Source organism: Capricornis sumatraensis, chromosome 18 (assembly GCF_032405125.1).
Source record: "Capricornis sumatraensis isolate serow.1 chromosome 18, serow.2, whole genome shotgun sequence".
Taxonomy (NCBI): Eukaryota; Metazoa; Chordata; class Mammalia; order Artiodactyla; family Bovidae; genus Capricornis; species Capricornis sumatraensis.
The window spans coordinates 41,431,394-41,503,482 of record NC_091086.1 but is presented as its reverse complement, the minus strand read 5'-3'; the positions used below and the strand labels follow the sequence as shown (position 1 = coordinate 41,503,482).

Below are 72,089 nucleotides of genomic sequence, written 5' to 3'. Positions count from 1 at the left end.
AGATGGTAAAGAATCTGCCTACAATGCAGGAGACCTGGGTTCTATCTCTGGGTCGGGAAGATCCCCTGGGGAAGGGAATGGCTACCCACTCCAGTATTCTTGCCTGGAGAATTACATGGACAGAGAAGCCTGGTGGGCTGTAGTCCATGGGGTCTCAAAAAGTCAAAAAGGACTGAGAGACTAAATGATTTTCACACTTCCATTTTTCAAGTCATTGACTCCTTAATTTGTGCATTTTTTTTTTTCAGTTTCCTTTCCTCTCCCATCTGATCCAATGAGGTACGCCTTTGTAGTTCCATATGCTAAGGCTTTTGCCAAGGAAAAGTTGACATATTATCAAGTCAATAGTTCTTTCTATCTCTTGTTATGGGCTATTTGTCCTCGAACCCAGATTAGATCCATTGCATTAAAACTTCCTGCTAAGAGTGAAAATGGAACTGATATTGAAAGGTGTTCAATCAAATACTGTGTCAGTGCGGCACAGTTAACACAGATGATATATATGGTTGTTGTTGCCCAGTCACTAAGTCATGTCTAACTCTTTGTGACCCCATGAACTGCAGCAGGCCAGGCTGCTGTCCTTCACTGTCTCCCTGATATCCATTGAGTCAGTGAGGCCATCCAACCATCTCATCCTCTGTCATCCCCTTCTCCTTCTGCCTTCAATCTTTCCCAGCATCATGGTCTTTTCCAATGAATCTGCTCTTCACATCAGTTGGTCAAAGTATTGGAGCTTCAGCTTCAGCAACAGTCCTTCCAATGACTATTCAGAGTTGATTTCTTTTAGGATTGACTGGTTTGATCTCCTTGCTGTTCAAGGAACTGTCTCAAGAGTCTTCTCTAGAACCACAGTTTGAAAACATCAAATTCTTCAGCCATCAGCCTTCTTTATGGTCCAACTTTTACATCCTTACATGACTATTGGAAAAACCATAGAATTGACTTGACAGATTTTTGTTGTCAAAGTGATGTCTCTGCTTTTTAATATGCTGTCTAGGTTTGTCATAGCTTTTCTTCTAAGAAATAATGTGTGGTTAGCACAGATACTAATACATTTGCAGTGAAAAGGTAGTTATATCATGTATTCAAACCATTATAAACACAACTACTTCATTTACAGCTCCTCAAAAATTTTTTCTTAAAGGAAAAAACTGGCAATAGAGAAAATTAAAATTTAGTCCTTTAAACAAATGTTTATTTAGATAACTATAGCTTAATTCTCTTATTTCTGTGAATTTAAGCCAATTTTTTTTTCCTTTTGGACTTGTTTTTAAAAATAACAAAATAAAAAAATTACCTTCTCTAAACTACTTATTTGTTTAAGTAGGCAAATAATTAGTTGTTGGCCTATTTAAAAAATATCTTCCAAATGTTGCATTAAGAAACATGTCTGGATTTAATTTGTGAGAAATGCACACACAAATTGAAAAAAAATGAAATTCTGTCTTTTGTATTCCTTTGTACTTTCAAAAGCTGCTGATGCTTTAAAATCAACCTCTGAAAAGTATTTTTGATCTGCACTTACAAACTATGAGACTATGCTAAATAATCTTAATATTCTCTCTGTGAAATCTCCATACTTGTAGTTATGATGAAATCATCCAAATCAGTTCCCTGAAATCTTGAAAAACAAAAATGCTCGTAAAGTGGATTAAACAAAACCAGCTTGAGCTCTTGATGAGTACACTTGGAATATTCCAGATCTCTGTACCATATTGGCATTCTTTTACTGAATTCCCTAAAATATTACAAAATAGCCATTTAATAAAGCACAGTTAAATAGATTAGAAGTCACTGCTGTGTGACAGAACCTTATTTTGACTGACTTCAGTAGAATCTCACAAAAGGGAAGTCTGAATGGACCTTTGTGGGAGGTTAGGTTCTGGGCAGTGTTTCAAAGTGGAGAGAGGATGAGATTGCCCCAAATTTATGATATGATAGTTTAGGATTGGTGGACAGAGTAAGGTGAGAATCTCAAGGAAAGATTTGATGGATAAACTATCATTTGAGAAGACAGTACTTTGCCCAAGTAATCAATGCATGAATATCTTGATAAAATAATATTTATTGGGTTTGGTCTTACCTTTTCTAGACAAACTTTTATTGAACAGCTCAGTCATGTTACTATTGACAGTCTCAGTTTGCACTTTTCATTTTGAGATATATTTCTAGTTTATTCTTTTCCCAAAGATTTAGAGTTGTGAGTCCAAGCCCCTTTAGAGGTAAGACTGTGATCTTTGGAGAAATTAAAATACTCTTATGTTTACTCTGTTGCTTTCCCCAAAAAGGGTTGTGGAAGGGTTATCATTAGTGGAAGATGGGAAATAGGAAAAGAAAGATGTATTCTAGTAATTCTCTGGCAATGAGCAATCTTGCCCATCTTTGAGGAGGAATAATTTTTATTCTGAGAAAACTTTTTAGGGCATGACACACCAGGGCTGCTAACTGTGACTCTACTTTTTACAGCATTCTCTGTTTAAGTGCAGCCAGGGAACCTGGAGAAGGAAGCAACGTTTTCCATCAAAACTCTTCAGTGCTCTTATAATAGGTGTTGGCCCCAGAGTCTGTGTAGAAAAGGGGCAAGGTAGTTATTGATAATATATCTGTCTGGCAAAAGTGATCTTGACATTCATTTGGTCTCAATTAATAAATTATTTTGGCTGCTTAAAAATAAAGCATGCAGGGTACTCTTTTTAACCCCTTCTCATGTCTATGTCAGAAGCTTTCTCTATCTCCTTTATACTTTAATAAAACTTTATTACACAAAAGCTCTGAGCAATTGAGCCTCTTCTCTGGCCCTGGATTGAATTCTTTTCCTCCAGAGGCTAAGAATCCCGGCATCGTTGCATGATTCAGCAACAAGCTTTAATCTTGGGGGCTTGTCCGGGATTCTTCAGGACAAGGTAAGGATGCTTGGAGCTCTAGTTCTTTGTTCTCCTAGTGAACAAGTTTTCTGCTGTACTTTACTAACTCTACGGTGTGCTTGCATGAATGAATGACATGCCCTGCATGAAGCAAGTGAGGAGCCCTGCTCTGCGGTTCCACAGTGACCTCATAGAGCTTATGGCAGAAACTTGCCAGGGGTTTATACCGACCTGCCAATGCCAAGAGGCACCCAAAATCTCCTTCGGGAGCCGACCAGAAATGGGCAAACATATGGACCGAACTTTCCTTTCTCGGTCAAACTTTTCAGTCTCTTTGACCATTTCATAACTCCTTGGAAATTAGAAGTACTAACTCTGATGCTGGGAGGGATTGAGGGCAGAAGGAGAAGGGGATGACAGAGGATGAGATGGCTGGATGGCATCACCGACTCGATGGACGTGAGTTTGAGTGATCTCTGGGAGTTGGCGATGGACAGGGAGGCCTGGTGTGCTGCAATTCATGGGGTCGCAAAGAGTCGGACACGACTGAGCAACTAAACTGAACTGAACTGAACTGAACCTCATCTATAGGATCATAGACTTTTAAGGGACTTATGATCTATGCTGTTATTGTGTACTACGACTTAGGTCCCAAACTTGGATTGGTAGTCAGGAAGCACCTAGCCTCGCTAGGAATCAAAAGTTCAGAAGTTAGATGGAGCTCTAGCTACAAGAGCATCTCTGAGGTTAAAGGTTACTCAGATTGGAATTACAATGTTTTTTTTTTTTTTTCCTTTGGTAGCACTCGCTCTTAGTGGACCAGAGTAGACTCTTATACTGGTGTGGTGATGCTTGGAAGGAAAATCTCAGTTTTATGTTTGTATCGGTCTTATTGTGGTCAGGAATGTACTCAGGGTCATGCACAGGCACTCACATGAAGAATGTTTCCCCCAGTGGTTTAGCCTGGGAGGCATTCCAGAAGGTTATTCTGATTGTACCCCGGGTGGCATCAGAGGTAATGGTGAAGAGCTGGACGTCAGTTAGGGATGCCGTCAGGTTTACCCCTGGTGCATCCCCATCCCGTCTCAGTGGTAGGACCGGGAGGGATGTGTATGGCACCTGCGTCGGTAAGGGACAGATTAAGTCTGACCGGGAAATAAAAGCTTTGGTGTAAAATCTGTCTACACCCTCACCTAGAGCAAGGAGGGATGCCTCCGGTAGAAAGATGATGCTGGTAGCTTTTTTTCTCTTACAGATGGGAGCTAACAACTCCAGCCTCACTCATTTGAACTGTATCCTGAAAAACTGGGATAGATTTAATCCCCAGGGCTTAAAGAAGATGCACCTGGTCTTCCTATGTGATACTGCATGGCCATGGTATCCACTGCAGGATGGTGAACGGTGGCCGGTTGGAGGGTCTCTTAAGTATAATACTGCTTTACAATTAGACTGGTTCTGTAGAAAACAAGGCAAATGGATAGAAGTAGCCTATGTGTTGCCCTTTTTCTCTCTGCGAAATATGCCAGACTTATGTCCTCAGGGTATAGATTTGGGTGTGACTCCTTCAGCTTCCTCCTGTCCTCCTACATTGCTAGATGAGATGGAGGACAGGAGACAAAGAGATAAAGAAAAGCAGGTTTCTCCAGTCTATCCCTGGGATCATATGTGCAGAGCAGCCAGAGAGACTGAGGAACAGCCACACGAGCTGTTGCCTCTTCATGAAGCACCCACCAGGAGAAATAATCAGTCCATGAGAGTTAGTAAGCCTTTTTCTTATCAAGAAATACAAAGAATCAAGGAGGATCTGAGAGACTATTTAGAGGACCCAGAAAATATATATATTAGAGCTTTTAAAGGTGTCACTCTGCTTTATGACCTTACTTGGAAAGATGTGATGTATATCTTGGGACAAACGCTAACTCCTGACTCAAAGAGTTGAGTTTTGGGAAAAGCGGTTGCTCATGAAGATGAATGGCCTGGTAATGAACCAGTAGGGAAGAGGGAGAATGAGATAGCCGGCCTTCCCACTGGAAATCAGGCGGTCCCAATTACAGAACCAGACTGAGGCTACAACACAGCTCGAGGAAGATGGGATCAGAGTCATTTTGTCAGAGGTATTCTTGAAGAACTCAGGCAGGTGCGTGCTAAGCCTTTAAATTATGGCAAATTGGCAAAGAACAGGAGGAGAAGGAAGCTCCTGGTAAATTCCTAGATAGACTGAGAGAAGCCCTTTGCAGGTTCACTAAGATTGATCCCGAAAGAGGAAAAAGAGGGAAAAGTGATCTTAAAAGATAGATTTCTCACTCAGCAGGCTCCAGATATCCGCCGTAAACTATTAAAACGGGCATATGGATCAAATCAGTCTTTAGATAATCTGTTACAACTGGCGCAGACAGTCTGTTATGGAAGGGAATATGAGGAAAAGAAAGAAAGGCAGAAAAAAGACAAAGGAACAGGCAGGAGCCCTCGCAATGGCTATGAGAACCGTTCTAAAACAGCCTGAAAAAAAAAAAAAAAAAAAAGCCCAGAGGGACCCAGGTGAAAAGAGATGGGCTTGCTATTACTGTGGAAAGGAGGGGCGCCTCAAGCGGAGTTGCCCTCAGGCATCTAAGCCACACCTGGCTCCAGGGCCGGTCTGCAAAGGACCACACTGGAAGAGAGACTGCCCCCAGAGGTGTAGGTTTCAGGGGTGAACTCTCGAGACAATCAGGACTGAAGGTGCCTGGGGGTCCCCACACAAGCTCCCATCCTAATTACACCTGAGGAACCCCAGGTATTAATAACTGTGGGGGGCCAATCCATCGATTTCCTTTTAAATACTGGGACAACTTACTCCTTGCTTACTGAAGCCCCTAGCCCACTTTCTTCCTGATCTGCTTCCATAATGGAACTGTCTGGACAAGCCAAAAGATGGGCCTGATAATCTATATGAGCCTACTTCTGCTGACTCCAAAATTCCTGAGTCTGCCATTTGGGCTTCCTGTCCTGGGCTCACTCCTACGCTGAATTCCACAATCAGTCTAACTGCCGGGTCTGTGGAGCTCTCCCTTCTTCATCAGTGGAAGGCTTCCCATGGTGGACATCTTCACTTCAAGGAAAAGACTTTCTCCAAGTCTGCAAATACCTTAGACAACAATCGCATGTGATGCCTCTTCATTGGAGAAGACTCTTGAGAGTCCCTTGGACTGCAAGGAGATCCAGCCAGTCCATTCTAAAGGAGATCAGCCCTGGGTGTTCTTTGGAAGGAATGACACTAAAGCTTAAACTCCAGTACTTTGGCCACCTCATGCGAAGAGTTGACTCATTGAAAAAGACTCTGATGCTGGGAGGGATTGGGGGCAGGAGGAGAAGGGGACGACAGAGGATGAGATGGCTGAATGGCATCACCGGCTCGATGGACATGAGTCTGAGTGAACTCCAGGAGTTGGTGATGGACAGGGAGGCCAGCCGTGCTGCGATTCATGGGGTCAAAGAGTCGGACACGACTGAGCGACTGAAATGAACTGAACTGAACTGAACTGAATAACCTTAAAATGGACTGGTACAACACTTTGTACTTTAACTATGGACATAATGTGACTTTTCATTTTGATTTTAATTTGTTTTAATGACTATTTTGCCTTACATCTGTAACTGTATAATGGGGTTTTCTAACTGTCTAAAAGCTTTTAAGTTACAGATGGTTGTCCAAGCTCCTACGAGTGCCACAGCCTCCTCCAAATATTACTTGGGGCCCCTGGATCAGAGACCCTCAATATGAGGGTTAGGAGAATATGTTGCCTCGACAATTTAGGGACCATGCCCCTAAACAGCAGGAAGTAGTTATGGAATGAAAACAAAACCCCTTTCCCTTGGCAACATAATTCTCCTAGAAGAAAACGGGGGAATGAGAGTCATTTCCCTAGGCAGGTTGATAAGTCTAGGGGTCCCCAAGGAGAGAGGGGTCTGGAATCCTCAAGGAGGAAGAAAGGTCAAAATTTTTTTTCCCTCTACATTCCTTGAAAGTGAAAGTGAAGTTGCTCAGCCATGTTCGACTCTTTGCTACCCCGTGGACTGTAGCCCGCCAGGGTCCTCCATCCATGGGATTCTCCTGGAGTGGGTTGCCATTTCCTTCTCCAGGGTATCTTCCTAACCCAGGGATCGAACCCAGGTGTCCCACATTGCAGAGGGATTCTTTAACCTCTGAGCCGCCAGGGACAGTCTACATTCCTTAGGATTAGATAACAATAATGTATCCTGCCTGAGGACAGTCTCTGGATTAAACCTTCTGGCTAATTCTGTTATCCTAAAATGTAAATTATGGGAGTAAGTCTGGTGAGGTCTTTACAACCTCCAGCCATTCTTTGGATTCACTGGAGATTATATAACTCCATTGTTAACACTAAGCAAGTGGGTACTCTTTCTACCCTCTTCTGATGTCTATGTCAGAAATTTTCTCTATCTCCTTTATAATTTAATAAAACTTTATTATACACACACACATACACAAATAAAGCATGCTCATTTCTAGTTTTTCCATATCTAGAAACTTGACTTCTCTTAGCTAATGTTTCTAATATCAGATTTCTTATATTTTGGATGGCAAAATTGACTATTTGCACTCTAAAAGACAGAGTCCTTAACCAAGTTCATAATTATATTTGTAATCACTTGGGTGCAATTTATATTTGCAATCGGTCTGTGACTTCTCTTGCTCACTATTTGGCTTTTCTTCTAGGGAACAGGTGGCTGCAAGTCCAGCCATTCTTTGATATCCATAAATAAGACTGAAAGGCTGTCATCTCTATTTTTCTCTGATAAAAGAAGAGATGTGGCTGCTCAGTTCAGTTCAGTTCAGTTCAGTCGCTCAGTCGTGTCCGACTCTTTGCGACCCCATGAATCGCAGCACGCCAGGCCTCCCTGTCCATCACCAACTCCTGGAGTTCACTCAGGCTCACATCCATTGAGTCAGTGATGCTATCCAGCCACCTCATCCTCTGTCATCCCCTTCTCCTCCTGCCCCCAATCCCTCCCAGCATCAGAGTCTTTTTCAATGAGTCAACTCTTCACATGTGGCTGCTAAGGGATATTTAATTAGAATTGATAGCATGAAATACATCATACCATTAATAGATGCTTATTGGCAGCATGCTTCACTGCCACTGAAGCTCACTGAACCTCAGATTCTTCATCTATCAATAGGAATAAATATAATGTGCATCTCTTAAAGCTGATATGAGGATTAAATGGAAAAAATGAAGGTAAAACATGGAGCAGAGTACTTGGCACATAGTTAATAACTGATTGCTGTGATCAAAGATTAATAAAATGAGTTATATATTTATGATATATAATAATACATAGGATGGAACAAAATAATTTAGTAATTTATCTTTGTATTCTCCAAACCAATGATTAGATGGGTTGGTAGCCTTGTCAATAGAAAATCAAAAGAAAAAAAAATGACTGTGACAGAGAAATGATTGGAAATAATTGTGTCTGTTTATAGTTAGCAACAGTTGGATACCTACAACATATGCATTTTATCTTACACTTTGTTTTTTTACTGAATACTAGTATACTGAATACTAAGTATGTTGATAAATGTGTTCTCCGTAGTGGAGCATTAGTTTCCAACCAGAGTCTGAACCAATGTTAAGTATTCAGTAAGTAGGTCAGGGCTTCACTGAAGAATGTTTGATCACAGTGATACTCCTGTTGTTGCTGTTGTTTAGTTACTCAGTCGCGTCTGGCTCTTTTGCGAGCCCATGGACTATGACCCACCAGGCCCCTTCCTCTATCTATGGGATTTCCCAGGCAAGAATACTGAAATGGGTTGCCTATGCCCTCCTCCAGGGGATCTTCCCAACCCAGGGATCAAACCTGAGTCTCCTGCATTGCAAGCGGATTCTTTACCCACTGAGTCACCTGGGAATGTGAATCTGTGTCTTCTCTTATTAAGATTTGCCCCAAAGAAAATGAGTTTTTCCTTACCCATTTGTCAAATCATCCTTAAACTGGAAATGAAGATTGGGCTGAAGTTGGAACTCTTTAGAATGAAAACACTGTAAAAGTCAGAATCAATAGTATTTTTATAATAAACTCTAAAGATAGAACAAATGTTATTTTTAAATACCAGAACTCATTGCAGTTTGCTTTGATTATGTTAGCTTTCTTTAAAAAACATACAAAATTAACTTGCTGTCAGAATTCTTCAGTGCCACTTCATTTTCACTGTGTCCTACTTCCCACCAGTTTCAGTGGGTTGGTCTACTTTAGTGTCTTGGATCAGGCTTTTATTATTTGGTGGAAGACCATCAAAGTAAAGGGAAAGTTGTTTTTCCTTCCTTAGGTATACAGCCAGGAAGAACAACAATATTTTCAAGTTAAAAAGTCATTGCAACCTAATTGAAAACTTCGGGCTAAATGCTGGGAACACTGTGTGGTTGACCATTCTGAAAGAAATTGAAAACAGATTCTAGTTGGCTTTAAAACAAATCTAGCTAATAATCAAGATAGATAATAAGTAGACACATAAAGGACAATTAAAGAAGGAAATAGTCTGAAATGAATAGAAAAGAGAACCAGGTTAAGTCAACAGGGTTAACAAATGAAGATTTTCATTTGTGTGGTTAATATAGAGTAACTTTATTTTCCAAAGATAACATTGAAAGAATGTTGGAGAGAGCCCTGATGTCTCTGGATTTTGCCCGGTTCTAAACAAGGATTAACACCAACCATGCTTATAGCTGTGATCTCTTAAAGCTGTTGCTTGTTTTCTCCTATTCTTTGAGGATCAGAAAACAATAAGTGTGTACTTACAACCAAAGATTACATACAACTCATAGAACTGGCATATACTGTAAAATTTAAGCTACTGGTTCACCAAGGTAGGGCATATGATTTGAGAATGATTTTAGGTCATACTTCTGCTGGATTTTATATTGTTCATTGGAAAACACATGTGTGTGTATATATGTGCAAATATATAAAATACATAAATATATATGTATAAATACAAAGCATATATATGACATGTAAAACATAAACAAATATATGCATATATATTACATATGCATTATTCAAGGAACAAAGAAGGACTCAGTAGAGGTGAGTCCAATATTTAGGTGAAATTAATCACTTACAAACTGAGAACAAACAAAAAAATCACTTACAAACTGAGAAAATAACTCAAAGCCTATGTTCTACTAATAGTTAATCAGTAGCTTAAATTTTACATAACAGTTGCTTAAACATATACATATAAATATACATACAGGTAAGCATATATGTGTGCATCTATATATGTATTTTTCCCATTAAAAAGCTACATAATCTAAATATAAATGCTATATGTAATATGTATATACATGCATAATATGTGTATATAATTTGAAGTGAGAAATTCTGAGATGGAGTACTGAATTCTGGCTCTGTTACTTCATAGCTGTATGCCCTTAGATAATTATTTAAGTTCTTTATCCTGCAATAATGTTTGTAGAATGAGGATATTATCATGCACATTCTTAGTGAAAGTGAAGGTCTCTCAGTTGTGTTTGACTCTTTGTGACCCCATGGACTGTACAGTCCATGGAATTCTCCAGGCCAGAATACCGGGGTGGTTAGCTTTTCCCGTCTCCAGGGGAAACTTCCCAACCCAGGGATCAAAGCCAGGTCTCTTGCATTGCAGGCAGATTCTTTACCAGTTGAGCCACAGGGGAAGCCCTAACATAAGAAGGGATGCACATTCTTAAGTTCGTGAAAATAAATGAGAATGTATGCAAAGTTCTTAGTGTACTGGGTGGCACATAGTAAGTATTCTGTATGTGCCTACCATTGTGTGAAAAGCTTTACATATATTCTCATTTATTATAATAAAATATTTAATGTATATACACACATATGTAACAGAAAGAGAGAAGGAAGGAGGAAGAAAAAGAGTCACAGAGAGAGGGAGAAAGAGAGATACCTTTTTTGGAGTCAGATAAACTGTGGATCCCACTCAGGCCCATACTGTCATATCCTTGGCATAACTTCTGCAAATCTCGTGTTATGAACAACGGAGCTAATGAACATGGTATGCAGCCTTTCATGCAGAGGACAGAGGTAGATTTGTTCACCTTGGTAGGCAGAGTTGTGTTGGGGAGTATCTTCCTTCTACAGCTTCATAGACAGCTGGCCACAGTGGCTCTGGAAAGCAATGGAGATGAGGAATTTCACTGAGTGACAGTGGAACACAGGTAGATGACTATAGGATGCATTCTCCAACAAAAATTGTAGGACTCAGAAGAGGCAATTGCCCATGCATGGAAAACAGAGATTGCTGCATACTTGGTATGCTTTGGAGTGTGTTACATAAGTTTTATATAACACCTCAATATATCATAGAAAAAGTAAGAGAGTTGGATCATAGAAAAAACAACAGATCATCAAAAAATCAAGACAGTTCCAGAAAAACATCTACTTCTGCTTTATTGACTACACCAAAGCCTTTGACTGTGTGGAACACAACAAACTGTGGAAATTTCTTGAAGAGATGGGAATACCAGACCACCTCACCTGACCTCTAAGAAATCTGTATGCAGGTCAAGAAGCAACAGTTAGAACCAGACATGAAACAACAGACTAGTTCCAAATTGAGAAAGGAGTACGTCAAGGCTGTATATTGTCACCATACTTACTTAACTTATATGAAGAGTACAGCATGCAAAATGCCAGGCTGGATGAAGCCCAAGCTGGAATCAAGATTTCTGGGGGAAATATCATAACCTCAGATATGCAGATGACACCACCCTTATGGCAGAATATGAAGAAGAACTAAAGAGCCTCTTGATAAAGGCAAAAGAAGAAAGTGAAAAAGCTGGCTTAAAACTCAGCATTCAAAAAACTAAGATCATGGCATCTGGTCCCATCACTTCATGGCATATAGATGAGGAAACAATGGAAACAGTGACAGACTTTATTTTTTGGGCTCCAAAATCACTGCAGATGGTGACTGCAGCCACGAAATTGAAAGTCATATGCTCCGTAGAAGAAAAGCTATGACAAACCTAGATAGCTTATTAAAAAACAAAGACATTACTTTGCCACCAAAGGTCCATCTAGTCAAAGCTATGGTTTTACCAGTAGTCATGTATGGATGAGAGAGTTGGACTATAAAGAGTGCCAAAGAATTGAAGCTTTTGAACTGTGGTGTTGGAGAAGACTCTTGAGAGTCCCTTGGACTGCAAGGAGATCCAACCAGTCCATCCTAAAGGAAATCAGTCCTGAATATTCATTGGAAGGACTGATGCTGAAGCTGAATCTCCAATACTTTGGCAACCTGGCGTGAAGAACTGACTCATTGGAAAAGATCCTGATGCTGGGAAAGATTGAAGGCAGGAGGAGAAGGGGACAAGAGAAGATGAGATGGTTGGATGGCATCACCGACTCGATGGACATCAGTTTGAGCAAACTCTGGGAGTTGGTGGTGGACAGGGAAGCCTGGTGTGCTACAGTCCATGGGGTTGAAAAGAGTCAGACATGACTGAGTGACTGAACTGAAATTATGTTTAAGGTCATAGAAAGAACTGAACTAATTTGAATTCACAACTGAGTCTTAGTTCTGAGTGCACGTTAGCGCTAATCATCAAAACAAGATCAGTAGTTTGCATCAGTGTTACTGTAGCTAAACTTTTATCCCAGATTTTAGATATTAGCAGTTTTGCAATGATCAAGAACAGCATATACCACTGAAGTCATATTTGTTGTTGTTCAGTCACTCGGTTGTGTCTAACCCTCTGTGACCCCATAAACTGCAGCGCACCAGGCTCCTATGGTCCTCTACTATCTCCCAGAGTTTGCTCAAATTTGTGTTCATTGAATCAGTGATACTATTGAATCATCTCATCTTCCGGGACCTCCTCATCCTTTTGACTCTGATCTTTCCCAGTATCAGGGTCTTTTCCAATGAGTAAGCTCCTCCTTTCAGGTGGCTAAAGTATTGGAGTCACCTGATACATTATTCAACTTAAATATGCATCAAATTTAGTGAGCGGATTTTGGTATAAGAAAGCATAACCTTTCACTGAGCTTGTAGTAGATGCTAGGTGCTGTGCTAAGTACATTCAAGCACTAATACCTAACCCTGTGGAAGAAGCACAACTGACAGCCTTATTTTTCTAGTAAAGGAATTGAGATTCAGAGGATCATATGGTTTGCAAGTACAATAGTAAAGCAAGGAGTCAAAGATTAGAGGGACTTCAGAACTTGTCTCAGCTTGAAACTTGCTTCCCTAGTGTTTGTGCAAGAGTTCTTAGAAGTGGAATAACTACAAACAATTCAATGCAGAAACGAATAAACTTGCAGTTACCTCTTTTGACCCTTAGATGACACTTTTCTATTTATAAGGTAAACTACAAATGGAAACAGATAATTGCAAGATGAGAAATAGTGGGGAAAAAAAGTACATATAGAGACATATGTGTTGGCAGTGTGAATTTGGAGTAAAGGTATAAATTACCCTTATAAAATACTTTCTCTCAACTTCCCTGTATATTTTAAAGCATAATAGCTCTGTTTTAAAGTCTCTCAGTCGTGTCCGACTCTTTGGACAGTAACTTACCAGGCTCCTCTGTCCATGGGATTTTCCAGGCAAGAATACTGGAGCGGGTTGCCATTTCCGTCTCCAGTCTGTTTTATAAGATGTCGCTTATTAAATGCATGTATCAGAACCGTTAGGTGCTTGTTAAAAATGCAGATTTCTGCTTTGGCTTTGCCTCACACTGTAAGGTAAGAGTCCAAAAACTGTATTTTTTAACAAGTACCAGGTGGTAGTTCTACATATGAAAATCTGAGAACCACTGTTTAGCTACTGCTACTGCTACTGCTAAGTCACTTCAGTCGTGTCCGACTCTGCGACCCCATAGATGGCAGCCCACCAGGCTCCCCCATCCCTGGCATTCTCCAGGCAAGAACGCTGGAGTGGGTTGCCATTTCCTTCTCCAAAGCATGAAAGTGAAAAGTGAAAGGGAAGTCGCTCAGTCATGTCCGACTCTTAGCGACCCCATGGACTGCAGCCTACCAGGCTCCTCCGTCCATGGGATTTGCTAGGCAAGAGTACTGGAGTGCGGTGCCATCATCTTCTCTGGAGAACCACTGTTTAGCTATGTAATCCTCAAATCTGCCTGCATGTTAGTCTCCTGCGGGAACTTAATGGAATACAAATGCTTTGTCCCCATTTAAGACAATCTCAGCTTTTCTAAGGGTAGGGCCTAAGTATTGCATGTTAAAAAGTTCCCTCAGTGGTTGCCCTGAGGAACCAGAGGCTCAAGGTTGAGAAGCAGATTGGGTGGAATTCAGTAGTAGACCAACACCCTTAAGGTTACTATGACTGGAATTACTGCTTCTGTGATTTCACAGAATCACATTGTCCACTTACACATACATGCATGTATAAATGTATCTTTTGTGTTATTATAAAAATGACTCATGGTTATAATAAAAAGAAAGACAGAGAGAGAGTGAAAGAAAGGAAGGAAGAAAAGAAGAAAGGAGAAAAGAAAGAAAAATACAGGAGAGAATTGAAAGCTAGAAACAGCAACCATTTCCCACAGTCCAGAAAATAACTGCCAGCAGTTTGGTGTTTCTCCTTCTGGTCTGTTTTGTTAAAATATTGGGACCATATCATACAAACAACTCTACATAACTGCTAGTTTGTGTAACAACCTTTATGAACATATCCCCTGATAGCTAAAGATTATCTGAAAACAGTTTGCACTGGATACATACAATTCCACTGATTAGAACACACCATAATACTCTTATTAATTCAGAATATTCTCATTCTTTTTCCAATGTAGACTCTTGAGACAGTAGCTCATCTTTATAATGTTTAAATAAATGATCTTATTTATAGAGAATAGATATTAAGGGGCAGTTTAGATTTTATATTCAGTTTATAATCTTTAAATTAATTGCAGTTGAGTTAGTTTCTAAAGAACCCACCTTGTGTGTTGGAAGAGAGATCAAGGAAAGACTGGCTAGGTCATCTATTAATAGATGCACGTTTACTTCTGAGTCAATATCCATGTGCATGCTCTGCTGGTGGAAGATCCAGAATAGCATGTATATCACTAATTAGCATCATTCATTATGACAAATGGAGAAGGCAATGGCACCCCACTCCAGTACTCTTGCATGGATAATCCCATGGATGGAGGAGCCTGGTAGGCTGCAGTCCATGGGGTCGTGAAGAGTCGGACATGACTGAGCGACTTCCCTTTCACCTTTCGCTTTCATGCACTGGAGAAGGAAATGGCAACCCACTCCAGTGTTCTTGCCTGGAGAATGCCAAGGACGGGGGAGCCTGGTGGGCTGCCGTCTATGGGGTCGCACAGAGTCAGACACGACTGAAGTGGCTTAGCAATTATGACAAATAAAAGAGAGTTTTCTCAACTTTTCATGGGGTTTCTTCCATACATTTTGCACATAATTTTCCTCAAATAATAATGATATTGTAGATAAAGAAAAGGAGTTGAGTTCAAAGTATAAATATAGAGTATTAATCCGAATCTTAAAACTCAATAGTTTTATGTATTCAGGATCATTTGGAGACTATTGCAAGCCTCAAAGGACAATATTTTTTTTTTTATTGATTTTATTGGAGTATGGTTGCTTTGGGCTTCCTCGGTAGCTCAGCTGGTAAAGAATCCGCCTGCAATGCAGGAGACCCCAGTTCAATTCCTGGGTCGAGAAGTTCTTCTAGGGAAGGGATAGGCTACCCACTCCAGTATTCTTGGGCTTCCTTGGTGGCTAGGACAGTAAAGAATCCACCCGCAATGCAGGAGACCTGGGTTCAATCCCTGGGTTGGGAAGATCCCCTGGAGGAGGGCATGGTAACCCACTCCAGTTTTCTTGTCTGGAGAATCTCCATGCACAGAGGTACCTGGAGGGCTACAATCCATGAGGTCACAGAGTCAGACACGACTGAGTGACTAAGCACAGCACAGCACATAGTTTCTTTATAATGTTGTGTCATTTTCTGCTGAGCAGCAAAGTGAATCAGTTAAATATATGCATACACAATTCACGGGGTTGCAAAGAGTCGGACACAACTGAGCGACTGAACTGAGCTGAACTGAACTATTTTTTTAGATTTCCATCCCATTTAGGTCACCACAGAGCACTGAGCTCCCTGGGCTATACAGTAGATTCACATTAGTTATCTATTTTATATGTAGTAGTGTATATGTGTTGATCTCTAGGGACAATATTTTATTATCATATTATGGATACATACCCTTCTGACACACATATGGCAGATATTTCCCACTTCATTATTTTTTTTTAACTTTATTCACTTGACTCATGCAAATCCAATAAAATTTTGATTTCCAGCTTTTACTCTTGATCTCATGGAAAAAAGATTATTTCCTATCCTACAGATAACCTGTGTTTTCATTTATGACTCATCCCCACCATTTTATTAAAAATTATTTCAAACTTAGAAATCATGAAAACAATTTACAGTGAAAACCTGCATTAGTACCCTCTGGATTCTACCATTAGCATTGTACTCTTTCCTTTCTTATATATCTATCCATCTTTCCATCATTCTATCCAACACATCAATCTATTTTTATTCATTTCAAAGTGGTATTCATCAATTGTATTTCTTGAAAACGTCAGTATGCATACTATATGTATTTGACATAAATTTTGTCCTTTTTTGTATACTGGAAATGATTTTATTTTATGATTAAAGTCTTTAAAGTTGCTGCAAGGGAACAAAAATCATACTGACCTTAGATAAATATCAACACTAAAAGATGAAAGATTATTCCAGAAAATGGTTAACAGATATATGTGGGAAAACATGGGGGTACCTATCTCTGGCAAGATGCAAGAGGACAGAGGTCCAAGATGTAGAGGATATATGGATATATATAACTGATTCACTTAATTGCACAGCAGAAACTAACAGAACATTGTAAAGCAACTATACTCTAACAAGAACAACAAAAAACCTTTCACACTCGTGATACTTTGATTTTTCAATTTCTTAGCCAGATAGAGCACATTTTAAATAGTTACTTCTGCCATCCCACATCAAAGAATATATGAGTGGTGCATTATTTGTTGTTGTTACTTGAGGATGTTTGAATGGATTTCTCTTGTTTAGGTATATTTTGACTTACACATATAATTTTGTTTTCTATGGTAGCTGAAACTAATTACTATGAACTGGGTGGCTTATGGGATTCCCTGGTGGCTCAGACAGTAAAGAGTCTGCCTGCAATGTGGTAGACCTGAGTTTGATCCGTGGGTTGGGAAGATCCCCTGGAGAAGGAAATGGCAACCCACTCCATTATTCTTGCCTGGAAAATTCCATGGATGGAGGAGCCTGGTGGGCTACAGTGCATGGGGTCACAAAGAGTTGACCATAACTGAGCGACTTCACCTTTCACCTTTGGTCTCCAAACTATGGTCTGCCAAAATTTCCATTGCCCAAAGTGCAATTCATGTGGTGTGGGTGGCTTAAAATAACATATTTATGCTCTTGCAGTTTTGGAGACCAGAGTGTGAAATCAGTTTCAGTGGGCTACAGGGGGCAGGTCTGGTTCCTTCTAGAAGCTCTGGGGAGAACCGTTTTCCAAGACTTTTCTAGAAGCTTCTGACTGGCTGTGTCCTTTGACTTTCAATCCCTGTCTTGTTGTTGTTGTTTAGTTGCTCAGTCGTGTCTTAGTCTTTGTGACCCCATGGACTGTAGTCCTCCAACTCCCCTGTCCATGGAATTCTCTAGGCAAGAATACTGGAGTAGGTTGCCATGCCCTTCTCCATGGGATCTTCCCAACACAGGGATCAAACCCACATCTCCTGCATTGGAAGGCAGATTCTTTATGATTGAGCCACCAGAGAAACCCTAATCCCTTTCTTAAATCATTCCAAACCCTTTCTTCCATTGTCATGTCTTTTCTACAGTCAAATCTCTGTCTTTCCCTTTCTTATAAGGACATTTGTAATTACACTTAGGGTGTACCCAGATAGTCTAGGATAAAGTTTCCAATTCTAAACTTAATTACATCTGCAAAATTTCTTTTGCAAGACAAGGTGACATTCACAGTTTCCAAAGATTAAGACCTGGGTAACTTTGGGGCTATCATTTAGCTTAACATACATGCAAGTATTTCATCTTTTTTGTTTGTTTGTTTGTTTAAGCAGCATGAAATAAGAATCTGATGGAATCTTTTCCAAAAAATTGCCCCAATTTTTTGAAAATACAAATATAAAAGATTTTAAAATGAAAAATTCTCAACTCGAATTGAGATGATATTTTTGTCATATACTATATTCCTCATGTTTTCTCTATACATTGATTTCTTTTAAAGTTTAGTAACTTTTTGTCATTAGTATGACAAAATATGGTAATTATTTGATTTATTGAAATTTATTCTAGGTGCTTCTCTTAGTAAAATTTCTTTAAATTTGGAAAAAGGAAGAGAAAAAAATTGAAGAATGCAGCTTTGTTGTTCTAAGAAAATGGATATTAATGTCCTATATACTAATTTATTCTTTGCCAGAAAGTTTATATCAAATAATTATTTTATATGAAGGTGTGTGTGTGTGTGTGTGTATGTGTGTGTGTGTGTGTGCCTTCAGTGGTGTCTGACTCTTTGCAACTCCATAGACTGTAGCTCTCCAGGCTCCTCTGTCCATGGAATTTTCCAGGCAAGAATCCCAGAATGGGTTGCCATTTCCTACTCCAGAGGATCTTCCTGACCCAGGGATCGAACCAGTGTCCTACACTGGCAAGTGTATTCTTTATCTCTGCACCATCTGGTAGGGTGTTTCAATCCATTTGTGGAATATAAGAAAGAAAGAACAAAATTGCACTCACTCAACTCTATCAAATATTAAATTATAAGCAGCTAAGACAAGACAATCAAATAGAAAACAAGCCAGAAGACTAAAAACTATATACATCAGAATCTTCATGCTAATTCTAAAATATCTAGGCTGTTATAATTTGAGAGTTATCTTTGAGTGTTAGCTTTCTTCCAGTACGAGCAACACTTGTACTTAATAAACATTGTTTTTCCCAGTTGGCTGTTTTCTAAGCAAGTTATAGAATTACTAACATTAAAATATTTTAATTAAAACAAAACCTTTGGCACTGTGCTATAGTTTTTAATCTTTGGTAAATAAACATGACTTTGCAAGCAAACACATTACTAGATAAATGCTCTATGTTGAATTGATCAGACCCATTTCTAGAGAGTGTGTTGCCAATTAATTGTTAATACAGTGCATGCTTTTTCAAAACAGTTGATGATGCATCTAGTTCCATGGACACACCCTAAATGAATAAGTTGCCATTTTAAAGTTTCTTTGTAATTACTCTTCTAAACTATGGAGTCAGGGCTTAATATGTCTCTAAATTAATTATGAATAAATTCTGTCTGCATGTCTTCTATTTTTAATAGTATTAATTTTTCAGGTTCACAGAATAATTGAGCAGAATACTGAGAGTTCTTACATACTCCCAGCCCCCACCATCCGCAACCCACAAAAGACTGGTATATTTGTTATAATTTATGCACCTACATGGGCTCCCCTAGTGGCTCAGCAGTAAAGAATTTGACTGTAATGCAGGAGCCACAAGTTTGATCTCTGGGTCAGGAAGACCTCCTGGAGAAGGAAATGGCAAGCCACTCCACTATTCTTGCCTGGGAAATCCCATGGACAGAGGAACCTAGAGGGCTATAGTCCATGGGGTAGCAAAGAGTTGGACCTGATTTAGTGACTAAACAACAATAACAATATGAACCTATACTGTTACACTGTTATCACCCAAAGCCCATAGTTTATGTTAAAGTTCACTCTTGGTATTGTGCCTCCAATGGGTTTGACCAATTTATAATGATGTATATTCACCATTATAGTATCATATAGAGTAGTTTCACTTCCCTAAAAATCTTCTATGTTTGGGCAATTCATCCTCTCCTCCTCCGCCACTCCTAGCATTGATCTTTTTACTGTCTTCATAGTTTTACCTTTTCCAGAGAGTCAAGGTTGGAATCATACAAGATACCTTTCTCAGATATGTTTTGTTTTCAGATAGCAATGTGCATTAAGGTTCTTCCATGTGTTTTCATAGCTTGACGATTCATTTCTTTTTAGTGCTGGATAATATTCCAACTATCTAGATGTACAACAGTTTGTTTATCCATTCATCTATTAAAGGGCATATTGGTTAGTTCCAACTTTAGCCATTATGAATAAAGTTGCTATAAATATCCATGTACAGACTTTTGTATAGACATAAGCACTCAATTTATTTGGATAAATACTAATAACTGCAATTGATGGACTGTATAGTAAGAATATGTTCAGCTTTATAAGAAACTGCCAAACTGCCTTCCAAAGTGACTGTATCATTTTGCATTCCCACAAGCAATGAATGAGGATTTCTGTTGTTCACATCTTTGTCAACATTTGGTGTTGTCAATGTTTCAGATTTTTGCCACTATCATAGGTATGGAGTGGTATCTTGTTGTTTTAATTTGAAATTCGTTAGTGACATATGATGTTGAACAAAATTTAATATGCTTATTTAACATTTGTTTATCTTTGGTGAGGTGTCAGCTCAAATCTTTGCCCATTTTTTAATCAAGGTGTCCATTTTCTTATGAAGGTGTCCATTTTCTTATGAAGTTGTCCATTTTATTATTGTTCAGTATTGAGTTCTTTGCATACTTGCATAATAGCCCTTTACCAGATAGGTCTTTTGCAAATTTCTTCTTCTCTTAGACTTGTCTTCTCTTTCTTTTCAGTGTATGTATATATTTTGTTTTCTTTGTTATTCTATATCTGAGTGTTAATTTCTCTTTCCATTATAATGTTTACTTATTTGAACCTATAATGATTATTTAGGGGTTTCCCTGGGGGCTCAGTGGTAAAGAATCTACCTGCAATGCAGGTGCCACCGGAGATGTGGGTCCCATCCTGGGTCAGGAAGATCCCCTGGAGGAGGGCGTGGTAACCCACTCTAGTACTCTCGCCTGGAAAATCCTGTGGGCAGAGGAGACTGGCAGGCTACAGTCCACAAGGTTGCAAAGAGTCATACAGGACTGAAGTGACTTAGCATATAATGATTATTTAATTGATGCTGATTTTTAGAGTCATTTGAAAGAACTTCCTGTGTTCAGATATTCCTTAATACAAAGGCAAACATAAAATCCTTACCATGAATTGTGTGGGTGACAAAGAGTCAAATGTTACAGAATCACAGTGTGATGGATGTTGGGTCAGACAAGGCTTATTTATTAGCAGTGACTTACTTGGACATACCAGTCTCAAAGGAAAATTCAGACCGTTGTCTCTTCAAAATGAAAAAGTACTGAATGCCAAGAACCTTCTTATAAATAGTTGAAATATAGCATGTTAAATATGCAAGTGCTGAGACATTATTACATTTCAAATGAAGAAATAAAAATGTCTTTACATTCATTAAAGCTTGATTTTCTTCCTAAAGTTTTATAGCCTGGATTTCACAAATCCATAGGAGGTGCATAGAAGCCTTAGGAGTGTTTCTCAGACTACCTTTTGTGAAGGGCTATTTTATTTTCCAGTTGGTTGTAGGTTGATACACTTGCCTTATATGTACCCCTCCTTTATTTTTACAGTTATGGGTGTGTGTGTGTGCATGTGTGTGCACGCACGTGTGTGTGTTTGTGTGTGTGTGTGTGTGTGCATGTGAGAGAGAGAGAGATAGTGATATGGGCTGGTAACATTTGCAGCTTTGAAAAGCATTTTGACTGTTTTCTGTTGTTTGTAGGCCCTGGTGGAGAGAGTGCCATTTAAATTGGTTCCCATATTTCAGTAGAAATTAAAGACTCTCAAGTTGTTGGAGACAAATGGCAGTTCTGCAGACAACAGATGAGCTGTGTTTATCAAAGGAAGCAGAAAGCATATAATAGTAATCAGAAAGATCTGAGTGCAGAACCAAAATATATGTGTAACCCACTAGTTTTATGCTTGATTTTTATAACTGAAAGAACACCAGAGGCCTGATTTAAGACATCACCATATAAAGTCAAAATCTTCACCCCAAATCCAGATCTAGCCTTCCTTGAATTGAAAAAAAGTTGGGTATGCATCCTTTGAGGATGCATCCTTCACTTCAGTCACTTCACAAATACTTCCTATAAATTTTCTCCTTACTTGCCTCTAATATGTTGCCATCCACTTATTAGAGTAAATGCGTTTTGGGTAAAGGGAAATAACCAGAGATTTCAGGTTTCACAGAGAACAGACTGTGAGTCAGCTCTAGCTCCTGAGATCAGGAACAGCACATCAGGAAAAGTGGAACTTTGTGTAGTGAGCTGATAAACGAGTTTTAATTGGATTCCATCTCATAGTAAGACCAGTAGAATACTAAATCCATCTCCATTTTTAAGTGTATGCTTGAAATAAATACTCTCAACAACTGGAGAATCCCAGCCTGATTTTCTGTCACTGTGGAGAGCCGTATCAACCTGGATAGGATTTCTCCAGACTCTTGACTATGAGAGAGTAGTGAGTAACTAACTTATTTAAGCTGCTGTTACTTTGAGTTTTTCTCTTCCAGTCAAAATGAATCTTAACCAATACATTACTTAATATTCTTTCAATTCTTTTTCTAAGTTATTTCTTTACTTATAATCGAAAAACTTAAATAGGACCTATTCAGATTATCTCAGTTCTCAAAAACACCAAGAATTTGTCTTTATTATTTTTTTCATATTTTATTTTTAAATTTAAAAAATGGCCACACTATGCAGCATGTGAGATCTGTTCACCTATCAGGAATCAAACCTGCTCCCCCTGCACTGGAAGCACAGAGTCTTAACCACAAGACTGCCAGGGAAATCCTGGCTTTATTGTTTTCATTTTTATATGTCAAGTGTCTGGAGTTCAGAAAGGTTAACGATATTGGAAAACATCACAGTAGTATATCTGCAGTAGGGAACCTCAACTTTTTAATGCTCCAAGCCATTCTCTTGATGCTTATACAGTAGTACTTGGGACTTTTTCTTTCTTTTGGCCATGTGGCATGTGGGATCTTAGGCCCCCGACCTGGGAACAAACTCGTGCTCTCTGCCTTGGAAGTGCAGAATAGTAACCTCTGTATGTCCAGGCATGTCCCAGTATTAGCTTTTATGTTGAAAGTTCCCTACTTATGGGATCTATTTTCTCTGTGAAATAGAAAATGAAATAATTTGCTCACCATGACAGGGATGGTGCTAGGTTAGTGGAGAGTGATGATGAGTATTTGAAGTAAGAGAGAGAGATATAGAACCTTGTGACACAAAGTGTAGCCATAGGTTAAGTAGTTTTGACATTCCCTAGTAGCCTGATAGAGATGCAGATCTTAGCACCTGACCAACTGAATCAAATCTGCATTTTGAAATTTCCCTAGGTGATTTTTTTGTATTCATTAAAGTTTGAGATGCCCAAGGACAAGCAGACTTATTGTCAAGCAGCATTAAAAGGCCAGCTGAAATGGAGACTATGCATTTATAAGCTTAAATTTAGCAAACCTCTCTTGTTGCCTATCCAGAAGTCATTTCATGATTGGGGACAAAACTGAAGTCCTACTGAAATGGTCAAATCCTTGCTTTCTCTTTTGTTCATGTATCAAGGGATTATGACCCAAACCTGGCCAATGGAAGCTTATGGGTAACACACTGAGAGAATTTTCAGAGAGACTTTCATCTCATTCAAGCAAATGAATAGCATTAAACTCCTACTTTCTTGGTCTGAATATTTTTCTAGCTATGTGTGATTAATGAAACTATAGCAACCATTTTGCAGTCTTGAAGGCATAAGCCCCCAAACCAAGCCAAGATAACAACCTGATGAATTAAAGCTAGAAGTACCATCCCCTTGGATTTCTTGTTATGTGAAATAATAAGCATCTTTATTGTTTAAAGTGTTTTCATTTAGTTTTTCCATTACTTTCAGCTAAGAGTTTCCTAAGTGAAATAAAATGGTTTTGTGGTTTTTCTCTTAAAATCCTTAGAACATTAGATTAAGGTAAAATAAAGCAGACTACCAAATTATTCAGTACAAGTTTTACAGAGTGAGCATGACTGAATAAAATAGTCGAAGGTATAGACAAAATAGCAGTCGAAGATATAGGCAAGTGTTGCCCCGTGCCATAAGGTTGGCATTGGATAGGGACAAGCCAACAGCCAGGATGTTGTTGAAGGGATGACCAAAAACATAAGGTTAATATTTGACGAGACTAAAAAATTGTCACATTGAGAGAAAGAGTTAGAGAGGAAGCTGTAGTCAGAAAAAGAACTTTAGAATTTGAGATTTCAGAGGTGAAACAGTTCCTACAGATGCTATCCATGTAGATGGATGGAATAAAATAAATCTGAAGACCATTGGAGTTCAGGAAGTCAAAGAAGCATCAAACCAGGTTATCAAGTGAGTCAACCACATGAATATTGAAGACACTTGGAATTATAATAGATCTTGAGTGTTGGTTGCTCAGTTGTGTCCAACTCTTTGTGACCCCATGGACTGTAGCCCACCAGTCTCCTTTGTCCATGGAATTCTCCAGGCAAGAATACTGGAGTGGGTAGCCATCTCTTTCTCCAGGGGATCTTCCCCACCCAGAGATCAGACCTGGGTCTCCCGCATTTCAGGCAGATTCTTTACATCTGAGCCACTAGGGAAACCCATTATAAAAAGGAGTTTGGGTATATTCTGATTAACTGGTTGCTGGTGATAGTTTTCTAAACCCAGGGAATCAAGAGCTTTGACTTTGTATGTGTGTGTGTGTGAGAGAGGAAACTTTCTCCTTCATGTGGATTAGACAAATATCCCCATCTCACCCCTTTCTTTTTGGATTTTGTGCCTTACTTGGAGCAGTTAGGAGGCAAATAGAGCTGAGTTCATCACAGTTGTATTTCCTTTGCTTTATTGAATCCATTTGGGCATGAGTAGCTATAGTTCATCTTCCATGTCTCAATGAAAAGCAGAGAAAGAGGAAGTGATTAAGTATTTTCCAGGACAATTATTCTTGGTTTATCAGTCAGCTTTTTGGTAACTCAAACAGTAAAGAATCTACCTCTAATGCAGGAGACCCAGGCTTGATCCCTGGGTTGGGAAAATCCCCTGCAGAAGGGAATGGCTACCCACTCCAGTATTCTTGCTTGGAGGATTCCATGGACAGAGGAGCCTGGCAGGCTACAGTCCATGGGGTCTCAAAGAGTCAGACATGACTGAGCAACTAACACTTTTACACTTTGCTACGTTAGTAAACAATAGCATATGGGAAACAGTATTCATTGCTTGGTGTGATTATCTGCCGCTCTCCTGGTCTCTAATGGAATCTGTTGTACCTCACTGGCACCACTGGGGTCTATTGAGGTTCTTTTAGATCTTTTTGAGCTCTGTTGGACTCTTCTTAGCTCTACTAGTAGGTTTTCAGAGCTTCATTGGATTCTGCTGGGTTAGACTCAGCTCCATGTACATTTTGGTAGTTACTTTTGGGATTTGGGAATATACAATTGAAGACCAGAGTAAGAGGGCCACATACAAGTCATTCTGTGGTATTTAAAGCTTCTTCTGGATAACATGATGGCAAAGACACATTTTAACTCCAGTCAAATTCTTCTGAGCCTTTTTCTCCAGTAGGCCTTAATACATCAGATTCTTAGCACACCCTTCTTCCCTCCTTGAACCCACACACATCTTTGATAACCCCAGCCCTTCTCAAAATGCATGCCTAAGGAAGTTCAGTACTGCCAGCAAAATTTCCTGTTCATTCCAGAGTAAAACCTGGTGATAGGTTGACTCCTGAATTCCTTCTTAGAGGAGTTACTTGAGAAAACTTGTGAATATAAATCCCTTCTCTTCCCTTTCCACCGATCAGAACCATCTCATCCAGACCTGAGAGCCACCTCTTTGAAATGCAAACATTTCATGACTCTAGCTAATTTTCCTCTTGGGAAGATAAGAGCCTAACTTTGTATATCACTACCTCCTGTCATGAAGATACAGTAATTTGTTTCTCTTTCAGATAAGCACCAGCTGCTGCTGCTAAGTCACTTCAATCGGGTCCGACTCTGTGCGACCCCATAGACGGCAGCCCACCAGGCTCCCCCATCCCTGGGATTCTCCAAGCAAGAACACTGGAGTGGGTTGCCATTTCCTTCTCCAATGCATGAAAGTGAAAAGTGAAGTTGCTCAGTCGTGTCTGACTCTTAGCGACCCCCTGTAGCACAAACCCAAATGACTTGGTCACAGTAACTGACACCTTTCTTGCTTTTTGTAAGTTTTCCCTTCCCCAGCTATGCTCAATCTCTGTTCCCTCACTCGTCCTTAAAAGCCCCATTACCTCTGCAAAGTTGAGGTTGGACCCTTTTCCCTATTGCAAGAGTGTATTACTGAATAATAATACTGCTTTAACTGCTGTTTATCTTCAACAGTGACAAATGTCACATTTTTCATATTCCAAAGCACATCAAATGACCAAGCCCAGGGTTCGTAAGGCAAGGAAACACGACAAGGGCAGAGAATAAGCAAGTAGATAAACCAATGATACCATACATAGCTTTTTAATGAGTACTCTAGATTCTAGAAAGTGTTCTTCCTATCAGATTTCATGCAAGAAATGCTAAAAACAGTGTTTTGACACAGCAAATATAAATAGAAAAAAATTATAGTATGTTGCTTTCTTAATTGGTCAGCACAAAATTTCCTCAAGGGAACTAAACCCACAAATTTTAAAAAATGTATAAACTTTAATATCAGAAATATGTTGCTTGTTTTCATTCTGAAATGATGAGTAATATTCCAGCATTTTTTAAAAGAAAGCTAATTACATGTACTGCCTCAATACTAAAAATATGTATTTAATAGTGAAAAATGGGAAAAGTCATAACAATTGCAGAAAAGTCATCTGAAAAGCCTCTAAGATCCCTACTTCCTGTAAATTCTCTTAAAAATCTTTCCACCAGATTTCTAGCTTATTTAACAAAAGCAAGGTACACTGTGTGATTGTCACTTAATGTGCCTCCTCAGATCTTTTACAACCATTTTTTTTGGCCACATTAGTATAAATAATGGCAACTATTTAAGACAGTAGGGTCTCTAGTGAAATTGTTCAGTCTTGTACATTTCAATTCATTATGCTCCAGCAGACAGCACAAAATGTACTATTTGGATGATATTCACAGCCCAGTGTCAAGCAACAGTCTCAGAATATTAAATTCCTCCCAAGCGTGTGTGTGTTCCCTTATGTTCTGTGATATTTGACTTGGAAAAAAAAAAATAACTCTGCAGTGTAGTGACAAATATGCAGCGACAGAGGTAATATATCTTCAATTCAAACTCATCTTTAAAATCTTTAGCAATTAATGGGAGGGAGGGCAAAAGGCACAATAACAAGTGGACAATTATATTGAAAGATTTGAAAGATTTGCTGTGTTCAAGGCATTAAATGATCATCTGTTAGGTGAAAAGATTACCTACATTTTGTGGGTGAGGGAATAGAGAAAAAGAGAAAATTTAGTAAAGTATCATCCTTGCCCTCCATGAACTTGTTGGGTAGTGAAAAGTTCCAGGAACTGATGTTAAACATTTATGTGTTTGTTGATGTTGATGTTGATCCTGACATAGTCCTGTGTTCACAACAATATCACACTGAGTGGAGAATAGGGAGAAAAAGAGAAGGAAGCTGCCCTTTCAAAATTATTTGAACAAATCAGAGACATAAATGAACATTGCCAAAATACCACTTAAGGAGATGAAAATTTATCTAAAAATAGCTTGTAGTAAGCTTGGATTGTTTTATATAAATATGACTAAAATTTACATGGTTACAACAAATCAAATAAGAAGTCAAACGATCTAAAGAATTAGATCAGATTTAAAATAAAACTAATGTCAGGAATAACAATATTAACAATAGTAAAAATTACATATTCATTGAGTGTTTACTCTGGTGTCAGTCATTGTGCTAGCCTATTTACATACTCTAACTTAAATTTTAATTTTTTTGCAGCCTTTTTAAAAATTGAAATATAGTTGATGTACAATTATACAAGTTACAGGTGTACCAAATAGTATACCTGTTTAGTATAATATAGATTCACAATTTTCAAAGGTTATACTTAATCTTAGTTGTTATGAAATATTGGTTATATTCCCTGAACTGTACAATATATCCTGTAACTTATTTTATCCCTAATAAACTTTTTTATATATTCTCTTTTAATTCTTAAAACTGGCCTGTGAGTTTTGGTGCTATTATTATCATCATTTCACTAGTGGTGAAAACTAAGACTTGGCATGATCTGGTAACTCTCTCAAGTTTACAAGCTATGACGTTAGTGGAACAAAGATTTGGATCAGTCTCCAGAATTTGTATTAGCCTGAATTATCTGCTGGGGTACCTTTTTAAGTAGTAAGAAGTAAAAAGTCTATAGTTACGTGATCATAATATCATACTACTCTATAGACTACCAAATAAGATACCATGAATTTGGGGTTTTATTTTCTCTGCAGAAGAAATCTTAATTTGTCCCAGGACAGTAATTCTTTATGCTGGACCTTGTAATCCTAGGGGAGAGTAAGTGACATTAAATAAGGGTGAAGGACAGACAGAGAGAACAGACTGTGGTTGGCTGCCAAGGCTGAGGGATAGAGGGAAGGATTGGGAGTTTGGGATCAGCAGATGCAAACTCTTATATATAGGACGGATAAACAGCAATGTCCTACTGTATAGCACAGAAAACTATATTTAATATCCTGTGATAAACCATAATGGAAAAGAATATGAAAAGGAATGTGTATATATGTATAAATAACTGAGGTTTCCCAAGCGGTGTAGTGGTAAAGAACCTGGGTGCTAATGCAGGAGGTGCAGAAGATGTGGGCTTGATCTCTAGGTCAGGAAGATTCCCTGGAGAAGGAAAAGGCAACCCATTCCAGTATTCTTACCTGGGAAATCCCATGGACAGAGGAGTCTAGCAGGCTACATTCCAAGGAGTCAACGAAGCATGTACGCAGTTGCACATACCACGTGTATAATTGAATCGCTTTGCTGAATAGCAGAAATTAAGACAACACTGTAAATCAGCTACATTTCAATGTAATTTTTTAAAAATGGGAGTAAAGGAGATGAGATTTTTCTGATGTGATTCTCTAAAAGAGATATGATTTAAAGAAAGCAAAAACTGGAACAAATCTTATTCTGGAATCTTTCTTGCTAGGAAGAAGCTATTTACAAATATTATTTTGCCTTATTGGGATTCTATTGTTAAGGAGTGAAGCCTGACTTCTAGCATATTGTCTATAGAGGGCTAATAACCCTGAGTCCTGGCATTTGGGAAATAAACATGAGGTTGTCCAAAACTCCTGGGGTAACATTCCTGCCACCCCAAGTTCACTGAGCTGAGCATGGGGTGGTGGTGGCAGTTAAGGTGACATCTCTCCTCATCACTTGCTCAAGAGAACCACAGTGTAAAATTAAGTCAGTCAAAGAAAACTGTTGGTAAAATAGATAAAAACCAGTTGATGTAGAGAAGTTCTAGACGAGATTCCTGCTTCCTGGAGAGACGCCTCTACCCCGGGGGTGAGTTCAGCAATGCTTTATTGCTAGTGCCCTTCCTCCACTGGATCTACAAAGCTAGAGATGCTCTTTGTGCTGGGAAAATTTTCCCAGGATAAGCCCAGTTCCTGGTACAGTCCTTGGACATTGTCCTCCAACAATCCCAAATAGACTGACTCCATCAGGACACAGGACACATCACAGCCTCGATCTCAAGAAAGCCTCCAAAGACTCTCTGGGGGCAACTATAATTACAATTTCAGCAATATTATTTTTGATTTACATTAGTTGGATTAGATGATCTTTTCAGTCCCCTTAGATATAACACTTTATGACTAAATAGTTTGTGGGCAGGCCTGGGAACACACCCATCACATTTCTTTGGGAAAAGACATTACAAATCAAAACAAGCTCAATTAATAGACTTCTGGAACACAATTCATTAAAGGCAAGAATGGATGAAGTGGGAACAAAACGTATAGACTTTGGAAGAGAACATATTGTGTCCATATTTGCCAGAGCTTAGGGTCACTTTGTTAGTCCAAATGCTGAAGTACACATGGGGCCCATTTGATGGGTCTAAGAATGTCAATGAATGCTTTGATGGCATTTGGTGATGATTTTTTTCCCCTCTGAGTTGAACTTCTTAGCTGGTTGTTTTATTGTTTAAATAAATATACACTCACAAGGAAAGCTATGGAAATAATAGAAACATTAGAAAACCAACTTCATGATGAAGAACTAAAATATTAAGTATATGAGGTTATGAAGGAACCTTAAAATTTCCTTCTTGAATTTGAAAAGATGTTGTGTAGGTAGATATGCAGATAAAACAATGTTATATTTTGCATAAAAAATGAGGACACAACATCAGCAAATGATGAGTATTCTTAAAGGGTAAAATAGAAAATAGTATTATTATCCTTGAAAATCTGAGGACTATGGTGGTGGTTTAGTCTCCAAGTTGTGTTCAACTCCTGTGACACCATGGACTGTAGCCTGCCAGGCTCCTCTGTCCATGGAATTTCCCAGGCAAGAATCCTGGAGTGGTTGTCATTTTCCTTCTCTAGGAGATCTTCTCAACCTAGGGATTGAACCAGAGCATCCTGGATTGCAAGGCAGGCAGATTCTTTATTGCCTGAGCGACCAGGGAAGCTCTGAAGACTATGGGCTACCTTTATATCTAAGCTTGGTGAATGCGAATATGAGATCAATGGACTAAAAGCTATGAATGAGACAAAATCTGTTTATGAAAAAGAGGCGCTTCAAATGCTGAATAATTGAAAATTCTTCTTTTAAGCTTTTAGGGAATAAATCTCCTCCTCTTCTTCCTTCTCAAATATTGTAAATCACCAAGGGGTGAGAAGATGACATTGAATTTTAAGAGTGAAACAAGGTAATGATCAGCATGAGACAGCAATGTCCTGGGACTTGAAAATCATGCATGCTGTTAAAGATTTGGGGATGAGATAGAGTAGAAATACCCAGCACTGCCAAAAGATGACCTAACCCCAGAGATAGACTGCAACAGTAGCAATGTGATGAACTAAGGGTAAGAATACACCCAACCTGGAAAAATAAGTGAGTAAGTGTTAGTCACTCAGTTGAGTCTGACTCTTTGTGACCCCTTAAACTTTAGCTTGCCAGTCTCCCCTGTCCATGGAATTCTCCACTCAAGAATGCTGGAGTGGATAGCCATTCCCTTTTTCAAGGGATGTTCCTGAGCCAGAGATTTAACCCAGGTCTCCTGCATTGCAGGCAGATTCTTCACTATCTTAAGCCACCAGGGATACAATATATGGTCAATTCAGTTCAGTTCAGTCACACAGTCGTGTCTGACTCTTTGTGACTCCATGGACTGCAGCATGCCAGGCTTCTCTGTCCATCATCAACTCCCAGAGCTTGCTCAAACTCATGTCCATTGAGTCAGTGATGCCATCCAACCATCTCATCCTCTGTCATCCCCTTCTCCACCTGCCTTCAGTCTTTCCCAGGATCAGGGTCTTTTCGCATCAGGTGGCGAAAGTATTGGAATTTCAGCTTCAACATCAGTCCTTCTAATGAATATTCAGGACTGATTTCCTTTAGGATTGACTGGTTTGATCTCCTTGCAGTCGAAGGGACTCTCAAAAGTCTTCTCCAACATCATAGTTCAAAAGCGTCAATTTTTCAGTGCTCAGCTTTCTTTATAGTCCAACTCTCACATCTATACATGACTATTGCAAAAACCATAGGTTTTACTAGACAGACCTTTGCTGGCAAAATACTGTCTCTGCTTTTTAATATGTTGTCTAGGTTGGTCACAACTTTTCTTCCAAGGAGCACATGTCTTTTAATTTCATGGCTGCAGTCACCATCTGCAGTGATTTTGGAGCCCCCAAAATAAAGTCTGTCACTGTTTACATTGTCTCCCCATCTATTTGCCATGAAGTGATGGGACCAGATGCCATGATCTTAGTTTTCTGAATGCTGAGTTTTAAGCCAACTTTTTCACTCTCCTCTTTCACTTTCATCAAGAAGCTATTTAGTTTTTCTTCACTTTATGCCATAAGCGTGGTGTCATCTGCATATCTGAGGTTATTGATGTTTTTCCTGGCAATCTTGATTCCAGCTTGTGCTTCCTCCAGTCCAGCGTTTCTCATGATGTACTCTGCATATAAGCTAAATAAGCAGGGTGACAATATGCAGCCTTGATGTACTCCTTTTCCAATTTGGAACCAGTCTGTTGTTCCATGTCCAGTTCTAACTATTGTTTCTTGACCTGCATACAAATTTCTCAGGAGGCAGGTCAGGTGTCTGGTATTTCCAGATCTTGAAGAATTTTGCAGTTTGTTGTAATCCATACAGTCAAAGGCTTTGGCATAGTCAATAAAGCAGAAATAGATGTTTTTCTGAAACTCTCTTGCTTTTTCAATGATGCAATAGATATTGGTAATTTGAACTCTGATTTCTCTGCCTTTTCTAAATCCAGCTTGAACATCTGGCAGTTCACGGTTCACATACTGTTGAAGCCTAGCTTGGAGAATTTTGAACATACTTTGCTAGCCTGTGAGATGAGTGCAAATGTGTGGTAGTTTGAGCATTCTTTGGCATTGTCTTTCTTTGAGATTGGAATAAAAACTGACCTTTCTCAGTCCTGTGGCCACCACTGAGTTTTCCAAATTTGCTGGCATATTGAGTGCAGCACATTCACAGCATCGTCTTTTAGGATTTGAAATAGCTCAACTGGAATTCCATCACCTCCACTAGCTTTGTTCATGGTGATGCTTCCTCAGGACCACTTGACTTCACATTCCAGGATGCCTGGCTCTATATGAGTGATCACACCATCATGGTTATTTGAGTCATGAGGATCTTTTTTGTATAGTTCTTCTGTGTATTCTTGTCACCTCTTCTTAATATCTTCAGCTTCTGTTAGGTCCATATCATTTCTGTCCTTTATTGTGCCTATCTTTGCATGAAATGTTCCCTTGGTATCTCTAATTTTCTTGAAGAGATCTCTAGTCTTTCCTATTTTATTGTTTTCCTCTATTTCTTTGTACTGATTGCTGAGAAAGTCTTTCTCATCTCTCCTTGCTATTTGGAGCTCTTCATACAGATGGGTATATCTTTCCTTTGGTCCTTTGCCTTTAGCTTCTCTTCTTTTCACAGCTATTTGTAAGGCCTCCTCAGACAACCATTTTGCCTTTTTTGCATTTCTTTTACTTGAGGTGGTCTTGATCACTGCCTCCTGTACAATATCACAAATCTCTTTCCATAGTTCTTATATCTACTAAATATTTATCCAATAAATGAAAGATTCTTTATATCAAGGATTCTAAATTGGGATTGTAAGAGGATGGGGCCATATCCCTGGGGATAGAGTTGATTAGAATCATAAGTCTTTGTCGGATCATTTTTTACTACATACTATATTTCAGAAATTCTAATATATACTTAGGGTTGTGTTTTATATTTTCTGTCCTCCTCCTCCCAACTGCCACACTAAAGCAGTGATAAGCTCATGTGTTTAGGGTGGAAAAAACAAATCCTGACAACCAGTGTCCTGCATTATATGAAGAAAGAATGTACATGAGAGGAATACTTGCTGGAAACAAACCAGAAAGAAAAATATCCTTTTCTAAATATAGAACTTTGGCTACCCTGGTATCTCTGTAAAATAAGCTCGTTTCTATACATATACCTTCACCTCTATTTCTTCTTTTTTTAATTTAATGTATTACCTTTGATTATGTGGATCACAACAAACTTAAAGAGATGGGAACATCAGACCACCTTACCTGCCTTCTTCTACACGATGAACTATTTTTAACACTAACCATGAAATTAAGCAAATAACATTAGTGCCCAGAAATGATAATAAAAATTCTGTTATTGCTCTTTATAAATATATTTTACTTATATATAATTATGACCATAAAAACATGAAAAATAGAATAAATACAACCATACTGAAATAAAAAATTAAGGGCTGATAATTTAAAATTACATTTATTCATGTTTTGAAACAAATACATAAATATTTATAACCACATATCAGTCTGTCACACTGATGAATAACATTACTGTGCCTGTTTTCAATTTCTAACTTCCAAAAAATTAAAGTGACTTCATGGAAATGATTTTTCTTTGTGCATTCATTTTTAACAGAAAGCACAGTCAAATTTGTTCATACTTGATGGAGGAACAATTTTTATTAATTTTAATTTCAAGGTTTTTCTTTCACATGCAGTAATAATTATATAAATCATCATGTAGTTCAAAGACAGTTTAAAGAGTTCCCATAGACCAGCACCCATTTTCCCCTATTAACAAATTACTTTATATATTTGTTACAATTAACAAACTAATATTTAAGCATTATTTTTAACTAAAGCACATACTTTATTCAAATTTACTTATTTTTTTAAACTAATGTCCTTTGTTAGGAAAAGTTGTAAGCATAAGAATGTTAGGGATACATCCATAAAACTCCCCACTTTACAATACATTCAGGAAGTTGCAAGACTGTCATGTCTGTTTAGATTAATTTTAGTGGCCTTCCAATGATATATTCACCAAAAATCATAATTTCTGTATATAATTTGGAGAAGTTTGAGATCTAGTATTATGTATTTATGAGTTTAATTTAAATAGTCAATTTGAGTGGAACAAGATGGCAGAATAGGAAGACCCTGAGCTTATCTTCTACAGATACCCCAAAATTATAACTACTTATAGAAAAACAAGCTATGAAAATGGCATGAATACTAGCATAGAAGATTCCCAACTGAAGAGAAAAAAAAAGAGACACAACAAGATAGGTAGAAGGAGTAGAGATGTATCTAGTCAGGACGCACATTCTGAGGTCAGTGACTCATAAATGGAAAGGATATCACAACTGCAAAGGTCTTCCCTAAGGAATAAGGGGTCCAAACTCCATATCAGGCTCCTCAACCCAAGGGTTCTACACAAGGAAATGAACCCCGCAAAAAATCAGGCTATGAAAACAAGAGGCCTACATGTGGATTATAGTAAACAGAAACTCTGCTTTTTTGCCTTCAATCAACAAAAATTTAATATTTCTCATTGTTCTAAAAAATTATTTCTCATGCTTCTATGAATTGGCTGGGGAATTTTGGCCTCAGCTCAGACTGGAAGATCTAGAGGTTCCCTACAGTCACAAGTCTTGTGCTTGGCTCAATGACCAGGCATCCCTCATCTTCCAGTGGGCTATCCCAGCTCCTCCCCACAGAGTCGATTGCAGAGTTCCCAACAGCAACAGGCAAGAAGCCCCAACGCACAAGTACTTTTCAAACCTTTACTTGCATCAGGTTTGCTAGCATATAACATGCCAAAGCCATTCACATGGCCAGCTTAAACTTTGAGAACTGGAGAAATGGCTTTCACATCTTTATTTTTTTTTTGGTCTTGAATGTAAATTTGTTTTACATTTTTGCTGTTACTGCTGCTAAGTCGCTTCAGTCATGGACGACTCTGTGCGACCCCAAAGACAGCACCCCAGCAAGCTCCTCTGTCCAATATACAAGGTGGAAACCCACTGGTGTTTAGGAGACCCCCCTCTTACATGCATGTGTGCTAAATTGTGTCTGACTTTTGTGATCCTGTGAACCATAGCCTGCCAGGCTTCTCTGTCCGTGGGATTCTCCAGGCAAGAATACTGCAATGGGCTGCCAAGGAAGCATGCAAAAATTTCACATGCTTTGAGTCCTACAACAGAAGAAAGTGGTCAGGGCAACTTTGCTTGAGAGCCTCCCACAGAGGCAAGAGGCAACGGGACAGCCCCTAGGGACTGAGGCACTAGTGGCAGACATTCTGGGGACCTTGGATTTTTTTGATTTCTTTTGCTAGCCTGAATGCTATGGCTGTTGTCCAATCTTAAATTTACTGAGATTGTTTTGTGATCTCTCATGAAAATATTCCATGTACACTTGAAAAGAATATGTATTCTGCTACTTTTGGATGGAATGTTCTATCATATAACTATTAAGTTCATCTGGTCTAACTTTCCATTAAGGCCAATGTATCCTTTTTGATTTTCTGTCTAGATTATCTGTCTACTAATGTAAGTGAGGTGGTAAAATTTCCTACTGTTGTATTTCTGTCAATTTCTTCCTTTCTGTCTGTTAATAAGATTTTAATAATAAAAATCACTTGCATTTTTATACATAAATAATGAAACATCTGAAAAAGAAATTAAGAAAACAATTCCCTTTACAGTTGCATAAAAATATAAAATACCTGGGAATAAATCTAAGCAAAGCATTGCAGCATTATTTACAATAGCAAAGTTATGAAAACAACATGTGTCTACTGATAAATGAATGGGTAAAGAAGATGTGATGTATATATATAGTGGAATATTACTCAGTCATAAAAATGGAATTTACAACAACATGGATGGCAGAAGGGGCTTTATGCTAAGTCACACAAAGAAAGACCAATTACTATATTTTACCACTTATATATAGACTCTAATACAGAAAACAAATGGATAAATAAAGAAAAATGAAAAGAGATTCATAGACACAGAGGAAATACAGGTGGTTGCCAGAGCATGGAGGGTGTGGATATGGGCAAAATAGGTGAGTAGAATTAAGCAGTACAAACATCTAGTCATAAAATAAATGTCATGGTGAAGTAATATACAGCATTAGCATTATGGCCAGTAATACTGGAATAACTTTGTATGTTTAATCACTATGCTGTATGCATGAATTTAACATAATATTGTATGTAATATTTTGGGGGATCTCCAAAATCACTGCAGATGGTGACTGCAGCCATGAAATTAAAAGATGCTTACTCCTTGGCAGGAAAGTTATGACCAGCCTAGATAGCATATTAAAAAGCAGAGACATTATTTTGCCAACAAAGGTCCATCTAGTCAAGGCTATGGTTTTTGCAGTAGTCATGTATGGATGTGAGAGTTGGACTATAAAGAGAGGTGAGCCCTGAAGCTTTTGAACTGTGGTATTGGAGAAGACTCTTGAGAGTCCCTTGGACTGCAAGGAGATCCAACCAGTCCATCCTAAAGGAGATCAGTCCAGAGTGTTCATTGAAATGACTGATGTTGAAGGTGAAATTCCAATACTTTGGCCACCTGATGTGAAGAGCTGACTCATCTGAAAAGACCCTGATGCTGGGAAAGATTGAAGGCAGGAGGAGAAGGGGACGACAGAGGATGAGATGGTTGGATGGCATCACCAACTCAATGGACATGAATTTGAGTACACCCCAGGAGTTTGTGATGGACAGGGAGGCCTGGCATGCTGCAGTCCATGAGGTCGCAAAGAGTTGGACATGACTGAGTGACTGAACTGAACTGAACTGATTGTACATAAACTTTATTTCAATTAAAAAGAAATTTGAAATGAACAATGACACCACAGTGATTGTAAAATTAAAGAAACAGGTATTCATTTCTTAGTCTTGAAATGAATATATGACACCAAGTATGCATATTTGGGAGCTGATGTTAAATTGGAATTTCTTCAAATTGTGTAAAACATGGGGTCGCAAAGAGTCGGACACGACTGAGCGACTTTCACTTTTGAAAACACAATACTCATTAAAAAGATAAGCAATACAAATGTGTCAATTTTTACCTTCCTTATTCAACAATAAAAAGGACAATTTTTTAAATTTAGAACTTAGAGCAATAAAAACCATTTTTCCCCTAAGAAAGAGTATTGTATCTCTTACGTTGTTTAGAATTGCTAGCCAAAACAGACAGACATTTAGTTGACTTTAGTAGTATCTTTAAATCTACAGACAATCCCCTGTCCTGTCTTCGATTATGCCTCTCTAACCATCCACAGCTCTACACTTGGTCTATCACTGGATATGTCAGTCCTCATAGCACCTTAATTACAAATCTTAGCTTCTTTCAACTGTTTTCTTAAGACATCCATTTACTCCAATCCAAGAAAGCATTTTCCTCTCTTTTTTACTTTAGTATAACAGACAAATAAAATTGTAAAACATTTGAAATGTACAATGCTATGATTTGATATACATATAATCCCATTAGGTTAGTTAATCCATCCATAATCTCATATTTATCTTATTTGTGGTTTGTGAGAACGTTTAAGTTCTACCCTCTTAGCAAATTTCAGTTTTACAGAAACAGTTATTAACTATAGTTGTCATATTTTACATTAGATCCTCAGAGCTTTTTCACCTTATAGCTTAGAGTTTGTACTTTTTATCAACCTCGCCCTATTTCCCCCACCCCTCCTAACTCCTGGCAGTCACTCTTCTGTTTCAATGAGTTCACACTATTTTTTTAGATTCCTCAATTGATGGCCTGGGGTATTTGCTTTTTTCTATCTGTCTTGTTTCACTTACTATAACAGTCTTCAGGTTTATCCATGTCATTGCAAATGATAGGATTTTCCTCTTTTTTAAGGCTGAATAAAATTCCACTATCAGATTTTAGCTGTACTGATGATGTGATGTATTAAGGGCAGGCATGCACAGTTGGATTTCCTGTTGGTGCCAAGGCTGTCATTGCCCCATCCACCCATCTTTATCCTTTCTCAGAAGCAACACACAAATTCCTATCTCCCTTTGTCACTGCATGCATGGCAATGCCCCTCACCACCCCCCATCCCCTCCACTGCCAAGATTACTACTGATTGTTTTAACTAATGGGTGTCCCTCCATCAAAGAATTCTACTAGGGACTGACAAGAAGATGTCATTTTATCTATTTTGTTACATAAGTGATCAGATTATATGTAATTATTTTAAAAGAGTAGTTCATTTTTTCCCAGAGGATTTTAGTTTTGAGAATATAATGTATTGGTAGTCATCATTAGTCAAGCTCATGACTTGTAGGTAGAAAAGCATAAACACTAGGAAGCAAATTAGTTTCTCATTTTTAAAAAGACTCACTGGAAGCCTAATTTCACAGCATGTCCCAGGTGCTTAAAAACTATTATGCTTAAGGTTTTGTCATTGATTAGATCCTTTTATTAACATTTTGAGGAAAGTAAAGGAATGGCAAGAATTTTTTTATGTATACATATATTTGCATATTTGTAAGCAATTATTAATAAATGCTTAGCTGTCTTTTCCTTTTAACCAGATTGCATAAATTTTATGTGAAACTTTCCCTCATAGTTATTGCTTCTAAAACTTTAATAATTCCTCTTGCTTTTTTCTAACCTTTCTGCATTTAGCATTCTTTGTAGTTATTTGATTAGCTATGACAAAATGGTAAACCTATACACAAATATTTTAAATATTTTTACCTCTTGTAACATTTAATAACTATATTTTGATTTTAACTGCATTAATTTAGTGGATTGTAATTTGATATAAGTACATTAATTGTCTTCCAAGCTAACATTTTGGTTATTTCCTATATACAACCCACTTCTTGCTTTCACTGGAAGCTGAACGGGGTTTTTCTATTTTTGTTTTAATTGTTACTGTTCCCCAAGGCTTTCTTCCTTGTGCTTTTCTTGGGTAGGCAACATCTTGCCATGAAATATTTGAGCCATGACTGAAGTAAACCCACATGCTACTTGTTAAATGAGTTTTTTTAAATGAAGTATTTGGTTAACATGTAACAAAGAGAATTTCTAATACAGTGCTCCACAGCCCAATGTCAGAATTATCATGGAGAAATATAATTCTAGAAACATATTTTATATTTGTTATTTGATTTGATCTCAGGAGTTGGAGGTAACAGCCAAGGAAATACTATGCTTTAGGAAGAAGGTAAATGATGTTATTTGGATGCATTTGCGAGTTTTGTGTTTTACATAAAATATTTTATTTTATTCTTTCAACTTCCATAAGTAATGAGGATGTTGTTGTTTATAGATGTTCAAAATCTTTGCCCAGGTAATATTAGTAAGCGGTAATGCTCCTTTCCCCAGCTGCTCAAATTGATTCTTTTCTGATTTTTGCAGAATCCATGAATGATTAAAAATCATGAAGCACTATGCTTTAGAAAGAAGGGAAATATTTTTTGAATGCATTTGCTAGTTTTGTATTTTGCATAAAATATTTTATGATTAAAAATTTCAAGACAGTTACAACAGGGGACTAAACTCAGGCCCATCTGAATGCAGAACCACAGATGACTGCAGTGGTTACACTCTCATGAAGCTGGCCCTGCTTGTGAACTTTGAGATGTGGCACTAAAAGGCTGGAAATTGTTGACTTTCTCAAGGAAAAGTTGAGGCTGACGTGAATGCAGAAGCTAGGGCACTGAGAAGGTTGTAGGAACACGAGCTCACCAGCTTTAGAAATGTGCAGAAGTCCAGGGAAGCATTTAGACATCAGCAGCTTAGAAGTCAAGAGTTCAATACACTTCATTTAAATCTAACAAAGACAAGTACCAAATGCACATTTGGGTTACACCTGTATTAGGACAATCTTTGGCTACATTGTCTTTTGGAATCGCTTTAACACCTTTGCAATTCATATTGAGTCTTTGCCACATTTGCTATTCATCTTCTCCATTTTGTATTAATATTGTCTTATGTCAGGATGCCATACACAGCAAGGTACCATAGTCTAGATGGCTTTAAATAACAGAAATTTAATTCTCACAGATCTAGAGGCTGAAATGTCTAGGATTAAGGTGTTGGTTAACTTGGTTCCTGATGAAAACTCTCTTCCTGCTTTATAGATGGCCACCTTCTTGCTATATCATCATATGGTCTTTCCTTTGTACATACAGATGGGAAAACAGAGAGGTAGAAGTAGAGAGGGGTACTTTTCTTCTTTTTACAAAGTCATCAATTCTATCCTATTAAGATCTAATCCTCATGACTCATTCAATCGTAATTACCCCCTAAAAGCCTTATGGAATGAAGCAGGGCAAAGGCTAATAGAGTTTTGCCAAGAGAATGCACTGGTCATAGCAAATACCCTCTTCTAACAACACAAGAGAAGACTCTACACATGGACAGCACCAGATGGTCAACACCGAAATTAGATTGATTATATTCTTTGCAGCCAAAGATGGAGAAGCTCTATACAGTCAGCTAAAACAAGACCGAGAGCTGACTGTGGCTCAGATCATGAGCTTCTTATTGCCAAACTCAGACTTAAATTGAAGAAAGTAGGGAAAACCACTAGACCATTCAGGTGTGACCTAAATCAAATCCCTTATGATTATACAGTGGAAGTGAGAAATAGATTTAAGGGACTAGATCTGAGAGTGCCTGATGAACTATGGATTGAGGTTCATGTCATTGTACAGGAGACAGGGATCAGGACCATTCCCATGGAAAAGAAATGCAAAAAGGCAAAATGGCTGTCTGGGGAGGCCTTACAAATAGCTGTGAAAAGAAGAGAAGCAAAAAGCAAAGGAGAAAAGGAAAGATATAAAAATCTGATTGCAGAGTTCCAAAGAATAGCAAGAAGAGATCAGAAAGCCTTCCTCAGCGATCAATGCAAAAAAATAGAGGAAAACAACAGAATGGGAGAGACTAGAGATCTCTTCAAGAAAATTAGAGATACCAAGGGAACATTTCATGCAAAGATGGGCTCGATAAAGGACAGAAATGGTATGGACCTAACAGAAGCAGAAGATATTAAGAAGAGGTGGCAAGAATACACAGAAGAACTGTACAAAAAACATCTTCATGACCAAGATAATCATGATGGTGTGATCACTCACCTAGAGCCAGACATCCTGGAATGTGAAGTCAAGTGGGCCTTAGGAAGCATCACTACGAACAAAGCTAGTGGAGGTGATGGAATTCCAGTTGAGCTGTTTCAAATCCTGAAAGATGATGCTGTGAAAGTGCTGCACTCAATATGCCAGCAAATTTGGAAAACTCAGCAGTGGCCGCAGGACTGGAAAAGGTCAGTTTTCATTCCAATCTCAAAGAAAGGCAATGTCAAAGAATGCTCAAACTACCACACAATTGCACTCATCTCACACACTAGTAAAGTAATGCTCAAAATTCTCCAAGCCAGGCTTCAGCAATGCATGAACGGTGAACTTCCAGATGTTCAAGCTGGTTTTAGAAAAGGCAGAGGAACCAGAGATCAAATTGCCAACATCCGCTGGATCATCGAAAAAGCAAGAGTTTCAGAAAAACATCTATTTTTGTTTTATTGACTATGCCAAAGCCTTTGACTATGTGGATCATAAGTAACTGTGGAAAATTCATCAAGAGATGGGAATACCAGACCACCTGACCTGCCTCTTGAGAAACCTGTATGCAGGTCAGGAAGCAACAGTTAGAACTGGACATGGAACAACAGACTGGTTCCAAATAGGAAAAGGAGTACGTCAAGGCTGTATATTGTCACCCTGCTTCTTTAACTTACATGCAGAGTACATCATGAGAAACCCTGGGCTGGAAGAAGCACAAGCTGGAATCAAGATTGCCAGGAGAAATATCAATAACCTCAGATATGTAGATGACACCACCCTTATGGCAGAAAGTGAAGAGGAACTAAAAAGCCTCTTGATGAAAGTGAAGGAGGAGAGCAAAAAGTTGGCTTAAAGCTCAACATTCAGAAAACGAAGATCATTGCATCTGGTCCCATCACTTCATGGGAAATAGATGGGGAAACAGTGGAAACAGTGTCAGACTTTATTTTTGGGGGGCTCCAAAACCACTGCAGATGGTGACTGTAGCCATGAAGTTAAAAGACGCTTACTCCTTGGAAGGAAAGTTATGACCAACCTAGGTAGCATATTGAAAAGCAGAGACATTACTTTGCAAAGAAAGGTCCATCTAGTCAAGGCTATGGTTTTTCCAGTGGTCATGTGTGGATGTGAGAGTAGGACTGTGAAGAAAGCTGAGTGCCAAAGAATTGATGATTTTGAACTGTGGTGTTGGAGAAGACTCTTGAGAGTCCCTTGGACTGCAAGGAGATCCAACCAGTCTACTAAAGGAGATCAGCCCTGGGTGTTCCTTGGAAGGAATGTTGCTAACGCTGAAACTCCAGTGCTTTGGCCACCTCATGCGAAGAGTTAACTCATTGGAAAAAAACTCTGATGCTGGGAGGGATTGGGGGCAGGAAGAAAAGGGGGACAACAGAGGATGAGATGGCTGGATGGCATCACGGACTCGATGGACGTGAGTTTGAGTGAACTCTGGGAGATGGTGCTGGACAGGGAGGCCTGGCGTGCTGCGATTCATGGGGTCGCAAAGAGTTGGACACGACTGAGTGACGGAACTGAACTGGACTGAACTGAAAAGCCTTATCACCAAATATGATTATATTGGATGGGATGGTGGCTAGGGCTTCAACATCTAATATTTTTGGCAGGGGACCAAATTCAGTCTATAGCAAGTTTAAATTTTAAAATTCCAAGTGATGGTTTCTTATTCATCCATATTCAACTTGATGTTGTTTTATTTGGCCCTTCTTTCTAACTGGCTATCTCACTTTGGGTTTTTATTTCATAGAGTAGACACTCATCTCACGCCCCTACAGTTTTTAGGAAACCCTATCTTCACATGGAAAAGTTGATGGACTCCAAAATTTGTCCCCTCCACCAACCCTAATCTATGAAGATGGTAACAGGAATAAAGTGTCCTTTCATTTGTCTAGATTTACCTCATTGAAAGGCAGTTTGGACTATACTAGTGATATTTTCCTGTATCAGAATAATTGTCTATACAGCAGAAGAACTGGCTCTGCTTCATCTGTTGTAAGGAGTTGACACTGAAAATCTGCTGTTCAGTTCTTGATGCTACACTTAGAGGGACATTGATTCACTTCCGGCCAGTAGGGATGGTTAGTGGTTTTAGGAGCATGATCGATGAGGAATAGTTGAAATTCTTAGGAGAAAAGATGTGAGGGACATGTTTAAAATCCTAGCATAAAAAAGAGGAATTAGGGTCATCCCAAGTGCCTTCAGAAGTCAGAGCTAGTATTAATGGATAGATATGAGAGGAAGGCAAATTAGTTTATGAGGAAGAACCTTTAAACAACCAGAGCTGTGCAGAAGGGGTCAGGGGGGCTATTCTTCTGAATCATGAAATAGGAAGCTTTTCTTCACTGATAATATTCAATCAGGGGAAGAATACTTTATACCAGGGTCATTGTCCAAGACTGAATTTGTCCTGAAAATGAAAGTGAAGTCATTCAGTCATGTCTGACTCTTTGAGACCCCATGGACTGTCGCCTACCAGGCTCCTCTGTCCATGGGATTCTCCAGGCAATAGTACTGGGGTTGATTTCCATTTCCTTCTTCAGGGGATCTTCCCAACGCAGGGATCGAACCCAGGTCTCCTGCATTGTAGACAGATGCTTTACCATCTGAGCCACCAGGGAAGTCCTAGGGCAGGGGAATTGTGTTTAAATAGTAGGGAACGGTTCTTAAATTGTGAAGCACCCTCTGGTGCTCTGAGAAGGCTGATTTTCTGTTATAAAGCGCTATGTCAAGACTTCCCTGGTGGTCCGGTGGTTAAGACTTCCCCTTTCAGTGAAAGGGGTGTGGGTTCGATCCTTGGTTGGTGAGGTAGGATCCCACATACCTTGTGGCCGAAACATAAAACAAGCAATATTGTAAAAAAAAAAAAAATCAATAAAGACTTTAAAAAATGGTTCACATAAAAAATATTTTAAAAATAAAGCGCTGTGTCAAGGAATGAATACTGTCTGCATCAATTTGCTAGGTATGCCATAACAAAGTATTTAAAACTAGATGGTATCAAACAACAGAAATTTGCTGTCTCAAATTTCTACAGGTTAGAAGTTCAAAATCCAGATGGTGGCAGGGACAGACTCCTTCTGAAATCTATAGGGGAAAAAAAATCTTTCCATGACTCTTCCTAGTTTCTGAATGCCATCAATCCTTGGCATTCTTTGGCTTGCAGTGTCATTGCTTCAGTCTTTGTCTCTGTTGTCACACGACATTCCTCGTCTCATAGTGATACCAGTCATGTTTGCTCATTCTAATGATTTCAACTTAACATCTACTAAGACCCTTTTCTAGATAAGGTCATTGGTACCAGGGCTTATGACTTCAACATATTCTTTTGGAGGACACATTTTAACCCTTAACAGCATCCCCAGGAGGCTGATACATTGCACTTTCATACTGGCTTTGTCCCTGCCATGCTCAATCATCTAAGCAATTCAATTTACCTCTTGGCACTTCAGTTATGCTTCTGTAAAATGAGAGCAATAACTTTCTTTAGCCAAACAACAGGGTCTGATGTGACTACGTAAAGTGATGAAACATGGACATGTGTTCTCAGAAACCCTCATATGTGGACATGTTTATTTTAACCCTCTTATTATATGTGCATCTCTAAATGGTAACTTTTTTCCCTTGAGCATAATTAAGGAATGCAGTGCTTAATTTCTAACAGATATAACAAATATCAAGAACACTAACTACAAAAGGCCAACAGGCAGGGTCTGCAATAAGAACATGAGAATCAGCACAGCTTTATTTCATTTTGGAGGAATCTGAGAAAATGAACTAACTTAGTCAATACAATCTTCTCAGTCCACATAAAGAAGAGGAAAACATGAGACCTGTTTTGGGAATTTATTCTAAAATTTATGATCTAATTTTTTTTCACCATGACAGCCACTTTGTTCCCACAACATCCTATTCAAAGACTTTCTGGTGACCTAAATCTGTCATTTAGTTTTAAAAGTCCATATTTTCCATCCTGACCTTGATTTCCAGCTACTCTTTGCACTCATTGTTGGCTACCATAAGTGAAAATTTGGAGAGGTGGCAACACGCTTGCAAACAAAGGGGCAGAATGGTCTGGCATTTGAGGAAGGATTTAAAAGAAGTCTAAAACCAAGCAAATTGGAAGAATGTGTTCTCGGTAGCTTAAAGTAATGGATATGAACTGAAAGTGGCAAAAAATAATCTTGAAAAAGAGCAAAGTTAAAGTACTCATACTTTCTGGTTTGAAAACTTATTACAAAGCTACAGTAATCAAGACAGTGTGGTACTGGCATAAGGGTAGATATATAGATCAATGGAATAGATTTAAGAGTCCAGAAGTAAACTATTACATTAATGACACATTTATTTTTAACAAATGTACTAAGATAATTCACTGGAAGAAAGAACAATCTTTTTAACAAATGACACTGGGACAATGAAATATTCACATGTGAAAGAGTGAAATTGAGGAATCTACCTCACACCATATACAAAAATGAACTCAAAATATTCATAGACTTAAACATAGGAACTACATCTAGAAAACTCTTAGAAGATAACAGGAGTAAACCTTCATGACATTAATTTTAGACAGTGGTTTCTTTGATATCACACCAAAAGCAAAGATATAAAAGAAAATAACAGCTAAGTTGGACTTCACCAAAATTAAAAAGTTTGTCCTGCAAATGATATAATCAAGAAAATAAAAAAACAACCTACAGAATGGGAGAAGATATTTGCAAATCATATTCCGTATTCAGAATATATAAAGAACACTGACAACCCAATACTATAAGGACAGATAACTCAATTAAAAAGTGGGCAAAGGATATTTAATAGACCTTTATCCTAAGAAAATATACAAATGGCCAGTGTGCACATGAGAAAATATACAACATCATTAGTCAGTAGGGAAATGCCAATCAAAAAACTACAATGAAATACCTACATATTATAATTAAAAAGATTGATAATCAAGCTTAGTGAGATGAGTGTGTTGGAGAGATCTCTAAGCCCTGATGGTCCAGGATAATTTCATCAGGCATGAGGATCTTAGACCAGAGAAAGATGAATGAAAACAGAGGCAAAAGTTCAAGCCAGCCTGCAGAGGCCAATGCAAATACCCAGAGCATGAATCACTGATCAGACACTTTCCACATGCCTTGTGGCCCAATGAGAGGCCAGGGTCTCAGAAACCAGAGCATTCATAGCCAGCTGATGGAGATGATGGTGCATTTACAGTAGATCATTGAAGAGCATAACATACAGCTGATACCCAAGCATTTGCAATCAGAACCCGACACTGGAAGAGCAAAGGAACAATCAGGCCAGTCAGGAGCAGGAATCTCTCTTGGACCACTTAATCTGTCAACTGGTCTACCTCCTACAATCTGGGGCCATGGGTGGCCTGGAGCTCCAACAAACTGTGTTGCCCTTCCCAGGACTCTAGGAGTGATGTCAGAGTTGGGCAGTGAGACCATCATCCAGGTAGCCCAGCCTCCTAGTTCATCAACTGAGAGATTTTGAAGCTTCATTTGTCAGCCTTGACCTATGCAACCATAAGATTGATATCTCTGCCTTGTACCACTCCAGCTTCTAGGATGACAAGAGCTGCCATGGAGACAAATACCAGGAAGACAAGAATACTTTGGGCTTCATTAACCCTGGTACTGATAAGCATAAGTTGTGTACTGATCTGATGACTGAAATCTTAAGTCAGAGTGATGTGAACTGCACTGAGGAGATCCTACTGCAAGATCCCAATTAGAAAGGGCAATCATCTCTGAGGAAGAAGTGACCCCATTCCTGACCTACTACTGCAAGGAAGGTGCCCACCGTGATGCAGAAAACTTGGTTTTTCTAAATGGTTGTTGCTCTGTCTTTTCCATGCTGGCCAGTGTTTTGTGTGATCCAATTAAGGCCTTTCTGACTCCTCACTCCCTTCTATGGTGGTTTCCTCTTCAGTTTCCAGCTGTGTGTGAAAGTTGAGCTGATGCTTGTCCACTGATGTGAATATCCATGCTTTCCAGCTCATTTTGTACAAGTTGGAGAAAGCTCTGCTTGAGGCTATGCTTATGGAGAATAAGCATAATTAATCCTCAGAATCCTCTGGATGACTTCTACTCCCAGACTCACTGAAGGAATACCTGGAATTTGCCAAGAGATACAACCTACATGTCATCATAGATGAAATTTACATGCTGTCTGTGTTGGATGAACATGAAAATGTTCTGGGCATGGAAAGTTTGTCTGACCTCAACAACACCCATGTGATCAATCAGTCAGTACCAATAAGGATTTCAGCATCTCTTGCTTTGGCTTAGGTGCTCTGTATACCCACAACAAGGAGGTGGGGCTCTGCTATGAGCTTTGCAGCATTTCTGGCATCACCCAGGACAAGCCATGTTGGCTGCTCCAGGACAGAAAACAGATTGAAAAATTGTATCTGCTCACTAACTCTCACAGGTGCGTTATCAACAAGTGAAGGTTTTGAAGATCCCCTTTCTCAACTGTGGCTCTGGCCTCTATGTCTGAGTCAACTTGGAACACATCCTGGACCTGTATGCATGTGAGGAAGAGCTGCTCCTCCATTGCTGTTTCCTGAACAGCAAGCTGATGTCCCATGGTGAAACCTACAAGTATAAGGTGACTAGAATTTTCTACCTAATCATGGTGGATAAACTCATCTGTTAAAACACAACAATGCAACAGTTCTATCAGGTGCTTCTATGGAGCAGAAGCAGGATTTGATAGTGAAGCGGCTGGAGGATGTGCAGAGGGAGTGAGTAAGCTCTCTTCCTCCCAGTCAGTCACTCCAGCCAATCACATGCTCAGGGAGGCTTGTTATCAGCCTCTGGTCTAGAAAACTGGGGCACTGAGCTGAACTGGTGCTGCGGCCGAGCAAACAATGGGCTCCTCCAGGAAGGGGCTCACGTGACTCAGTCATCAACCTCCTTCAACTGAGCATCTTTCGTTTTTGGAAGCTTTGCATCCTTTCATTATTTGCTAGCCATTGCATGTGCAAAACATTTTTTATGGGGTTGGAATGGGAAAGCCTACGGGAATAAAAGGAACTCCCTGGGTCCTGTTTAGTTGGATTTATTTTTGTCTTTGATGTCTTCTAAATTCCATATTCTTTTGAATTCCAGGCCTGTTCTTTTTCCAGTCAATATTTTTCATAATCACCTTTGGAAGTTAGATTAATTTTTGTCCTTTTTAAAATTCTAAGGGAGGTTATATGTGATGAATACTGTCAGGGGCAGGCCAGAAAGGAAGGGAAAAAATGACCCCTAACTGATGGAACATATTCCAGGCATTAGAGGCACTGTCCCATAGGATCCTGACAAGATCACACTGTCCTTGCCCATGAGTGATTGAATGGCAGGGTGGAGGCAGAATTCCAGAAGTTCCTATTTCTTCTTTTTCAAAATGAATCTCTTGGGACAAGCCTGGGGTCTTTCATTTCCATCTCTGGTGTTTTCAGCTGTTTTAATCATACCACTTGAGTTTCTTTGCAAAACTTTTGCATATCTGAGATTTAGTGTGAACACTGCTGCTATGAAATGAGTTGGACAGGGACCACCACCATGTTATAGATGATAATAGGGCTTTTAGAAATACCTGGTGGCTTTGGTCAGTCATTTGGGCTTGTGCTCATTCTCCCTTTTGGGTCTAGGTTTGGGGGTTCTTGTTCTTCAGTAATAATGTTCTTTTATAAAAAATTAAAAAAAGAAGTGTACCAACAAATCCTGATTCTTAAGCTTTTTTTTTTAAATACCAGATAGTGTTCTTTAGAAACTGACTACAGCTAATAAAAAGAGAAAAGGAATTCATTGGAAAGATGAGGGAGCTACTGTGACCAGACATGCTCTTCTTAGGGCCTCTGAAATAGCAGCTAATAGACAGTCTTATCAGGATGCTGTCCCTAAGATGGGAGGGATGATACCTTCCATGGAAGATATAGACTGTTTCTGTCTCCTGTTCCACAGATTCAGATAATAGAGTTGGGAGTAGGGGAGAAAATTGTCACATCTACAAGTATGGAATCTCCCTCCATTCTTTAGGTCTTTGATTTCTCTCAATAAGGCTTCACTAGTTTTTGGCATAAAAGTCTTACACATATTTTGCTAAATTTATCACTCTGTTATGCTTTTCATGTTATTTTAAATGTCTTGTTAATTAATTCGTCTTCTAATTGTTTGTATACTGAAATAACTGACGTCTATAAAATGAATTTTGCACCTACCAAGAACGTTGATGACTCTGAGGCTTTACTGTGGTGTTTTGTTCTGTGCCCATGTTCAGTTGTCTCCAGCTCTTCATGACCCCATGGACTGTAGCCCACCAGGTTCCTCTATTCATGTAATTTTCCCTGCAAGAATATTGGAGTGGGTGGCCATTTACTTCTCCATGGGGTCTACCCAACCCTGGAGTTGAACCCATATCTCTTGCATTTCCTGCATCGACAAGCAGATTATTTACCACTGTGCCACCTGGGGGACTTGAGGTTTTACCCTACTTGCAAACTCATAGATTCCATGGATGTTGACAGAAGGCATGAGAAGCTTGGATTACAGACAAATGACAACTTACTAACCACAGTAATAGCAGTAATCAGAGTATTAATTTTTGCTTAGTTCCCCAAGCCTTGCTTCCTACAGGGCAAAGTGAGGAGGACCAAGGGGTGCCAGCATGTGCAATGGGGTGGGTTGCAAGAGAGGGAACCCACATTTAGGGAACCTGATTCTTTCGTAATGGCCAGTAAGCCTGCCTAAAATTTGGCCCTGAAGGAGGCATTATTTTTACTATACTGAAAAATTGTATTCATAATTTTAGTTCAACAATCCTTGCTTTACAGATAAGGATTCTGAGTCCAGGGAGGAAAATCAAGCTTTACATCCATTTCTTTTCTCCTTATCCCCCTGGAAGGAAATGGGAACCCACTCCAATATTCTTGCCTGGAGAATCCCATGGACAGAGGAGTCTGGTGGGCTACAGTCCACAGGGTCACAAAGAGTCAGACATGACTGAGCGACTTCACTTTCACTTTATCCCCATGGTGCTTATTCTTGGTCAATTATTACCTCTTTTCTAGATTATTGTCACAGATTCCCATATTCATACCAATGTTCCTGAAGTTCTCCTTTGATTATTTAATTACTTAGTTAAAATGTTATTAATTCTTTAAATAATGCATGTTGAATATTCTTACTTTTCACCTACGTTCCAGGCTCTGAAGTAAACATGACAGGTAGAGTTGTGCTGTTCACGCTGCATGAGTTTCTTTTTCACCTTCTAGTAGGGGAGACAGATAAGTAAAACAACAGCAAAATGTATGTGTCCTGTCTGAGAAGGAAATATGAATGTTAAGAAGAAAACCAAAGAAAATCATAAAAGTATAGAATGCTGGTATGGAAAGTGTTATTTTTGATCCATCCTTGTTTGAGGAGCATGGTGAATAGGCACAACAGTGAAGTAAAGGATCCTGCTAAGAAAAGATCCCAGGAGAAAACACAACGGTAATGATGCCCTAAACAGCAAGTGCAAAGGCCGTAAGGCAGGAGAACTTGGATATATTTGAAGAGCCAGAAATGGCAACCCACTCCAGTATTCTTGCCTGGAGAATCCCATGGACAGAGGAGCCTGGTGGGCTACAGTCCACAGGGTTGCAGAGTTGAACATGACTGAGTGACTTCACTTTTCTAGTGTGGCTGGAACAGAGGAAATCTGGTAAGAGATAAAGACAGAAAATATACAGAATGGCCAGGTCATTAGAGTTCCCTATCTAAACCTGACGTTTCCTCAAATTTCAGTGAACAAAATTCAGACTCTTGACTGAGTAACCAAGGCTCCCCACTAATTTTTTTCAACCTTTTCCAACTTTAATAATCTTACATGAATACTTCACATTAGCCCAACAGTCTTCATCAGACCCCAAGTTACTTCTCATGGATCTGCTACTAGAATGATTTTCCTTATGCAACCTCTGACTATTGAAATTGGCTGGATCTTCAAGGTCTAGTTCCAAAATTCTGCTTGTCAGTTCCGTGTATGAAGTTGTATCTGCACATTAGACTTTACATTTCTGTGTGTGTGTTTTGTCATTTCTATGGTGCATTTCAGATTCCTAGAGACTTGAAGATAGCACCTTTTATCCCATTTATATCTAGTGTGGAGCCTCATAGATATTAAAATATGATATAAAGGTTATTTGAGGAAAGATCCATATGTTTACAATTTTGAAAGAAAAAAGCTCTCTAAGTTGCATCCTCTCATCTGAAGAACAAAATAGGGAAGTGATAGAAACATACATTATAATTTATTTATATATAGTTATCTGATATTGAGTAAATACTTAAATGAATGAGAAAATGTCATAGAAGAATGGTCTAGGTTTTTTCCAAGTGTGGTAAATTGTCACAACTCTTTGAGACCCCACGTGGGACACTCCAGGCAAGGATACTGGAGTGGGTTGTCATTTCTTTCTCCAGGGGATCTTCTCAGTCTAGGGATCAAAAGCATGTCTCCTGCATTGGCAGGTGGATTCTTTACTGCTGAGCCACCAAAAAGTCCCTCTTAAATTAAAAAAATACTTTTTAATTGCTTTTCATTTGGAAACCTAAACAGTGTAAACTAATACATCATTTATGAATCTCCAATTGTAAATAATGAAACTATAAAATTGTAGGTATGACTAGGCCAAAGCCTTTGACTGTGTGGATCACAAGTAACTGGAAAATTCTTCAAGAGATGGGAATACCAGACCACCTAACCTGCCTCTTGAGAAACCTGTATGCAGGTCAGGAAGCAACAGTTAGAAGTGGACATGGAACAACAGACTGGTTCCAGATAGGAAAAGGAGCATGTCAAGACTGTATATTATTGCCCTGCTTATTTAACTTATATGCAGAGTACATCATGAGAAATGCTGGACTGGAAGAAGCACAAGCTGGAATCAAGATTGCTGGGAGAAATATCAATAACCTCAGATATGCAGATGACACCACCGTTATGGCAGAAAGCGAAGAAGAACTAAATAGCTTCTTGATTAAAATAAAAGAGGAGAGTAAAAAGTTGGCTTAAAGCTCAACATTCAGAAAACGAAGATCATGGCATCCGGTCCCATCACTTCATGGGAAATAGGTGGGGAAACAGTGGAACCAGTGTCAGACTTTATTTTCTTGGGCTCCAAACTCACTGCAGATGGTTACTGTAGCCATGAAATAAAAAGACGCTTACTCTTTGGAAGAAAAGTTATGACCAACTTTGACAGCATATTAAAAAGCAGAGACATTAGTTTGCCACCAAAGGTCCGTCTAGTAAAAGCTATGGTTTTTGCAGTAGTCACGTATGGATGTGAGAGTTGAACTATAAAGCAAGCTGATGGCTGAAGAACTGATGCTTTTGAACTGTGGTGTTGGAGAAGACTCTTGAGAGTCCCTCGGACTGCAAGGAGATCCAACCAGTCCATCCTAAAGGAAATAAGTCCTGAATGTTCATTGGAAGGACTGATGCTGAAGCTGAAACTCCAATACTTTGGCCATCTGATGCGAAAAACTGACTCACTGGAAAAGACCCTGATGCTGGGAAAGATTGAGGGCAGGAGGAGAAGGAGACAAGAGGATGAGATGGCTGGATGGCATCACTGACTCAAGGGACATGGGTTTGGGGAGGCTCCGGGAGTTGGTGATGGACTGCAAGGCCTGGCATGCTGCAGTCCATGGAGTCACAAAGAGCTGGACATGACGGAGCGACTGAACTGAAATGAACTGAAGTAAAACAATATTTCTTTTAAGAGTTTCAATAATCTCTGAAGATTTTATCAGTACTATTGCTGACAAGGAAATTGTGCAATTTGTTACAAACACATTTAGGAAATTGGAATCGATTTTTTCTCAAGGATTTTATAAACTCATCTTTCAAGACCTGCTAAAATTTTGATGTCCAGAGTAATACAAACAACTTTTTGCCCAGTTTATCTCTTTTTTCTCTTTCACTTGCTTTTAGTCCTTTTTCTTTGCTTTCAAATTATGTTTTCTTTGTTGTTTTGTTAAAAGCATGCATACTAATTTTAAAGATCAAGCACTCTAGAATATATATAACCAAAATATTATTCACATAAAAATACCATTTTAATGTAATATTCTTTAATATGTATTTTTTAATTTGACTTAGCATTATTTCATGGCTATCAATGAACATAATCTTTATTATTATTTTAATTGCCTTGCAATATTTATTTGTATATTTGTGCATACGTAGTTCCCACACCTCTCTGAGGATCATATTTCTAGTTTCAGAATAAACTCATTATCTACCACTGAAATAATGGAGGAATTATTGTTATGAAATAATGCTTCTGTGAAATAATTTTCAAGCAATGTTATACATTTAAGGATGCTTTAATATTTGTAGTAGCATCAATTTTTCAATAGCAAATATTTGGCCAGGTGTGACATAGGCAACATGTATTTGAGGTTGGTGAGTTTCTAGAGGTAAATTGAATTAAATGCTTTGTGATAAAGTTGTTTTTACCATATCTCACTGATTCTTAATCTTGGCATACATATTACATTCATATACATGCTTTGAACTTTTAACAGATATTGACATCCAGACTGTATCCCAAACCAATGAGATTAAATCTTTGGATGAAACCAGAGCTTCTGCTGAGTCTAAAGAGAGAGAGTTGAGAACCACTGAGACTAATTCCAAAGTAATTTGTGCAGAATTTATAAAAATTGTGTCCTTTTCATTTTGAGGAGAATGGAAGGTCATCTTCAAATTGGGGAAATACGTATACACGTGGAGTTTGTCCATTCTAGTTTGTAGAATCTGTTTGTGTATGCCACTTACTCCTAGATACTCAATGAGAATCAAAACCAAGCTTTTGGATGGTTTTAAAAAAAATTTTATGGTTACTTATCTTTCTAACAAGTACATGCCACAGTGGTTGCCTTGAAGGGTCAAAGCTCCTGGAAACATAGAAGTTTGTGGAAACTTCATTCTAAGTGGCACATTTAATGCAGAATCTTGAATTAGCTGAATTAAAGTCATAGATGGCTTTCTTAAAAGAGAGTAAAATGTAAGAATGGAGAGGAAAATAGAAAAGATGAGAGGGAGTATATTGTCACGTTAAGTGACTGAACTGGATTTTGATAAGAATGATGCCTCAAAGCCATAGGTGTAAGTAGTGACAATATCTTATTATTTATTTTTTTAGCTATAGAAATAAATGGACCTTTGTCTACCTGCACAAACTTCACAGCCCAAAAATCTAAAGCATCAAATAAAGGTGGTTTTCACTGAAATAAAGTCTATAGAAAGCAATGTTTCCAATGAAACATTGACAAAAGATAGGCAAAACTGTCTCACAAACATTGAATTTTTTGCTTTCTTTTCTTGTATTGTGTTTTAAAAAATCACACGTAAAATGATGATAAAGTAATGGCTAAAGGGCAACTTAGTACTAAATGGAAAACTTTTGTTTTCAAATTAATATTGTTTCAGTTCTCAAGTACCAGGAGAGTTTGCATTTTGAATAGAATTTTAAGATATAATGTCATGAAATAAAAGAAATGAAAATGTATTTGTTGTAGATAAGAGTTTGTAAAACAGGTGAAGATGTAGAAAATAAATCAATATAACTGGATTTTCACCCAATTATTACTGGGTGGATGTGGTTTTTTAATCTAAGAGTATTGTAGACTACATCTCACACCAAATAATTCAGTGGTGCTTTTTTTATTTCATAAGCAGCTATAACATATTGAAAAAATAATTTGATGTCATTTTATGATAGGTATAATTTGCAAGGGACTTCCGCGGTGGCTCAGCAGTAAAGAACCTGCCTGCAAAGCAGGAGCTTCAGGAGATACCGGTTTGGTCCCTTGGTCAGGAAGATCCCCTGGAGGAGAAAATGGCAACCTACTTCAGTATTCTTGCCTAGAGAATCCATGGACAGAGGAGCCTGACCGGCTACAGGGTATAGAGTCACAGAGTCTGACACACAGAAGTGACTAAGCACGCATGCACGTACTTTGCAAGTTTTGTTTTTTGATTGTTTAAGTCCATAAAGTACTCACATTGCTGCTATAGCATAACTTATTGTTTTAGCAAATATTCCCTGATCAAGAATGATTGTTTAATAGTAGAGTCTTATAATTTCATATGAAAGCTATATGGAAAAAAAAAAACCAGGATCACTTTGACAATTGCGGTGGTTTTCAATACCTAGAAACTTGGCAATATGTAGGTAAAATATTAAGATAAATTATTTCAATGTTTTAAAATGTTGGGATAATCTTTAAGTACAAAGTTACATTTTCTCTTCTCCACAAATTAAATTATGTTTTATTTAAAGAGTTTACTTTAGATAATAGCACTTCACAGATACAAGGATTTTGCAAAAGCTCTTGAAATTCAGACAACTAGCACTCTTAGAACACTGGGTTCACAAAATGGTTTAGAAAACTGTCAAAAATAGAAGAGACAAATAAAAATTTTTTAAAAAAGCAGAGCTTCCGAATTCATCACTAGAATCAGTCAGAGTTTAAGTCGTTTTTCCTGGGAATGATTTAGCACAGATAGATATGAGATGGTGGGACTGGACTAAAAAGTGTTCTTTTTTTTTTCTTCCAGTTTTACTGAGATATAATTTACATACTGTATAAGTTTAAGAACTGTATCAGTTTCAAGTGCACAGCATAATACTTTAAGTTAGATATATAGTGAAATGATTACCACACTGTTTCATGAACATCTATCATCTCAAGTAGATACAAGATAAAAACATTTTTTCCTTATGATAAGGACTCCGGATTTACTCTGTAAACAACTTTCATATATAATGTAAGTAGGGTTAATTATATTTATCATGTTGTATATTGCATTCCTAGTACTTATTTATCCTGTAATTGGAAGTTGGTACCTTTTGACTATCTTTATCCAATTCCCCCTATTCCCACTCACCGTGTTCTTTTTTAATCTTAAAAGCACATACATATATCAGTTAAAGAATTTAGTTTTGATCACATGTTTCTTTCACATCACTATTTTTTTGTTTAAATTCTGTTCTATTATGAATTCAGAACGGTATTGTTTTGAGGCAGTGTTAATTCAGCATACGTGAACATTTTGTTCTAGAGTTGAATATTGTTATATTATTTTATTTTGTACTACATATGATAGTGGTGGAGGGACGCTACAAAAAAAATGGTACAGTATTGGGGAAGCCTAGTTGCATATGGTGATGAGAACATGTGATTGTAGCCAGGAGCACTGATTTCCAGCTTAACATTTGCTTCATTCTTCTTGTGTGACCCTGGCTAATCATTTAACCCACCTGTGTTTCTGTTCCTTCAGTCAGAGGGAGAGAATAATTTCTATCCATTCATACAAAAATTATAAATTCTTTAAGTGCAGAGATCTTGACATTTTCAAGAGTTTTTCCTAGCATTTTTTTTTTTTTTTTTACAGTTCTATGCACTGGTAAGCTCAGTTGGTAAAGAATCTGCCTGCAATGCAGGAGACCTTGGTTCGATTCCTGGGTCAGGAAGATCCCTTGGAGAAGGGATGGGCTATCCACTCCAGGGCTTCCCTTGTGGCTCAGCTGGTAAAGAATTCGCCTGTGATGAGGGAGACCTGGGTTCGATCCCTGGGTTGGGAAGATCCCCTGGAGAAGGGAAAGGCTACCCACTCCAGTGTTCTGGCCTAGAGAATTCCATGGACTGTATAGTCCTTGGGGTCGCAAGAGTCAGACACGACTGAGTGACTTTCACTTTCATTTCAGGCGTTGGCAGGTACTTGAAAATAATTAACCTAATGTTTAATAGATGATTGAAATTAATGTAGGCATTAGGCATGCAATTTATTAAATTACTATTAAATCATTATACCATGGTATTGTCAAAAAAAACATATAGATGGTTTAGGAAGACATATGTCAGGTTTAGTTATCTTCATTAAATGTAAGACAGTAATAATATGATTTAGCAGAATATCACTGCACTGGGCTCAGGAGGCTTAGGGTCCAAGAACATCCTGGAGTCCCATCAAAATCATTAATTCATGGAGTTGCCTGGATAGAAATGTTTTCTGAGGTGTTCTCTTTGTCATTTTATGACAGAGGAAAGCAATGGTCTTGTATCCTAGACCCAGATATTTTTGCTTCATTTTTTAAGTTCTTCCTTTCATGACTTGGCCAAGTTCTTGACTACTCTAGCTGGCTGACTTCGTCTCTAAAAGGTTGAGGTAGGTGTTCACAAGAGTTTCTCAGGTTATGAATTTCAGATCATTTATGGGGCAATGTCTGTTTCTTTGTTGATTTTTATTTCCTATTCACATTTTTAGTAAATTAAGACAAGGTTTCCTTGTGTTTCTATGTTCAATATGTTTATTGTCGCCTTACTGACACTTTACTTCTGAATGAAACAAATGACAGAAGAACAACAGCAACTCTGCAACACATTTAAAGGAGAAATAGAAGAGTGATTCTGATCCTTCTTTGCCAAGGAATTTGTGGGGCCTTTTCCCAGTCCAACTTGTGCAAGGCTTAATCCTGTTTCAAGGCAAAACATTTCCAAAGTTGCTAGTGAATGTGGAGCATACAGTTCTGGAATCACTCCTGGTAACTTGAGCAAACTATTCTGCAAAATTTCATACTATGGGAGAAAGGAGACCGCAGTGACAGGAAGGCCCTTCTTGCCAAATGGATGAAGTTAGAAAGAAAACACAATGTTGACATGGAGAAAAAAACAAAGAATTGCTTGAAATCCTTCAGAGAATGCAGAAAACTCCACAATTGTTTTACTATCTGGTAATGATTAAGGATACTTTAAATTTGTTGAGCCTGAGAAAGTTAGGTATTGAAACAGGATGAGTATCTATTTTTTATGATACATGTATTTATTATTATTATTATTATTTTTACTTTACAATATTGCATTGGTTTTGCCATACAAAACATGAATCCGCCACGGGTGTACACATGTTCCCTATCCTGAATCCGCCTCCCACCTCCCTCCCCATGCCATCCAGAATGAGTATCTATTAACATTTTAAAGTATGATATTTTTGTATCTTTCTTTTTAAAGAAATTCCTATGGCTGATTCATGTTGAGGTTTGACAGAAAACAACAAAATTCTGTAAAGTAATTATACTTCAATAAAAAAGATGAATTAAAAAAGAAAGACAAAGGAATATTTTCCCAAGAGATTTATTAGTCTACAAGGTTTAGATTCACCCTGATCCTTCCGTGAGTATCCCAGCTCTCTCAGGAATCCATGTTGTTTACAGGTGTATACTTACCTACACTGTAGGTAGCTTAGCATTATATCCTGGCTTCCCATTCATTTGTGCAATTGTCAAGGCAATACATGGAAAGGTGAGTCTGAACACCTGGGTCTTACTCACTGTTAAACCTTATTTGGTGGCACTGAGCAAGAATCTCTCTAGACTGTTATTCTCATCTATTTTAATCCTCAACCTAGGATCCCAAGACCTCTCTGGGTCCTTTAGGATGCCAGAGGAATCTGAAAGCTTTATTGAATTAAAAAAAAAGTTTAATTGAAATCAATTATGTTCTTCTCAATTAGGGTATATAGTCTGAAAGAAACTCTTTCTGTACTTTTTTAAAGCAATAATAGCAGTTTAATGTAACCCCACTTGTGGTAATAAGAGCATGTTACCCCATAAGTGGTCTCATGCTGAGCAACTATTCTGGTTGAACATCATTATGTCCATTAAATTATTTAATTAATAAATTATAATTTGGTAGGTACAAACTTTTAAGGCAAAAGACGTCAAAAAGAAAAAAGAACACTATTTTTTGAAGAGTTAAAAATGGAAACCCATGGACTGGGTTGTCTATAAAGTGTTCCAGCTCCAGAATTCTAGATCAGGAGTGGGTAAACTTTTTCTGTTAAAACACCACATAGAGACTATTTTAGACTTTGTCTGCCAAATGACTCTGTCAGAGCTACTCAATTTTGCCACTATAGTGTGAAAGCAGTGATAGTTCAGTTCACTTCAGTTCAGTCGCTCAATCGTGTCCGACTCTTTGCAACCCCATCAATCGCAGCACGCCAGGCCTCCCTGTCATTCACCATCTCCCGGAGTTCACTCAGACTCATGTTCATCGAGTCCGTGATGCCATCCAGCCATCTCATCCTCTGTTGTCCCCTTCTCCTCCTGCCCCCAATCCCTCCCAGCATCAGAGTCCTTTCCAATGAGTCAACTCTTCGCATGAGGTGGCCAAAGTACTGGAGTTTCAGCTTTAGCATCATTCCTTCCAAAGAAATCCCAGGGCTGATCTCCTTCAGAATGGACTGGCTGGATCTCCTTGCAGTCCAAGGGACTCTCAAGAGTCTTCTCCAACACCACAGTTCAAAAGCATCAATTCTATGGTGCTCAGCCTTCTTCACAGTCCAACTCTCACATCCATACATGACTACTGGAAAAACCATAGCCTTGACTACACAGACCTTAGTCGGCAAAATAATGTTTCTGCTTTTGAATATGCTATCTAGGTTGGTCATAACTTTCCTTCCAAGGAGTAAGTGTCTTTTAATTTCATGGCTGCAATCACCAACTGCAGTGATTTTGGAGCCCCCAAAAATAAAGTCTGACACTGTTTCCACTGTTTCCCCATCTATTTCCCATGAAGTGATGAGACCGGATGCCATGATCTTCGTTTTCTGAATGTTGAGCTTTAAGCCAACTTTTCCACCCTCCTCCTTCACTTTCATCAAGAGGCTTTTCAGCTCCTCTTCACTTTCTGCCATAAGGGTGGTGTCATCTCCATATCTGAGGTTATTGAGATTTCTCCCACCAGTCTTGATTCCAGTGTGTGTTTCTTCCAGTTCAGGGTTTCTCATGATGTACTCTGCATATAAGTTAAATAAGCAGGGTGACAATATACAGCCTTGACGTACTCCTTTTCCTATTTCGAACTAGTCTGTTGTTCCACAACCACGTCTAATTGTTGCTTCCTGACCTGCATATAGATTTCTCAAGAGGCAGGTTAGGTGGTCTGGTATTCCCATCTCTTTCAGAATTTCCCACAGTTTATTGTGATCCACACAGTCAAAGACTTTGGCATAGTCAATAAAGCAGAAGTAGATGTTTTTCTGGAACTCTCTTGCTTTTTCCATGATCCAGCGGATGTTGGCAATTTGATCTCTGGTTCCTCTGCCTTTTCTAAAACCAGCTTGAACATCAGGGAGTTCACGGTTCATGTATTGCTGAAGCCTGGCTTGGAGAATTTTGAGCATTACTTTACTAGCTGTGAGATGAGTGCAATTGTGTGGTAGTTTGAGCATTCTTTGGCATTGCCTTTCTTTGGAAATGGAATGAAAACTGACCTTTTCCAGTCCTGTGGCCACTTCTGAGTTTTCCAAATTTGCTGGCATATTGAGTGCAGCACTTTCACAGCATCATCTTTCAGGATTTGAAACAGCTCAACTGGAATTCCATCGCCTCCACTAGCTTTGTCCGTAGTGATGCTTTCTAAGGCCCACTTGACTTCACATTCCAAGATGTCTGGCTCTAGATTAGTAATCACATCATCATGATTATCTGGGTCGTGTAGATCTTTTCTGTACAGTTCTTCTGTGTATTCTTGCCACCTCTTCTTAATATCTTCTACTTCTGTTAGGTCCATACCATTTCTGTCCTTTATCGAGCCCATCTTTGCATGAAATGTTCCCTTTGTATCTCTAATTTTCTTGAAGAGATCTCTAGTCTTTCCCATTCTGTTGTTTTCCTCTATTTCTTTGCATTGATTGCTGGAGAAGGCTTTCTTATCTCTTCTTGCTATTCTTTGGAACTCTGCATTCAGATGCGTATATCTTTCCTTTTCTCCTTTGCTTTTCACCTCTCTTCTTTTCACAGCTATTTGTAAGGCCTCCCCAGACAGTCATTTGGCTTTTTTGCATTTCTTTTCCATGGGGATGGTCTTGATCCCTGTCTCCTGTACAATGTCACGAACCTCATTCCATAGCTCATCAGGCACTCTATTTATCAGATCTAGGCCCTTAAATCTATTTCTCACTTCCGCTGTATAATCATAAGTGAAGTGAAGTGAAGTCGCTCAGTCGTGTCCGACTCTTTGCGATCTGTGGACTGCAGCCCACTAAGCTCCTCCGTCCATGGGATTCTCCAGGCAAGAATACTGGAGTGGGTTGCCATTTCCTTCTCCAGGGGATCTTCCCGACCCAGGGATCGAACCCAGGTCTCCCACATTGCAGGCAGACGCTTTAACCTCTGCACCACCAGGGAAGCAGCTATAATCATAAGGGATTTGATTTAGGTCATCCCTGAATGGTCTAGCGGTTTTCCCTACTTTCTTCAATTTAAGTCTGAATTTGGTAATAAGGAGTTCATGATCTGAGCCACTGTCAGCTCCTGGTCTTGTTTTTGTTGACTGTATAGAGCTTCTCCATCTTTGGCTGCAAAGAATATAATCAATCTGATTTCACTGTTGACCATCTGGTGATGTCCATGTGTAGAGTCTTCTCTTGTGTTGTTGGAAGAGGGTGTTTGCTATGACCAGTGCAAACAGTGATAAACAATACGTAAACTAATGGATTTGTCTGTGTTCTAGTAAAACTTTATTTATAAACACTAGCAGTGGGCCACTCTTTGGCTAGCAGACACTAGTTTGCTGACACCTATATACGGTGATCCCTGAGACTCTGAGACTGCTTACTCATCAAAGAAAGAAATACAGAGATGGAAGGAAAGATAAGCAGGCAGGAGTGTTTAATGCATATTAAAGGCTTCTGCCCCAGTTTCTAGTTTCAGGTGCAGTGATAATAAAATGGCATCAGATAAATTAAGCTTTTGGAAAAGATTTTCAGTGATTAATGTCCTTATATTTTCCTATTACTTTCATAAAGTCAAGCCTAATTTCTTAATAGTCAGCACTTGAGAACAATGCTACTGCTGTTTAGTTGATAAGTTGTGTCCAACTCTTTGTGACTTCATGGACTTAGCCCACCAGGCTCCACTGTCCTTGAGATTTTCCAAGCAAGAGTACTGGAGTGGGTAACCATTCCTTCTCCAAATGGTTACCCACAGGGGACCTTCCCAACACAGGAACCGAACCAGTGTCCTCTGCATTGGCAGGAGGATTCTTTACCATTGACTTGGCAGGAAAGCCCACTGAGGGCAATAGTGCAAAATAAATTGTAGCAAAGAGTATGCTGCAGGCACCAAGTTCAGCCTTTCTTTTGAGATTCCTAACTGGGGCAAGTAGAAGACTCAGTGGAGAAGGCAGCGGCACCCCACTCCAGCACTCTTGCCTGGCAAATCCCATCGACAGAAAAGCCTGGTGGGCTGCAGTCCATGGGGTCGCTAGGAGTCGGACACGACTGAGTGACTTCACTTTCCCTTTTCACTTCCATGCATTGGAGAAGGAAATGGCAACCCAGTCCAGTGTTCTTGCCTGGAGAATCCCAGGGACAGGGGAGCCTGGTGGACTGCCGTCTCTGGGGTCTCACAGAGTCGGACACGACTGAAGCAACTTAGCAGCAGCAACAGCAGAAGACTCAATATTGTAGACAGAAAGTCCTGTAAGATGGTTTTCACTCGCCTATGGCAGAAGGCCTTAGTTTGGATTAAATATCTACTTTTTCCCTTCTTTTTCACCAGAACTTCTCATTTGTAGCTGCAATCATGACTGCTTGGGCTAAATATTTATCTTCTGGCCTTTTGCAGCTTGTTATGGCTTTGTGACTAAGATTTGGCTAATGGGATGTAAATAGAAGTGTTGTGTATGACTAAGAAAATGTTCTAGAAGGGAGACAATGTGTTCCTCTCATTTCCTTCTTCCTATTAGCTAAAACACAGACATGATGGTTGTAGTTCCAGAAGCTATGTTGGACAATGAAGACAAAGCCACATGCCAAAAATAACAGAGCTGCAAAATGAGAGGAACCTGGGTCCCTAATAATTTTCTTAAGTTTGAGACTTCTTTTAAGTGAGAAAGAAATCAATTTCTAATGTTTCTAAGAATGCTGTTATTTTAGGCAATTATCAAAAAAATCCACAAACAATAAATGTTGGAAAAGGAGTGGAGAGAAGGGAACCCTCTTACACTGTTGGTGGGAATGTGAATTTGTACAGCCACTATGGAGAACAGTATGGAGGTTCCTTAAAACACTAAAAATGCTAAAACACTGAAAGCTACCATATAATCCTGCAATCCCACTCCTGGGCATAGGTCAAGAGAAAACCATTATTTGAAAAGATACATGTATCCCAGTGTTCCTTGCAGCAGTATTTAAAGTAGTGAAGACATTGAAGCAACCTAAATATCCATTGATATATAAATGGATAAAGAAGATGTGGTGCATATATACAATGGAATATTACTTAACCATTAAAAGGAATGAAATAATGCCATTTGCAGCAACATGGATAGACTTACAGATTGTCACACTGAATGAAGTCAGAAAGTATGATATCTCTTATATGGAGAAACTAAAAAAGAAATGATACAAAAGAACCTATTTACAAAACAAGAACAGACTCACAGACTTAGAGAATGATCTTATGGTTACTAGAGAGAAAGGGTGAGGGGAAGGGAATTTAGGGAGCTTGAGACTGACATGTACGCATTGTTGGGTTTAAAAAGGATAACCAACAAGGACCTACTATGTTAGCACAGGGAACTCTGTTCAATGTTATGTGACAGCCTGGGTGGGAGGGGAGTTTGGGGGAAAATGGATACATGTATAAGTACAGCTGAGTCCCTTTGCTTTCTGCCTGGAACAACATACTGGTTCCAAATAAGAAAAGGAATATGTCAAGGCTGTATATTGTCACCCTGCTTATTTAACTTATATGCAGAGTACATCATGAGAAATGCTTGGCTGGAAGAAGCACAAGCTGGAATCAAGATTGCTGGGAGAAATATCAATAACCTCAGATATGCAGATGACACCACCCTTATGGCAGAAAGTGAAGAAGAACCAAAGAGCCTCTTGATGAAAGTGAAAGAGGAGAGTGAAGAAGTTGGCTTAAAGCTCAACATTCAGAAAACGAAGATCATGGCATCTGGTCCCATCACTTCATGTGAAATAGATGGGGAAACAGTGTCAGACTTTAATTTTTGGGGCTCCAAAATCACTGCAGATGGTGATTGCAGCCATGAAATTAAAAGATGCTTACTCCTTGGAAGGAAAGTTATGACCAACCTAGACAACATATTAAAAAGCAGAGACATTACTTTGCCAACAAAGGTCCGTGTAGTCAAGGCTATGGTTTTTCCAGTGGTCATGTATGGATGTGAGAGTTGGACTGTGAAGAAGGCTGAGCGCCGAAGAATTGATGCTTTTGAACTGTGATGCTGGAGAAGACTCTTCCGAGTCCCTTGGACTACAAGCATATTCAACCAGTCCATTCTGAAGATTAGTCCTGGGTGTTCATTGGAAGGACTGATGCTGAGGCTGAAACTCCAGTACTTTGGCCACCTGATGTGAAGAATTGACTCATTGGAAAAGACCCTGATGCTGGGAGGGATGGGGGGCAGGAGGAGAAGAGGATGACAGAGGATGAGATGGCTGGATGGCATCACCGACTTGATGGATGTGAGTTTCGGTGAACTCCAGAAGTTAGTGATGGACAGGGAGGCCTGGTGTGCTGCGATTCATGGGGTCGCAAAGAATCGGACACGACTGAGAGACTTAACTGAACTGAACCGAACCGAACTGAAAACATAACATTGTCAATTGGCTATATACCAATACAAAATTAAAAGTTAAAAAATAAATAATGCCATTATATAGATTTTATTGCTTTAGGACAGAATTCTAACTTCAACTTCCCTTCAGAAAACAGTTTTGGTTTTACTTTAGAAATTTACACTCATCTGAACAAGGGAAAACCCCTACATCTGTTCTGATTTGAACAGTTCTTGGATTTCTGGTACATTTCAGTCATTCATAAATCAGGGGACTTTTAGAAATTGATCTTTTGATGGGAGTGGAGGGAGCAGGGAGCGGGGACTGTTCCCTCTCTCTTGAACCTCCCTCCCACTACCCACCCCATCCTACCCCTCTGGGTCATCACAGAGCAGTGGATTTGAGCTTGCTGTATCATACAGCAAATTTCCACCTGTTACCTAATTTTTTATATGGTAATATATATGTTTTAATGCTACTCTCTCAATGCATGCCATCTCCTCCCCCACCCCTGTGTCCACAAGTTCTCTACATCTGTGTCTCTGTTGCTGTTCTGCAGATGGGTTCATCAGTACAATCTTTCTAGATTCCACGAAAAGTGAAAGAATATTAGTCATGTCCAACTCTTTGTGATCCCATGGACTATACAGTCCTTGGAATTCTCCAGCCAGAATACTGGAGTGCATGGCCTCTCCCTTCTCCAAGGGAACTTCTCAACCCAGACATCGAACCCAGGTCTCTCACATTGCAGGTGGATTGTTTACCAGCTTAGCCACAAGGAAAGCTGAAGAATACTGGAGTGGGTAGCTTACCCCTTCTCCAGAAAGATCTTCCTGACCCAAGAATTGAACTGGGGTCTCCTGCCTTGCAAGAGAATTCTTTACCAACTGAGCTACCAGGGAAGCCCTAGATTCCATATGTATGTGTAAATATATGATATTTGTCTTTCTCTTTCTGACTTACTTCACTCTGTATAATAAGCTCTTGGTTCATCCACCTCATTAGAACTGGCTCAGATGTGTTCCTTTTTATGGCTGAATAATATTCTATTGTGTATATGTACCGCTTCTTCTTTATCTGTTGATGGACATTTAAGTTGCTTCCATGTCCTAGCTATTGTAAATAGTGCTGCTCTGAGCATTGGGGTACATATATCTTTTTCACTTTTGGGTTCCTCAGGGTGTTTTCCCAATAGTGGGATTGTTTGCTCATATGTAGTTTATCCTTGACGTCTATGTTTTCCGTCATTCCTGTTTTCTGATATGATAGCCATTTGTCATATAAAAGTGCTGCAATCTTGAAGTTGTCTTTTCATTGTCATTCACCTATAAGTATTTTCTGATTTGCTTTATTTCTTTATTCTTCATACAAGGACTATTAAGTATTGTTTATTTATTTATGTACTTCCAAAAAATTCATTTTAGTTTCCATATGGTGAGTTTTTTTTTAACTTCATTTTGCTGTTTAATCCACCGCAGTTTTCCTTTGAGTATGTAAATATAAACATCAATAATACATTTACATAAATATAAGTCCCCTGAAGCATCTCTTCTTAATCACCACCTAAGATTTCTTCGCTTTTCTCATAGATGTTTCTTCTCCTATAATTTCTTCAACTTTATTTTTCCCCACAATTCTCAATTCTTATGTTAATTGGGTTTAAAAATAAATAAAAAGAAATAAAATAATGAAATTTATAACTCTGAGTAGACAAGAGGCTTTATTAACCTAGAAGTTAAAATGCGTCAGGAAGTACAAGTTGGTTTAGACCAGTCACTTCTAGATCTGAGAAGTTTATAAGGTGGTTTCTAAATTTGAATGCCATTCAAACGCTTTGGAAGACTTGTTGATTAATGCGGGAGGAGTAGCGGAGAAAATGTAAAAGTTCCAAGGAAATGAAAATATTTTCTCTAATACAGAATGTAATAAATGGAACTAATAATACAAATAAATTAAGTAAAAGTTTTTGGTGTTGTAGAAGACTCTTGACAGTCCCTTGGACTGCAAGGAAATCCAACCAATCCATTCTGAAGGAGATCAGCCCTGGGATTTCTTTGGAAATGAAAATATTTTCTCTAATACAGAATATAATAAATGGGACTAATAATAAAAATAAATTAAGTAAAAGTTTTTGGTGTTGTAGAAGACTCTTGAGAGTCCCTTGGACTGCAAGGAGACCCAACCAGTCCATTCTGAAGGAGATCAGTCCTGGGTGTTCTTTGGAAGGAATGATGCTAAAGCTGAAACTCCAATACTTTAGCCACCTCATGCGAAGAGTTGACTCATTGGAAAAGACTCTGATGCTGGGAGGGATTGGGGGCAGGAGGAGAAGGGGACGACAGAGGATGAGATGGCTGGATGGCATCACTGACTCGATGGACGTGAATCTGAGTGAACTCCGGGAGGTGGTGATGGACAGGGAGGCCTGGCGTGCTGCGATTCATGGGGTCGCAAAGAGTCGGACATGACTGAGCGACTGAACTGAACTGAACTGAAAAGTTTTTGGTGTGTTTGATTTTTGAAAGGAGTTGTTCATGATAGGAAGCTAAGTAATAAATTTCTTTACTTGGGAAAGTAGTGTTTAATTTGTCCCAGTAAACAAAATATTATGACCTGTAGTGTAAAGAAAGAGATTCATTAAAACATTGTCCACATTCTCAGAGTAGAATAGAGAGTTTGAAGACAAACAAAATTTACTGAATGTCAGATTATTATAGGCATATGGATGTCATGCATTTTTTACCAGCTACTTAATTGTACTGAATCTCAATTGCATACATTTGAAGCAATCTGACCTATTCAAACATACCTAGAAATCTTTTATGTATCAGATGAGGTAAAGATGTCCTGAAAATCATATAGTTTCAGAGAAACTACAAAAAACATGTCATATAGTAATAGTAATCATCTCCTTGGAATTAAAAGTCCACAATAACATGAAATTTGTTTTATGAAATTATAACTATAAATTTTTAAACATAATTCTTATAAAATTCTCCCTAGAAAATAAAAGATAGAAATACTAATAGCTTGCATAAATTGAGCATTTTCTCTGTGCCAGGCAGTATGTTAGTTTTCATGATTATATCATTACGTTCTCACAATACTAGCTGTTGTTGTTATTTGTAATGAGGAAACTGAAGCTTAGGGAACTTATGCCAACTTGCCCAGGGTAAAAATAAATGGTGGTAATAAGTGGTGGCTCTTGAATTTAAACCGAAGTTAGTCTGACTCCAGAATTCAAGTCCAACTGCTTCGCCAAGTGCCCAACTGCTTTGCCAACTTGAAATCTGAAACTGGATTAAATTAATTGCATGAAAATAGTGGGATTAGCCATTGATGACAGTTAGGAAAATAATTGTTAATTCAGTATAACAAAACTTCAGAACCGTTATTGCCTATGACAATCATGCCTCAACTCTGGTCTAGACTTGTCTAAGCCTCGTTCTTCTGGGTGTGGGCAGGCAAGGAGATGAGGTGGGGTCATGGCTTCATGTAAACTGTTGTCAAGGGCCTTGCTTTTGTTTGGGGTGTTGGGTCCACTGGGCTTACTACGTTATTAAAAAATGTCAATTCAAGAATTTACTAAAAGCAACCCTTGCCTTAAATACAACATGATGATGTTGTCATGAACTGGGATTATGACTAATCCAAAACCCAATCCTCTGTAACTGATATCAGCAAAATAAATGACAATAAAAGGGGAGAGGAGAATTAAATTTGAATGTTCTCAGTTTGAGAACTTCCCTTTAAACACCATTTTAGAAACATCTGAGGAGACAATATTCTCTTTTCCCAGTGTGTGGCACTCTTCTTCCATCTGATCCCCTGCCCTTCTCTGAAAACCATCGCCTCAGGACTTTCCTGATCTGCTTCTCAGTCTCACCTGATGACTCATTTTGTCTGGAGTCTAGTTGTTAGAAGTTAAGCAAATTGTTATAGAGAATGTAGGAAACTGGATATGCAGGGACATTTTGGATAATCAGGGTTTGGAAATGGAAAGAGAATGAAATAAAAAGCTGACCTGCCTGATGTACTGATGACCATGGATCAACAGTTTTAGAGATAGTTGGACCAAATATCCTACTATGATTGACTGAAAGTTGGGCATGGATGTTCGTATATGGTCTTTTGCACCTGGTAATCAGGAAAACAGAGTTTGTTTTCTTATCTTTAACTAGATTCAGGAGTTAAGAAAATAATATCAATAGTTAAATGATTCTTGCTTATATTTTTTTTATTCAATTTTAGGAGACTTGAGCAGATAATATTTAAGTTTCTCTTTATAGAAAGATCTAGATAGATAAGGTACATAGAGAAGTACCTTGGCACGTTGACTAGTGAAACAAGTTTATATAACAGCGTTCTTACTTTTATAAATTATTTGTTGCATACTGAATACTTTGAAGAAGTATGAGTGAATGTCATAAGAATAAGTTTATGCTCTGGTCATTTGTGCTGCAAAAGTCCTCTCTAAGTAGCCTGCTGCATACATGAAATGACTGCATGTTCACAAATGGCTTTTTCAACTTGGGCTCCCTAGGCTCTCTGCTATGACTCACCCCATTTCTTTCGGAGTGTTCTACCTTCTTACCTCCCCTAGAGTCAATATTTATCCCTCCTTTGTTGTTGTTGTTTTTTTGCTAAGTCATGTCTGACTCCGTGGACTGGAGTCCACCAAGGTCCCCTGTCCATAGGATTTCTCAGGCAAGAATACTGGAATAGATTAGCGTTTCCTTCTTCAGGGGATCTTCCACAACTGGGGACCAAACCTGTGTCTCCTGCAAGAATCTCCTGCAGGCAGATTCTTTACCACTGAGCCACCATTATCCCTCTTTAGAGTATTACAAATGGGACTCCTTGTTAAGTCAGCTTGTTTAAAGGAAGATGATTGCACATAAAGTATATAGTCTGTTTTACTCTTTATTCTCATTCCCTGTAATTCCTCTGCCCTAGCTTGGGAATGGGAAAAGTGGAATTGGGGCACGGGTGATTATTTCTGGTTTTAGACTTTGCAGCTGGTTTGGCTTTTGATGGCCATAGGTTAGGGGGAAATACATGTCTATAAAATTCAAATGAGGAAGATAATTTACAATCAGTGTTTAATATGCATTGCTTCTTGTTTTCACAGTAACTCTGCAAGATATGATTAGTACAATCTTTATTTTACAAATGAGGAAACCAAGGCTTTCAGAGTTAAATAAATTGTCTATGGTGATAATGTTACTGAGTGCTAAACTACAGTTGTGGCCAGGTTCCCTGACTACAGAGTGTGGCACCTGCCGGGTACAGGGTGTTTGATGAATAAATTCAAGACAGCAGAGACTACTGGGTGCCTTCTTGAACTTATTCACAGGACACTCTGTACATTAGATCAGTGATAAAAAAAGAGAAGATATTTAATTACTGTTTTCTGTGGAACTTTAGCTTCCTGACCATCACATCAAAGGATTTAAGAAATAAAATTTAATTTTATTGTTGAATTATAAGAAAATAATGATTTATATTACTTATTTGACTAATATTCTAATTTGACTTTGCTACAAAGTTGATGATATTGTTTCTTGAAGCATCTGAATTGAATTCAGCAGTATGACTTTTCACATCTCACTAATATTAATATGGGAGTAAATTCACTATACCCATGACAAATTCTGAAGCTAAAGGGCATGCAACCCTGACTTGGCCTCTTCATACATTTGAACTTCAGTGACAATATATCCATGAATAGGAACACATGCTCCTTACTTATTTCATGCAGTAAAGAATAAAATTGATGAAGTTAATTAAACAACAAAAGAATGTTCTGGAAACTTTGAATACAGATTCAAGACAGTTTCTTTAATTTAATTTTGTCCCTTATTATCAGCTAGTCATTGTTTTTAACGTTCTTTTCTGGTTTGTATTCTTTTATCAATTTTAAATTAAAAAAATTTTTTGTGACTGTTCTGGGTCTTTGTAGCTTTGCGTGGGGTTTCTCTAGTTGAGGTGAATGGGGGCTACACTTCATTGCAGTTCACAGGCTGTTTATAGCAGCGACTTCTCTCGCTGTGGAGCACAGGTTCTTGGGGGATGGGCTTCAGCAGTTGCAGCTCTCCGGCACAGTAGCGGAGGCACATGGGTTTAGCCGCTCCATGGCACGTGGGATCTTCCTGGACCAGGGATCAAAGCTTTGTCTCCTGCAGCGGCAGATGGATTCTTATCTACTGTGCCACCAGGGAAGTCTTCTTTTATTTTGAAGTCTAATTTCTCAAGGGATGAACTTAGACATGCATCATCAGTGTTCGTGTATATTTGTATCAGTTCACTGAGCAACAGTTCTAACACAAATTAAAGGAAGATGCAGATTGTTTTTACTAGTGCTATAAATTGTCTTGGTATCTGTACATAGTAAGTGAGTGGGTTTTGCATTCAACCTCTCAAGTTTCCTTATATGATCTAATTTTTAAGATTTAGTTCATGTTTTACTCATCTAAATTTGCCATTACTTGAAAAATAAGAACTTAGTAAATCAAGAAAATAAACATTATCTGCACAACATAATCTGCCCCTAGAATCACTACAAAATGGCCAGTTCTCGAAGTGTTGCTGCTGTAGCAACTTACAAGCCAAGCTACCACTTATGATTTGAATGCTAACTGTAAATAGATGAACTAGATAAAGTTCATAGTATCTTTGGAATATAAACAGAGTTTTAACATGTATTATGTATTTGAAACTCCTACATGAAACTGAAGTTTGTTAGGGGGTGCAATGGATTCTCTTTAGGAATCTCTGCTAGTCACGAAGGGAAATTGCTAGGAAGATCTAAAACTGTGGCCTTAATCTAATAAAAATAGCTGTTT

The 72,089-nt window shown here is 38.6% G+C and overlaps 1 pseudogene; it reads left to right on the top strand.

Moving 5' to 3' along the window:
* Window positions 1–36,490: 36,490 nt before the first annotated feature.
* On the top strand, window positions 36,491–48,344 carry LOC138094442 (probable inactive 1-aminocyclopropane-1-carboxylate synthase-like protein 2 pseudogene; annotated as a pseudogene).
* Window positions 48,345–72,089: the final 23,745 nt, after the last annotated feature.